Here is a 72,089-nt window from a genome sequence, read left to right on the forward strand (position 1 = left end):
TTTTCTTGCACAGCGTTATATAATTTGGAAGTAGCTGTGCATCCACAAGGTATACCAAATTAAGCAGGAATTGCACATGCTCGGTTGCATCGTAGGTGACGTGGATCCACGGAGAGGTAATTGACCCTGATGCAGACGGGGCTTTCCAGGCTGTCTCCTCTGTCTCCTGGGAAAGACCTCCTGGCAGCAATATTGCTTCATTAGAAGGGAACCGAGTGGTTTAAGTTCATTTCGGTCTTTGCTAGGCTTAGATGTGCACCCAGACCTGACTAAAACTGCCAGCGTAGAAACTACAATTTTGGTTAAATTATAAATTCTGAGACATGATCTCTCAGTTGTGGAGAAGGGAAGGGGCTGGCTACTTTTGTTTTGGTTAAGGCTGTGCCGCAACCACCAGAAAATTCTTTATCTCCAGGACTGTTGCTTGTTTGCACCGTAGCACATCCTCCCAGACAACGCTGCATGCTGCAGGCGGTTCAGAAAGGAGCAGTAAAATTAGTTTCTGCTGTTCCTTGTCCAGTTTCACCGGCAATAAGCTTGGCTACCCCTACAACGTGTTACGCAATATAGACCCAGACTCCATTATTTCTGCCCAGTAGAACTCACAAGCAGAGTTAGGCTGCAACATGAGACAACGAAGTGAAAAGTAAAGTTGAAGAGAAGGCAACAGATACAGACAAGCAGACAATGATGTTTGAAGAGCTTCTCTCCCTCAGCTCAATGTCTGTTTGGCCCGTAGGCATTATGAACTGTATCAGTCAAATTTTCTGAGCCGCCCCTTGTTTATGAAGAAAGCTACAATTACTCATATTTGACAACTCAGTCCCACAAAGCCTTGTGAAGTTCAAAGCACTACCCACCTGGTATTTCTTTTTTACAAGCATGCAACTAACTAAGTATAACGTTGGGAATTTTTTAACCTTTCTTTCCCACATGCCAAGTATTCTTGTTCTTCCCTCCCTCTCTTTCTAGCTTTCATTTCACCGGGTACCGCGCTGAGAGCACTGAGACAACTCCGGTAGGTGGGGGATGAGACAGGTGTCTTTTGAAACTCAGTCAGGCACCAATTCTAAACAGATCTTTCCTGCCACATTGAATAACTTAGATCCCTGGGAGAGCTCAAGGGGCCAAAACGGCCCACAGGACCCAGGTCCAGGGATGTTAACCACGGAGTGAAACGCCTTCCAGCACCACACTCCACACCGAAGAACGCTACGCTTCAGCCTGGGCAGAGAGCAGGGGCTGGTTCCAGGGGTCTATGAGCTCCTTTCACACCACCGCATTATTATAGAGATGTGTGCCTGAAGATGCCGCGATTATAATGGAGAACGTTTACTTTGCCTGTAACCCAGCTGGCTGGTTTGCTGTATTTCAAATCTCTTCAAGTAAATAAATGAGGGGACTCTACTTTCCCCTCTACACTGCAGTGTGTATACACGAGTGTTATTTCCTGTATCAGATTCCTGTACAAAAACTGCTGTCAGGCTATTAATAATCTGGAAAAACACCTTGAAACTTGACTCAATGAGGGCACATTGCAAATGGGCTCTAATGGCTTTTATTTCTCATCTCTGTCACCTCAGATCTAATCTGCCATTTTCTCATTTTTTATCCTCTCTGGTCCCCTCAAAAATCATTCAGCAGCTCTTCCCTCAGCGCCAGGCGGAGCAGAGGGGGCTGTGGGCCGGGGTCAGCGGCGTTTATTATCAGAGGGAGGTCAGGTGTAGCACGCAGTGCGGAGCGGATCCCGGGCACGCTCCCCGACCGGAGCGCAGGGGAGTGCGGGCAGCTTCCCGCCCCTTCGAGCCCTGGCTCAAAACGTAGAAAGCAAACCGAGATGTTGTCCTGGAGGGAAAAATATTCCCACTACCACAAACGAACTTCACAAAAAAGCCCCACCCCAAACTCAACCCCCCATCCCCATTACTCTTCATTTTATGGGCCATTAAGGAAGCTTCCTGGATTCTAAGACTTGCTTTTAGCCCCGAGGAAAGAATTAGCCAAGACTGTGCCAAAAAGCCAGTAGCAAACCCCTGGATAGCAACACGCTTGTTTTGTGGATTGTTTCTTCTTCTTATTTTTTTTAATTAAAGAAGAAAAAGCAGCCTGGAACTGAAACTAGATCCTAATATTTTTTCTCCATTTTGGGGCCCCATCTGTATTTTCTGTAGAAACAATCTAGGCGCCATCATCAAAACTTTGCAGCATGGGTCCCTACGTTTAAACTTTCACCCCTTACACTGAGTTTGGTGTGGTACATTTATTTTTCTGAAGAAAAAATGCAAACCAAAGGCTACTTAGTTCCTTCTCTGAAAAAAATGAGAGAAAGAACGGGAGAGGACACTGAAAAGCATTACACAGGACTTGTGGCCTATTAAGAACGTATGGTCAGGCTTTTTAAAGTCGTTCAGATGCTCCAAAGTTCTTAATTAGGTATCACTACATTTTTTTAATTAGATGGCACTCCTAGGTATCTAATTACCTTTAAAAAAAAATGTGCCTCAGGTACCTGGGGGGAAAAGGCATGAGGCAGTTTCTGACAAAAGTTGTCCAGTGTGTGATTCTCAGAGAGAAGCCACAAGGCCTTCTCCCCCGCAACCACCTTGACATCACAATCTGTTTAGGAGTCCCTTCTTTTCTGCTTTATTTGGTTATGCAAACATTAATTTAAGGAATATTTCTCAAGCCTCCTGTGGGAATCCAACCCAATTTTCAGAGACAATGCATGTACAAAGATGACTTAACATTTCTCTCCGAGGAGGGGAAAAGATTTTAAGGCTTTTGACTCAAGGTTGATTCCCCCCTCCCCGCCTTTTTTCTTCTCCCTCCTTCTTCTAAGTATCTCTTTATTCATCACTTGAATTACCTAATTGTAAATTTCTTTAGGGGGTTACTTAGAAGGAAAATTAGCATCAAAGCTTGGCAGTAAATTCAGGGGCTTTTGGAGCAGGTCCAAGCTGTTTCACCTGTGATTAATTAGATGATTTTTTTTCTTTAAGTGCCAGAGGGCTGTTGAGGTCTTTAAGCAGTTACATGACTGCTGGCAGCTCAGGAATTATGACTGATGCATTAGTCTGGCATTTAGGACTTCTGCTTCTTTTTTGGTAGTTGCCTGGATAAGCAAATACAGTAGAGCAGCCACACTGGTGGAAACAAAGGCTCACTGCTGGCAAGCACCAGTCCTTGCTCTCACAGAAGAGCGAAGGAACTGGGTACATTGGCGTCTCCACTGCTGGCAGAGTATTCAACAGCATAAGACGGGAGAAAGAAATGCCTGCTTATCAGATTATATTTTACAGAGTCACAATATCAACTCATAGCAGTGCTTCTCCTCTTTAAGGTAGTGGCTTATTCAAGAATGAAAGTGAGAGGAAAACAGAGCTAAACCTTTAACCTCAACCCCAAACACCTTCTGTAAAAAAAAAAGACGAGACTCAAAAACATGCATTTCTTTTTCACAAAAACTAATATCCCTTTTCCCTTGCCCCAAAGGGGAAAGAATGAATCTCCGTGGGGTTGCATTTCTATTTTTTTTTTTTAGCAAAAAACTTTACCAGACAACCAAATTCCAAGTCACAGTGACTGATCTGGCTCCTCCTTCTGGCTGGAAACAGAAATCCTGTTCTGTCACCAATAAAAGAAAAGCCAACCCCCAAACCCCCAAGTTCTCCATTAAAGCTGTAGTGGACGTTACACACATTAGCCAACTCTAACAGTTACCCCGACGCAACTCCCACCCATATCCAGGCCCGGTGAGTCTGGAAAAGCATCTGAACTTGTGGAGAGAGAGCGAGCTCAGTGGGCTGTGTCTGTACTTTTACTGCTCTAGCTACATCTGTTTTCTGGGAAATGGAGAAACTTCAGTCACTAATGCTTATTGGCACATGTGTGCTACAGAAAAAGTGTCAGAAGCATTAATGATGCACTTCCAGATTGCTTAATACAGTGAGCTCACCTAATTCACTCTGCACGGCCTCCTGCTGCAAGCAGAGAAGCAATCAGCAGTTAAACAGCTCTAGTCCCTTTATAACTGGCCACTAGAGAGACAGTGGGGAATAAGACTATGGCTTTATGGTACATTGGTGGCAGGTCAAGAGAGTAAGCTGAAGTAGATGGATGGGAAAGCTGCAAAGAGCCCTTCCTTCGGTAGGAGAGGCTAGATAACCCACTGCCAATTAATGACTGAGAGAGTCACCTCCTTCTGTTCGGGCGTTAATTTAAACCATTAGGTGTTTGGAGTTTATCTCAGCAGAGTAAAATCATCTTTCAGACAAGATACGTGCTTTGCAGGAAACTGTGTGTATGCTCTCAAAAGCTACTCCTGCTGTCACGCATCCTTCCTTCCAAGTGTTCTCAGGACAACAGGATGTCCCTTTCCATCAGGAGACAGCTCCTCATCCTGCTGTGAAGTAGTTAATCTCCATGGGAAGTTCCTAGGCCTCTCACCATCTCTGCTCAGAGAATAATGACACTTGGTGTTCGCAGCCACCTCTCGTTTTTGTCAATGCCCAGCCTGCCTCATCTAACATTTATAGAGTCTGGGTTCTCCTCACATCTCATTGACTATGTGTCAGTCCCCACCCGCAGCACGCTGCACGGCAAAACCCAGCCCGGCTCACAGCGCTGACATCCCTCACTGCTCATTCTGCCGGATTGTATCTGACTATGGGGAAGAGGAGGAGGAGAAACCAACCCCGGCCTGGACGTATATATTCACCTCCTCACAGGCAAGCGCGCTCTGTGGAGCCTGTGTTTGTCCCCGGGTACGTGCCCTTAGCGGTGTTCACATCCCGGTGGATGCGTGTGTTAGGATAAGTGCTTTGGCATGTTTGAATCTCTGCAGTCTACATATCCCTGCATGCATCTTTGGAGAGGTTTTGGGCTCCGTCCGTCACGTACCAGCCTGAAAGGGCAGAGTGATGCAGCTGACAAGACAGACAGGACACATCCCGGCACGACAGCCGACCTACCCGGTAGTTTCAAGTAGTTCGCCTTCCTGTGATTATACTTGTCTGCTTCCGTAAGGAGGCTGACCATCTTATAACAAATGGAAAAATAATTAATCAGGTAGTGCTCCATAAAGACTATTTGAGTCACCTCCGGAAGAGATGGTTAAATCCCGAGACAGACTGGCAAGGGAATGATTGTCAGCAGGAGGTGAGAGCAGAAATGCAAAATGGCCTAGTGGGAAAGCTGCTAGCCGAGAAATCTGGAGGTGTGGGTTCTGTTTTTATCTTTTCCACCAATCTGATCTATGCTTTTAGGCAAACTACAACTCCTCTGCTTCCCTTATAACTCTTTTTTGGTATATACCACCCAAGCTCACTAGGGTCAGGGACTACTTCTGATTGTATCTGACACAAAAAGTTTCAGAACTCCACTGGAGACTCCAGTAACACTGCTAAAAAGTAAAACATACATTAATCACCACGTACACACTGAGGTGACCTTTACAGCTTAGAACGGGTGCAGATTAGCAAACTACAGTGCAGAGATCCTGTAACGGCTTTATGTACCACACTGTGGTTTTCAGTGCAGGAGCTGAATTTATTTATAAAATACATATATAAACATATGATCCAAACAATACACAAGATACTGTTGCTGAAGATTCAAAGGTGGAAGCGTCAGAAAGTATGTTTGCATGCACCCACACACAGAATTCTCTCCTACACCTTTGCTTTTCACAGTTTGTGACAACAGAGATTATTCCTTGCTGGAAGAATGTGGCATTATTGTTGACACTAAAAAAAAAGCAAAACAGGCCTTTGCTTTGCTTGAACAGCACAGGCTCTCTTGATCAGCTGTCTGAGGTGCCTCATCTGTACAAAGCATTTAAACCTGTCTAACATCAAAAAGTAAGGTAAGACAAGTCACTTTGATGCTCCAGAGCACATGCCTAACATGATTATTGCAGAATCTTCCTGGTGATAATAGAATTATGCAAAGGAGGCCTTGACCCATTAATGCTTTTACCTTTCTTAGGATTTCTCTCCCCCTTCCTTCTTTCATGAGAAGCAGAACTGCTTGCTCAGGTATAGCAACTGAACAAAAACGTGGCATAAGCAAAATGAAAGAGGTCCCTTCTCCCCCTCGTCACCTCTCCCCGCTCCACCTTACCCCAGTAAATTACACGCTCGGGCAGCTGCAGGTTAAGCAACTGGAAACATGCTGTGCTGGCAAAGCTGTATGACTGGAGATGGGCACATGCCCCGCCACAGACACACTGCGAATGCAGCATGGGGACGCATGGCATGTGTCATCACTGGCAGTCCTGCATCCGGGACACCTCGGAGAGAGGGAGTGTTCGTAACAAACGCACTTGCAGCAAGTCTCTTTCTAATGGAAAGAAGAAAGATACTCACACCAGGGGTTGCAACGGTTTTACACCACGCAGCATAGCTCTGGAGTAACACAGTGGTATATCCCATGTTTGGTGCCTTAAAGCTGGAACTAACACATTCTGTCTGGATCTCAGTCACGAAGGAGGGCTCTCAACATTTGTCTCCATTTCCTAGGAAAAATAAATGATTTCAGATAGAAGAGTTTGCTGGCAAGACAGTCTGAGTTTCTCACCCACTCGGGGTTATGAGTAAAGAGATCTCTGTGTTTCTTGCAGTTTTCTTAATAAAAACGCCTTAACATTTCACACAACCTGCTTAACTTCAGAACACAGAGGTCCAGTCATGTGTAGCCATTTAAAAGCAACCGAACAATAAGAAAGAAAAAGGGATGTTACCTCCTCCTCTGTGCCCTGGTTAGACTGAATTACAGCTAAAAATAAAGAAAGGTTCAGATGACAATATAGAAAGCTTGCAGAGTCTCAGCATGAGGTATCCTTTGCAGTCACAGGACTGCAGAGCCTGCCCAGGCTCTTCCTTCCACCTTTTAACTGTCTTGTCTGTTTAAAATAATGCATGTGAGGGAATGGACTGAGACACTATTATTGAAGCCTTGTTCTGCCAGAGGGTAAACAGAATCCAGTGCACAAATTCTTACTTAAGTTTGTATATACAGTGGGTGATTTTAGGCCAAAAAACTCCTACCAAGGGATCAGCTGACTGTCTTGGCGCAAGTTCAGGTCTGCAAAGGGCTGGCAAAGGGAAAGCATGCTTCCTACGTATTCTCTTTGCTCTGAGCATGGTTCACTGATTCCTACTTACAATCTGCCCCGAATTGAAAATGTATGATTAGTTTATTCCAGCAAAGATGAGTCCACCACATTAAGGCTCAGACCTGAATCCAAACTCCAAACTTCCCCAAGCGCAGATATGTTTCCATATGGAGTTTCGGTCCAAGCTTTTCTCTTGCTTCTTACTCATGTTGTTTAAGCGGAGTTCCTAAATGTCCTATCCAAAATCAGTACCTATTTTTGTTAGGCCAAACAAATCACAGGAGACAGTCCTTTCCCCAAAGCTCTCATTATCTAACTTAACAAGTATGTTACTATAGTACCTGTGTGCAGCAAGCAGCATTAGGATACAGTTAAATAACTCGCCCAAGTCACACAGCCCCCTTGTTGCAGAGCTGGGTACTGAAGCGAGTTGCTTGACTCTTAAGCTCAGCGCTTTATCCAACTCAAGAGGAAAAGCGCAAGCCCCGATCTGACCATTCCCCTGGGTAGGAAAGCTTCTGGAGTATCTATCTGAGACAAAGACTTACTTTCCCCTTTTTCCTGTCTAAAATAGAAAAAGGACGAAGACCTTATTCTTGAGCTTCAGGGATCTGTTAATTGGCTCCCCAGTAAAATTACAGAGACTCAGCTGCCTGATAATGATTGTAAATGACAGAGACTATCAGGTTTACCTTGTGATGTCCCTGGGGAGCTTGCAGTTAGTTTAGTCTGAACTCTGCGTCAGCTGTTTGGGTTCCTTTCTTCTCGGCATGCGGTATCTGGACTCAAGCTGCAGTCTTTCAAACCTAATTAGTGTTAGGGGAAAGAGAGAGAGAGAGAGAAACCAAACAACAACACTCTCCTCCTTCCCTCAACTGAATTTATAACATACACACAGGAACTGATTTATGGTACAAGTTCATGGAGATTTTTTGCTTGTTTTCTTGCTTCTTTCAATGCATATCAATCCAGCATCTTCAGTTCTTGCTGCAACAAAACTGAATTTTAGTGTGCTGGAGTCTTTGAACGTTGAGAAGTTCAGCAAAGAATCTCTAAACTCAATGGAGTCACCCTGTTTGTATATAGTTGGGTCTTTTCTGTGCAATGCTCATCAGAAACTCAAGTTTTTGCCTTTTTCCTCGCAGAGAGAGCATTTTACTCCGATATGTTTGTTGTTAATGCTTAACAATACTGTTCTCAGTAATGTCATGTTAAAGTTTAGCCAAATTCAAACTGCCACCCTCAAGAAACAAGAACACAGACAATTTATTGTGGGGGTCTTAACTTGTACAATTTTTAATTCGCAGGGCATTTCACAATCTGTCATAACTCCAGCATGAAGATGACTGCGCTACCTGTTTTCTTGCTTGGTAACTGACTTGCATCCCACATCATCAGTTGTTGCAATGTTGAACGGAACAACACAAAACTACAGATCCGTAGACAGTGTCTTCAAATCACCGGCAGACCGAGCAATCACAAACCTGAAAAAGCAGTAGCACATGAGATTCAAACTGCTTTGTGGGGCTTTCAAACCGAGTGTCTGGGACAGCAAGAAAGCTGTAGGGCTTTTTGCAATGACTGTTTGCATGTACAGAATTATTTGGAATGATGAGACAATATACATTTTACCTAGGAATGGGATACATATTTTAAATGAAGCTAATTAGTCTCTGGAACAGCTGCTGCAAGATGTGATAAACTTTTTGATTGCTCAAAATCTTTAAATCAAGACTACGTGTCTCTCTAGGACATCTGAAGCTCGAGCAATCGCTGAAATCTGGAAATGGAAAGAATCAGTGAGTAGAACAGGTTAGATGAGAAAGTTCTCTCCACCTGCAAACTCTCCGAAATCCCTGCCCTCAGCAGCACTACTAACTTCATGCTCCAGCAGCTCTCTAATGAAGAAGGCTCACTTGTAAAGATAAATCACATCTTAAGTGAACGTAAGAGTCTCATACAAGCGCCAGTAAGCACCATGTTCAGGCCACACACCAGTTTGCCTCAAATGGCCTTAGCTGCCCAGAAGATGTCTAAATCCAATATAAAAATAAGTAATTCAGGTTGCGTATAACAGATGCCTAACTTCAAAGTCATGACTACTATCTTTTGACTTACAATTTGAGATAAAGTATACTTGCCTATTCTTGCACAGATTGGGCTCTTCCATCAGGCAGTACAGCCCAAAAGAGAGTACTCCAAATAAGTCTAAAGCTCTGCAGTAAACGTCTCCAAAGGAGTCCTCCTGCTATTAAAGAAGCAAAACCACTCTTGTCTCAAAAGAACCAAATTAGAGGACTCAGCTCAATACTAAATCACTTATTTTGTCAACTATCATCACTATTCACTACTTTCAATATCATAATATTTGGCAAGAAAGAAAGGAAAGAAAATGACTGGTCCCTCATAAGATTAGAATCTAGTATAAAAAAAGGCTGACCTCTGCCTCTTCGAAATACAGCTCAAGCTACACACTGAGATTCAACTGAATGAGACTAAACTTCAGGAAATGACAATCCAAAAGAAGCAGCAGCAAGGATGAAGGCCTCGCCCATGAAGCGGCACTCGGTGGTGGAACTCACCGTGACACCCATTAACCACCTCTCGGACAGCGGCAGGAGGGCAGTTCGGCCGACTTGGGAGGCATTGTGGCTCAGGTTGTCAGGGCTTCTGCACAGTCTGCGGCCCTCTTTCAACAGCTGCTCCCCCAACGCCGGGCTTGTCCCACTTGTCACCAAAGGCTGCAGCAGAGACAAGATGTGATGGCTGTAGTATGGCTGGAAAGGAAGAGACAATGAAAAGTCAAAGACAAGAGAGTATGCCTTGGAAAGGAAAACCAAGTTTTCCAGTGAAAACCTAGAGGGAGTGATCACAGACACTTTGGAGTTTTTTATATACCTGAAGTAGTTCGTAATTACGGTTAAAGTTTTCTGCTCTTACAATAGAACGCACTAAGCTGTGTCTGAAACGGAGATTTTGAAAGGCACAAACGGCATAAATGGGGTGAGTGTGGGGGCGCGTGTGCGTGCGAGAAGCCTGGGCAGGAGCTGCGATGCCACCTGGGTAGGAGCACACTGTGCAAGGTGAAGCTGAGGAGCACAACTGCCCTGCCCAGCATTGCAGGGTCCGGCTGCAGCAGGAAACTCTCTGTCCTTGTAGCTGCCATATTGTTTTGAAAACCTCTCTCTGCGCCCATATCTCAGTCAGTGTTTTTTGGAAAAAAATTACCATAGTTTATAGTCAGACTTGAGGCAAAAAAAGGTCTAGAGTCTCCCATTTTTATTATTTTTTTTTTTAATCTAAAAGTGTTTCCTCTGCCTGCAGTGCATCAAGTAACTTATTTTCCACCCTTTCTCAAAAAGCTTTCCTACATAGAGGCACTTCGTGGAATCTGTCACCTGCATTTGCCTGAGTAAAGAAACTAACCAAGCTGCAGAGAAGGAATGGTGTTACTAAATCCACGCTCAACTCAAATCCGCTTAAGAACATCCGACCATATTGTCGGGCAAACGGGTATAATGCTGTTAGAGTAATTCTCAGTCTTTTAAAGTAAGGAGCTATAGTCCAGGGTTATCCAGGAGTGATACAGCTTCGGGGGAATCTGCACTTTACATATTTAACAGAAGCGTGCTGAGCTCTTTAACATATCATTGCTGTACTTTTTGACATCAAAAGGATTGCATTTCCATACTTGGATGAATTAATAGGATTTGCATGTCACCCTCATTCTGTACTTTCTTTGCTGAGTTACACTGCAGGAATTTGAAAGGCGGGGAAACTAGAGAGGTATGCATGTGTGTGCGTACTCAGGAAACAACACACTGCATTTAGAATGGGTCTTGAAGCTGACTTTAAAGGAGCAACATTTCTCTAATGTGCCCATGAGATGTTACTTCTTTGCCAGTTGACGTTTGGTTACAGCTTCAGACAAGCAGATTTCCCGGGAACACCTCTGCACACAAAGGCAAGGCTGGAAACCTCCCATCACCAAGCAGGTGCCCCATCCCATTGGCTCGTGTTGCTACTGAGCTTTTAAATCTGGTCCTGTATAGCTTAGGAACCTACAGCTGGATCAGGAAGGGAACTCGGGGCTCGTTAGAGTACCTAAGTCCTAATGATCATGCTCATCGAACTGTTTTCTGCCTATTGAGACCCCAAGAGTCACGTTGAAGCAAATGCCCATTCTGCTTTAGGCTTCCAAGGGGTAACGTTTCACTTTACAGACCACATTCCGTCGTTCAGATTCTTCTGCCAGTCTCCTTGCAGGCTAAGGGAAAACAGCACTCCTGCTCCGAGTGTCTTGAGAAATTTCAACAGATACAGCGATCGCAAAAGGAGGTGATATTGGACTGCTGAAGGTTCCCTTCTCTTTCTTCTCCAGTTCAAGCATCTTTTCCCTGATACTGGAACTGCTAAGCAATATCATATTTCTATCCATCTTCACTGCATTTACAGAATGACTGAATCCAACCTAAGGTGCCCCTCTACTTTAAAGCAGTTGAGTGCTGATCATTCCTGGACAGACTTGGAATCTTACGCTTGAGTGAAATTTTATCCTTTAAGACAGGTCATGCTATGCCTCGAGTTACTTTTACACTTGACACTAGCAGTCATTAATTACCATCTGGCTGATTGACATATCAGTGAGTAGCAGCAATATAATACTTTCCCTAACACTGAAGCCTTCTCAGAAAAGCGTAACTGGACTTGACACACTTATTTGGGACTGCTTATCCCTTGGAGAGATTTGTTTTGTATTTATTCAGTTTCTGTAAAACTGCCACCCAAGCACTATCCCCTTGGACATGAGCTGAGAGCGCGGCATGTGGAACTCGGCTGCAGCGCGGGGAATTGGGGTGAGGAGGAAGAAAGGGGCTTTCAGAAAAAAGAAGGCAGTTTTGGAAATGCCAGCTTATGAGCTGAACTGCTGTTTTGCTGCCAAAATCCTGGCTTAACTCCACAAAGTGTGACCCACCTGTGTGTCACCACTGACAGTATCACTCAGAGAAGATAGCTCCTGCGGGGCCACCGGTGGAGGAAGGCTGCTCTTGCTCTGGAATTCAGAATTGCCGCTGGGAGCCTGACTAATGAACTGGGCATTTGGTGAAGGCTGTATCAGAAAAGCAAGGAAGAAAGAGGAAACATCTTAGCAACACAGACAAGCCCTCTAGAATCAGAAACAAAAGTTAATAAATTTAGTTTGCCATTCTGTGTCTGGCACTACCCAAAGCATGCAGCATTAGGAAAGAAAAGAGGAACAAAATACTCCGTGCTGCTAACTGATTGTGCAATGGCAGACAAAAGACACAGAATCCTAAAACTAAGTTTAAGAAATCAGATCATAATTAATTCACCTGCTTTGAAAAAGAAAGGAATAATCTAATTTCTTCCCCTCATTTTCCTGACTTAACAGAAATATAATTACTATTTCTATTGGCTTAAATTGGGGTTACAAAGTTCCTTTTACAGCTGTCCTACTTCACAGGGATCTTCACTAGTTTGTCAACCTTATTCTCGCTGGCTGAGATAGTCTTGCAGAATTCCCCCTCCTCAAAGTGATTCCTCCTTAACTTTCTTTTCTGTTTTCAGGGAGCTGCCGAAGTCCAGCCAGGCAGAAGGCCCCTGCTGTGCCACTGAACCCGCTAGGTTTGTCCTGGCACTCATGTACTACCAGTAAGAACGCTGAGGAATGACAGCGGCACAGCAGGAGACTGAAAGGAATTGAGATCAAGAACCCATATCTTCCCATTAAAAAACGGAGAGTGAGCACAACTAACTCTATGTGAGTAATGACTGATTTCTATTATGTCCCCTTGGGTCAGGAAGCATTTGAGTGCATCATTTTTAAAGATGACTAAAACTAGCCAGAATCACAATACTATTAATGTCTCCTGTTGTCTTGCAGTGTTGGTGTCATCCTTCAGCCATGTACTCTCAGTACAGATATTTCACCTACCCTGGATTTTAGCATTGGCCCTGCATCTGGCATTAATCAGCGTGACTCCACTCCAGCTTACAGTTGGCTAGGAAAAGCATTGTTTAGCAGCCACAATAACAGATCCACTTTATTTTTCCACACCATTCTTTTTCTCCTTTATATATTTACAGGATTCTTAGTTCTTTACAGATCACTTTGCTGTTTCTCTCCCAGATCTCTGTCTCCTTACGATAAGGGTTTCTAGATTTGATTGTTTCCAGGGAATAACCATTTATAACACACCTCTGAGCCCACGGACCACCTCACAAATTCAGAAGATGCTTGACACATTGGACTGTCCTCAGCTTGGTGGATCTGGGCCCGCAAAAACCCCGTGCAAAGCCTGCCGTTTAACGGGCCTCACATCAGCTCGATGCGAAACGGCCAGTTAAGCATTTCTTATTTTTCTGTGTTTCTCACCGTTGGGCAAGGAGAAGCAGCAGCGTGTAAGACCACGGTGGCAACACACACCTCTCCTGCTTCCTCAAGGCGACATTCCTACCCAGCCCCCTTTTGAGGGGTGCAGGCCCTCAGCTGACTCTGTCAACTCTGTCCCTGACTACGTGCTGTTACCTCAGGAGGTGCCGGGGCACAGCACGCCTTTGGGACCACAGCACACCTCCGGGACTGCGGGGGCTCCGGCACGCCACCCTAATCACGACGGAACTGTGGCAGAGGCAAGTCAAGCTTGGCAGCTCTGGCTCTACTGAGACACCACGCTGCTTCCTCTGCCTGCCAAGAGTCATTGCAAAATTCCTTCTGACTTTAACGGTGACAGGGTTTCAACTGAAGCTACGAAGGGTCTTAGCTTCTTCTATGGCAGGTTTTGAGCAGGAACAGTGCTAGCAACGTGTATCATACTGCTGGCTTTGGTGGGTCAAGACACACCGAATGATACAGATGGCCCCTGGTCAACGGTCAGTACACTGCGAAATAAGAAATTGCCTGGAATGAGCAAAGCTGTCCTCAGTGGCCAGTCCGGCCCAGACCACAACAAAGGCCCTCACAACTGAAGGCACGTTAGTATTACCCCTCTCAGCTTGTTTCTGGAGATAGGCACAAAAGTGAGCATTCGGCTAAATCAAGGTCTACCAGAGGGACTTACGGGAAGCTTATTCAATCACAAGAAAGCTCCAGCTGTTTTTGTTTAGCTGTTTTGTGCTTCCAGGTTTTAAATTCTTGGGGTTATTTTGCTTCCTAGCCCATCCCTGTAACTCCAAACATATTTCTGTGCTATTCAAGACTACAGCAGGGGCAGGCATCCATGTGCTTAGGGACTGGGCTCGATTCATTATTTTGTCAAAGATCTGACATGACTAAAATCCAAGTCATGTCAACAGATTGCAGATGTTTTCCCCTCCACTGACACACCACATCCTGTAGGGAAATCACAGGGGTGCAATGCCTGTCTGAAGACGTTAGCTTGACTGCACAAGATCTTCTCAGAGGAGCTGGGCCTCGGTAGCCAGCTCAAAACATTTCTGAGACTTTTGGACACAGCAGAAATAAAAGCTTAAACTACAGCACAAGATATTCAGACATCACTCTGGGAAATTCAAGAGTTCTGGAATAACTTGGGAGGAGGCATCATTATCTTATTATTTTGTGCTTTTTTTTTTTTTTTGCAGTAGCTCCTCAGTGTTTCAGTCTAAAGAGCACACTGGACTGAACAGCCCATTGAGGTGCTTAACTGCTTCTGGGACACAGCTCATCAGGTACAAGTTTTGACTAAGCAGTACACCAGAGCTTCATATAAATAAGATATCGCCAGCGCCTGCTGCTGGCCAAGGCTGCTACCGGCCAATACTAGCCCTGTTCCAGCTGCAAACCTAGGGAGAACTGGAAAGCAAGGACCCCACACATGCCAAGTGCAGTTACAAGCACTGCATCAAAAAGTAAGAAATTAAAAAAAACAGACACCCTGCGTGAGTCAGGGGCCAGTGATGACGCCTGGCAACTTGCTATGCTAATTCCATGGGTCAGCACTGTAGATGCAGCTACACAGTCACGGCCCTCGGGACCCGCAGCCCAGCCACACCACTCTGCTGTGACACTGACTGCTGTGTCACTAGTAATGAGTTAATCGGTGCCCATGTTCTAATTAACAGACCCAGTTTGTAACCATCGGGAGATGAAGACAAAGACAGCAAAGAACTCCATGGGTGACTTCAGTTGTGCATGCAGGCCAGAGAGGCTGAGGCTGTGGGATAAGGACAAAGGTGTTTGGGCTCTGGAGCAGAACACCAGCACTTTCTGTCCACCTCGGTGTGTACGCGGACCCATCCGAGCTCTGCACCCCAAACAGTCACTGCACAACGCCTGGTACTGCAGGGAGTTTGGAACAGTCTCTGTTCTTTCACAGCCACTTATACAAATGAGGAAGCCTGCAGCGACCCCTCGTAATCGAGAAGAGGAGGGGGGAACCATCACCAGCGTATCAGAAAGGGGAGGGTTGGAACATAGAGAATTAGGCCTTGATTCACCCCGTTTGTTGTGAGATGAAAACTGGGCATACAGTCTCTCTCAGTGCTTTTAAAAATCACCAGAGAGAGGAAAGCGTGGCCAAAGGCCAAGTTAGATTTCATCTGGGCAGAACTGCCTTTGGTGATGCCTCTTTCTCCACTGAAAATAGGGGTGAACTAGGCAAATACGCTTCTGATTTATTGACCTTAGTGAAGTACGTCAGGCTAGGTGGCACGAATGCAGGCCGTGTCACTAGAACTAAGACCTCCCAAGGTCCAGTCCAGTAGAAAAAAAAGCCCAAGGACAGTATCTTTCTCCTAAATAGATGCTTTGGAGTTTTGCTACACACAGAGACCTTTGTAACACTTTGTTATATTTATTCTCCTGATAAACCATCCTGACTCCTTCAAAGCCAGTGAATTAACATCTAAGTCAAACCTTTTAATGTTCCTTGGACATGTAGTGCTTGTCGCTTTCTGCCTGTGAATTCTAAAAAGGGCCTGGGGTAAATAAATAATGCAGCATGCATATTGCTTCTGTGAAATTTGTTCCTAAAGAATAACTTACTCAGCTCTGTAGTGATGGGGATCCTTTTATAACATGGCTGTGATTGATTCCCCAGTGCTCTCGCTCTGAAAACAGCATCTGTAGAAACAGTCAATAACAACATGAGGAGAGAAGGAAGTTAGCAGAAACAGAAAGGGGCGGGGGGAGAGAAAAAGAAAGAAAGAAACCAAGGCACAATGGTTCAGATGGACAAAGGCAGGAAATCTCATACCTATGCCTAAAAATAATATCATTGTCATGCAAAAATCCCAAAGCCTTTCCTATATTTAGAAAGTTTCTTGCCTTGGTTTGCTTTTCCAAGGCTCCCTTTATTCACTCAGAGCTTCAAAGGATTAAAAAAGAAAAGCTCTCCTGGGAGCTGCTTATTGACATCATAACTAAAATATAATTACCCTCTGTGGAGCAGCAGTGCTGGTTAGTGCTGTTTGGCGCAAAGCCCCCACTAAGCCAATTTGCACTCAGAGGGCTTTTGAGGGAGGGGGTTGTGTTTCTTCCTTCCCCTTCAAGAAGGCTGTACATAAATAGATGGGACATGTGCTGTAGGAATGAAAGCAAAAGCATATACCATAATTTTTTTAAAACCTGGCAACCAAAAAGACTTAAAAGAGAAATCCAGAAGTTCCTAGAAGCATGTGTCCTTATTTCCTCCCAGTTCTCACCAGCTAGCTGATTTAGTAGAATCTGTACCAATTTGAAGTCTACTCTCCGTGTTGTGATCACATTGAATCTTGTCTCCCTGACCATTATGTCTAAATTTTTCCTTTGCTACCTAGCACAGCATCTGGGTAGCCGAGTATTAATAGTGCTTATTGCACAAGATAGTATCAAAGTCAAAATGATGGAAAGATTTTGCTAGAAATGGAACTTCTTCCAGTTCAGACACTGTATAACAGATCCTCTCTGCTCGGAGAAGCACGTGAACACCGGAGGTCCTAGACGGAGTGTTGCTCTATTCAACCACCTCTGAGGATAGGCAATAGACTGCCAAAAAGCTCAGAGATGTCAGGCACCATAATCCCTCAAAAAGTCTGAAAAGTCCTGAAAAGCTGAAAAAGTCCTTCCCAAGTACAGCAATGCATCTCTGAATGCATGCTAGTGGCAGCAACTGAATGCCTGAAATGAATCATTGCCATTATTGTACCCTTCCATGCACTGTGCTGGTTGATTTGAATGTACGTCTGATCATTGCCTGCATAACTTTTTCTTATGTCAATATTTTTGCTATGAAACAGTACACAGAGCTCTACCTGAAATCTCACAAACTGGCAGGGTGCTATTACAAAAGATTACTTAATTGCAGATTACTACTGTACATTTGAATTTCAGTATCTTATTAAGTTGTCAGATTTAATTACCATTATATGTTTAGATTCTGCCACAGATTATTTAGTTTGGTACCTAGGTTTGCCAACCTGTTTGCTTTGTGACATGACAGGGTGATAATTACAGCATTACTGGAAAACCTAAATTTTTCCACGGGAAAGACTAGAAGTCCTTGGCATCAGCACTGACCCTAGTAAATGCTCATTCTTGCAAATGTAAGTAATGTTTACCTCTGTGTGAGTCTGTTTAATTCTTTACCCTGTGAGAGAGGTAATGGGCAGAACAGGCCTGGGTTTGTTGGGTGTGCAACGCTCACAGCGAAGTCGAAAACCACAGGAAATGCAATTGATTTGGGCTTTGTTACAGTCTCCAGACTTTTGTCTTCTCAGAGATGAGTTCCTATGAAGTAACAATGGCGGGAGGGAGGACAGAGACAAATAGTGGGAGTAGCAACGTGTACATTCTGTTCCCCCTCTGGGCACCTTGATCCCAAACTCGGTGGCAATAACCTATGAGTAAATTATTATTCTATAGGAGCACACATTTGTAATGTGTCTGAAGACCTTCAGGGGCAAAGACCTGAAAGAATATAAGACACAGCCTTAATCTTGCAGTTGAATCTGAAAGAGCTTCTGGTACGAGAGTCCTAACCTAAGATTTTGCTCGAGCAATCTGATCTAGGGGAAGGTGTGTTGGAACTACATGATCTTTAGATGGCAGGGGTGTTGGAACTAGATGATCTTTAAGGCCCCTTCCAACCCAAACCATTCTATGATTCTATGAAATAACTACAGCAGCAATGAAGCAAATGGGCTGGCTTTTTTAGCAAGTCCTCTAATGAGCCTATAAGGAGAGAGAGCTTATTTTTACATGAGCAGATTTAATGGCTGACTTGAAGTAGTGAAACTTGTGTTTTAGCCTTATTTTGCAGATATATCTTTACTCACTGATGATGATATCCCGTAACTGAAGGCTGCTTTTCTCTCTGCAGAAAACACTGTAAATCTGAGGAATAGCCTTAACTGAGTAGCCAGAGATTTATTAGACTGGAATTGTAGTCAGCTTATAGAGCAACAATTCACTAACATCGAGATAGGCAACAGGTGCCTTATAAACATGCAAAGGGAAATACCTAAAATGGATAAACCAGGGTGGGTTTAGAAACACCGTATTTTGTCAACTAGAGTAACACAATGCTGTTATAGTAAATGGTGATAGAATCTATCCTCTCTAATTTGAATCAATCTTTCAGATATAACTGATCACAGTAATGAGTAATAACAAGAATAATTCGCCTTTGTGTATTGCTACATTGTGAGCTTGAATTTGTCCACCTTTAAACTAGCCTGGGAAATAAATCCTGTTATGGGGCTTTATGGTGAGCCTCTAGTAGCTGCCAGGGATGCACAGCAAAGGAGTAAGAGAAATAGAAAAGGCTTTGACACCATGACCCTTACTTGATCCTGCCCCTTCTCAAAGCCAGAAAAGAAACCCAGAAGCACCGATTTCCATGCCCCTGCTCTAATGCCTAGCCCGTACTTTACCCAGGTTCCTGACAGAGGACCGAACAATTTTGATTCCTGATCATACCTGAAAGAAGGTTTTGTGTATTTGGTCTGGTTCTGATGTGCTGAAACACAGCGTTAGCTGTAATACACAAATAACCTTGTGTCTGCCTGTCTCTGCTCCAACTGTTCGGATCACCAGCTTCTTTCTGCACAAGCAGAAATCCTTTTGATACTATTCTCAAGGACCTTGTCACTACAGTACTTGATTATGTTTCTCCCAGTATGATTGAATAAACTTTTCTCTCATAATAGCAAGGATGTTGAACAGATTTAAAACTGCTAGATCCATTTTTCTGATGCAACTCATCACATGCCCATATTCCCACGGGAGATAATGGAAAAATATACGCTTGTGCATTAAAAAAAACAAGACAACTTTTGAGTATGCAGGTGGCAATGGTTCTGACAATGATACGCTTGGTAAATTGCCTAGCCAGCCGTGCCTCAGCTTACCCAACTGAGCACACCTATGTCAGCTTCAGGTCTCTGAGGTCTTCTGCTGGAAGGAGACAAAGCAAGCCAAGAGCTACCACCTCAAAGAGAAACAAGGAAGTACGAACTCTGCGAGGCAGCTGGGGAGGTTTGGATGAACAGATGCTCACATCTCTATTTCCCATATGCACATTGTAGTTCAGAGTTCTGCACTCCATGTACTACAATTTTAAATGCTAAAACAAAAAATGCTGGAGGAGAGTAGGACACTGATTGATAAGATGAAATATCCTTTTTGCTCGGAGTCTCTCCCTTTTCTATATGTAGGTATAAAGATGCAGCAGGTACAGTATTTATATCTGTCACTATAGATGGAGATACATAAATTACATATAAAAGTACACACTATTTACTTTCTCTCTATATAAAATAGTTCCATACATGTTTATATTTATGTAGCAATAAATATACTAGATAAAAGTAATCTATTCAAGTCACAATTACCTCTTACTCAAATATACCTTAGAAATTATTTGTCTTCTGTTCTGATTGTATACCCTGTAAATTGATATTTTTTTCTCTAGTTATTATTTAAAAAAAAACAACCAACCTGTCTTTGCTTCACTCTAATCTTTTCTTTGGCACAGTCATTGTTTTAAAAGCCTAGAATGATAATAAAGTATAAGGAAAACACTTAGGAGAGCCATCCATTTCTCAGCCTGTCTTCAGTTAATTAATACTCCACATTCTCAAGAGAAGGACAAATTTTAGCTCCTTCGCCAAATTAAGGGATGAAGAGATGCAATAAATATTCTACTGGGCTGAAGTCGTTTTTGCTTCCATTGCAGTTCTGAGCTCGAAGCTCTGTTTGTCGGGGAACAGAGGAAGGAAGCATGCTCACCGAGCGGGGCTGAGCTGGACTTACCTTGCATGGATTAGACTTTCAGAGTGGCGAGGATGCTTTCTGTGTCCACCAGGGAAGGACTGCTTGAAGCAGTGGTGTTGGAAAACAGAATGGCACGTGCAGCACAACCCTGGACGTTAGCTGCCCTCTGATCTGCACAGGAGAGCGCACTACCCTGATAAAACCAAAGAAATAGCAATAAGGAGACATCTGAGAAAGCTGAACATTAAGGATCTTTAATGGTGAAAGGTGAACATTAAATTTGTTTCAGTCTCAGCTGGCACAAATGTGTTTTGGAAACATCTCCAAAGTTTGAGCAACTTCGGCAAGGGGGAAGCGTCCAATAAATTGCAAGTCTAGACCTGTGAATTTTATTCTCTGAGCAATCGGGATTAGCTTCTCAGTGCTTCTGTGGGAAACCAGAGTACCAAGACTCCCCCAGAAGAAAAATAAGTATTTAAGAAAGGGAAGTTTCTCAACAATATCTTGGATTCAAGCTCAAGTCTAGAGCCTGAGATAATTTTGGTCCTTTTTGAATCTGAACTGTGCTACATCAAGAGTTTTAAAATGTATTTAGAAATGTGCACGAGAGCTAGAGAAAGGAAGGAAGGGGGAAAGAGAATATGCAAAAAATTCTTACTGAGAATAACCACAGCTTTGGGAAGTTCTGAATAAATTTCCATTCTCTTTGCAGATATTCCAAAGACCTGAGAAAAACAATGTCTTTCAACTCATCAAAAATTAAGTTACTAGCTTTGAAGGGCATCACGAAGTCCTGCAGCCCAATCAGCGGCAAGTTTGCCTCACCAAAGATGCAGCCCAAACATGATGCTGAGGGATCAGTGCTGCTTGGTCCTGGCAACTCTAAATTTCAAACAGAATTCTGCTAGACCAGCTGCTAGGTTTATTTTAGATTTTCTCTTCAGTTAGAAAGACTTAAGCCATTTCTTAGCTGTGTAACTTCTACAGGTGGAATGAGACTATATATATAAAACAAAGTCTCTCCCCTTAAGTATTTGGATTTCAAGTGTATCCTACAGCAGTGAAAAATTCATATATGTTGGCATAAAACATCAAAAATGTAGAACAAGCCAGGAGCTTAATAACGACTTGGGCATGGTGTTTTTTTCCTGGCTAATTGATCATGTTTCTCAAATGAGCTAATTATTCTGGGAAAATGTACTGGGGAGCGGGTACTGCTTAGTGCGGTGCCTCGTGGTTGGTAGGGAGGACAGCGAAGTTGGCCAACGGGGCTTATCAGAGCCACGGCATTAATGTCCACATTAACCCACTGGGACCCGCAGGATCAGTATAGCCCTGCAACGTTCACTCCTTGGCAGTTTTTTTTTTTTCCAAAGAGAAACGAGGGTCTTTGTCAGCGAGAAGTTTCCTGATGAAAGATTAGAATCATAACCAAATTAAATGATTGTCTCTAACTAATTACATTAGTTTAAATTGAATAATGAAACCTTTAGCTGTATTTAATGTAACATGCCTGAAGTCCAACGATTAGTCTGCTGAATGAAGCTAAACAATTAAAAATACAATCTATTTTATAGCTTATTTTATAGGAACGATTGGAAAAACTATTACTGCTGAAATCTGCAGAGGAAACGTGCAATTACAAGACCAACAGAAGCAGTCAGAACAGCGAACGAGCAGCAGGGACAGGTGAGCCATTCTGAAGACACCAAGGAAAGACTTAGGCCTTCCTTCCAACCTGGGGCCAAGCAGCTGGCCGTATCTGACATTTATCATTAATTACTGAAGTCAAGGAAAAAAAAAAACCACATTACTTCTTGAACATCTATGCCGTGTTAGGCTGAGGGTTATAATTAAAAAACCCCACATTTAAATTTAATTATGTATACCTTATGTAAAAGTCAGAGGACCGTATTTTGATATGTGTTTAGATGCCCTGTGTTTCACATGGACATCGAGGAGGAACTTCTGTAAGGTATCCCCACCTAGCCGGCCATGGCTTCCAAACAGACTGAAATGCTGAAGTGTTATGACAAATTCCATGGGAGTATACTTGCGCCTTTAAGCACCCAAACAACTTTAAAAATGTAGCTTTTAGAAAGCCAAAGCACGGCCTGGGACTTTATCAAGCACCCAACTCGCTTCCAAAAATGTACCTGAGACTCCCAGGCCTTTGAGGGCTTGCCTGTCCCAGAAACGCGACTGCAAAGGAAGATACTCCACGAACATGAACTGCAATAGCTGTTATGCACTAATTTCCTTTGTGGACATTCTTAATCCTCATGAGAGCCCCTTGCACAGTCTAGCTTAGATACGCAAAACCACTCAGTACAAAACCAAAGTGGCACATGGGGAGTTAGGACACACTAGCAGTTGTAAGCTTTTTCGTCATGTAAACCCGCCTGTAAGATCTTTCCAAAACATTACCCTTCAATTCACAGAGCTGAGCTTCCCGTCCTATTGGGATATTTGCCCATTTGTAATGACTAATCCTATTTTGGAGGTTGCTGGGCAATAGGGTCCTTTTATTTGCTTGGAAGGAAGCTGCAGCATTTCAAGCAGCATGAATTCCAGCCTGCTACAAGTCTCCCAGCTGGCAGAACAGCTTGAACATTCTGTATTTTTGATGAAATCTTTGATCACCTCATTGCAAGATTTGGTTGCCTACTCTCAGCTCTCTGGCAGCTCTGAGCACAACCTGCCATTTCTAGATGGGACTTGTTCTTTTACGGATTAGACATATTAAATAAATAAACCAAACTGTCTTAAAGATATACAGATCAATAATGTCACAGACACAGGGGTCTGGAAACCCAACATGCGACATTTTAAAATAATATAAATGTCAATCAGACCTTCCTTTGTCCACAGGCCGAGATCCTCTCCCAAGATGGGGTGCCTGCCCTGCTTTAGGCGAACACGGAAGGCATTACTGATCCCTTGTTACCTTGGAGATCTTTCTCTGTTCCCAGGTAACCACCTAAATTACAAGGGAACACGGCCGTGGGATGAGCCTTCAGCTCCCACCACTGCAAGAGTCTCTACACGACCCTGGTCAAGATACTTTATCTGCAGCTCACTCCTGAAAGAGGGGGTAATGGTAAACCTTCAGTCTCTCTCCTCCAAGGCAGGGTCTCTTACTTTACATATGAAATCAAATCAATAGAAATTGGCTGAGATAAGATTGCTAAATAAACAGCAGTAAACTAGAGAGCTATCTGCCCTCCACCCAGATCGACGCATTGAAGCTCCAGCTTATTCTAGGAGAATAAGGAGGAAGACACATGAGGATCCAAAAAGCAAATACACTACACCTACCAGAAGAGCCTCCTGCGGTGGAACCGCATCACACCACTGGAACATTCCTGTTGAATCTAGGATCACTCTGCTGGTCTCCTCTCCTTGGCCATCAAAACCCCTAAAACAGAGAGAGAAACTTCTTAGCTACAGACCGACCTCTCAGCAGGGGCAGCTGCAGTTTACCCAAGTTGAGATCACATCTCCAACTGCTGCTGAGATGCCCTCTTTATGTACATCATAGCTTTCACGTCTCATAGTGGCAATGAAAAATAAGGATGGATGAATCACATATTAACCATGACAATATCGGGGAAAAGGGTTGTGTGGAAGAGGAATTCCTTTGTTGGTGTCAGCTGGCAGAAGGAAAACTATACTGCAAAGTGTTTCCTTGAATTATTGTATTAGTTGTGATGTTTATAGCTGTTTGGTCCCTAGGACTATTTTAAATAACGAGTTCTTCAGTGGGGACGCTCATTGAAGCAATATTTATATAAACATGGTCTTGATTAAGAGCAAAAAGAAGTCAGCAGGAATTTTCCCCTTGCCTCCAGGGACTTTAAATTAGGCCCTTATTGCAGGATATTCTTAGAGGCAAATTTCAGATACGTAGCTGTGTTTTAGAGCATTGTGTTAGTTCAGAAGCAGCAACAGGGTGATGTGAAACAAAAGCCATTCAATCAGATGCTGCTCTGAACACCAAACTGTTTCAAAGGACTGCTACAGAGCAGAACTGCTGGGGAAGTCCTGTCGAACAGCAAAGGATTGCTCACGTGTCTCCTCGCGGCCCGGGCATGGGCAGGAAGAGACCTGGAATCTGCTGGATAAACCATTGGCATAAACCATCTCTCTAGCTGTACCGTAGGTAGAGTCAGCCTTGAACAGTTGGCTCAAGAGTTAGGTTTATTTAATCACTCTGTAACTGAAATCACAACGATCACTGAAACTCGCCACCTACGATTACAGTACCTACTGAACACAACAGCTTCAGTAGAGCTGCATGACCAGACATGGGTTTGGTCCTGACACTCTTTTTCATGTCCAATTTGTCCTTGTCTATGCGGTATTGGGTGAGATTAACAGAAAAGAGAGAGGGGATTTCGCTGGGGGAAGGTGTCATTCATTATGAAGCCTGCAAGGTGGGTCTAGCTGTGCCCTGCACAGACCAACGCACGCTGGTACTGGGTTTAGCACTTCTCAGCACAGCATTAAGGAACCTGAGAATTTCCACCATTTTTGCAAATGGGGCTGGGGGTCTGCAGCTTGTGCCAAACTCCATGATGCCATGGCTATACAGTTAACCCATCCCCAGGATAACTACTTATGTCACAGTCATTTCAATAACTGCAGCATAGCTGTAGAGTCTTTCCCATCCCATGTGAGAATTCAAAAACCAGGTTGGAACTTCTTCGCAGTTTCTGCCTGCTCCCTAGGTCTTAAACTAAGGGACTAATAACAAATCCCAGCACTGATCATACTAGAATAGGTTACCTTGTTCTTCTAAATTAATATATTACTAAGTTTTATAGGTGTTCACCTATCTTAAATGCAGCACAAGATATAAAAGCCACAAAAGGTCTACTAATGGCATTGACATAAACTGTAACGACTGACTTCTGCCTAGTTGATCTCCAGTCTCCTCTGCAACATGCTTACGAAGTGCTGGGTTTGACTGCAAACCCAAATCTGGAAACTGGTTCTTTCCAGCTCTGCAGCACCTCCGATCTCTGTTCCCTCCACACTACCACAGGATAAGAGAGAATGGATTGCCTACAGCAGATCCAATTCAAGCATCATCTGACCTTTAATGCAGACAAGTAGCAGATAGTGCAAAGCAAAGTGCAAGCTATGCCTGATGGAGGAAAGCAGAGAAAAGTCTTTCCTTCAGGCAAGAAAGGCACCAAAGAGGTAAAACAGATCTCCGTGCACTGGCTGCTGCACTGCTGCTGCTCAAGAGGAGGCAGGAGCAGCAGGCACTGGCAGCTGGAGGTAGCCGAGGGGAAAAGAAAGGAAGGACAAAGAGAAGGCAGCGTGCTCCGGGTGCCAAATGGCTCATGACAGCTCTGCTCCTCTTACAGACTGGTGGTCTCAAGCTATGAGGCTTCCAAGCTTTTTCCAGGCCCTTTCGCTGAAGTCCATCGATCTCCAGAAGTTCACAAAGCACAGCCAAAGCCACCACACCGCCTATCCCTGTTGCTCTCTTCTGCTGCTTGCACAGTTCTTGCTCTCAGCAGCATTTGCAGCAAGAAGTTTCACAGGCAAACAGCACGTTGCACGAAGCATTTTTTTTTATCAGCTTTGAACTGCCCACCCATCAGCAAAATGAAAGGTAATTTTGCATCTCTGACAAGGGGCAGGGACGGGCTTCAAACCGTCTCTCCTCAATTTAGCAAGCTAGTACAAAACTGAGGGGAAAGGGGAGCAGCACCCCTTTAGATCTCTGCAGGGTCTCTACACAGCCCCGTGCTAACTGCAACCAACTACGTCCATTAGCCACACATCTCCTCCCCACACAGCCAGTCCCTGGGCCAGTGATTAAATAGTATTTTGGCAAGTTAGAGACTATCTTCTCACAAGCTCCCTTACTTGACTCACATTTACCAATCAATCAATGTATATAGCTCTATCATAATAAAGCCATCATCTATATACACAACCTGTCAGAAATGACAACTCCTCATTCTAATATTATGGGAATATATACGCCTCGGAGAAACACCTGTTGGATCCCTAAAGTGGGAGATAGAGAGAGAAGACAGCAGGAAACCCACTTCATAACAGCATCCACCTTGCCAAAGCCACGCAGGTTTTGATTTAACAAGCCATTCTTTTGTTAAGGGTTCCTTCTGCCACGATTCTTACGAAATCTGATTTTCCTGAGAGACTCGTAAATCATCCTGCACTGGACTCTGAGGAGCTTGAGGATGAGGGCACTGGAACTGACATGCTGTAGTACCCAACAGAGAGACAGAAATAGGCTCTGATTGAGCAACAGTCACTCACTACAACCATTAGCAGGTAATCTGGGTCACAAATTGACTGCGCTGTGGGTGCACAGTTATCCCCGTTGACTCTGCATGAGTCTGGAAAGAAAATAGTTGCATTCGCATGAGGCCGTGCATTGCCATGTCTGCGCCACCTTTCTTTCTCTATCACATTCTTATTTGAGGCCTTTACCACTTACATCGCACTGAACAGAATAACAAAAAAGCACAAGACCACGTCAAAGACCGTATGAGTGGAGCTGCCTTACAAAGCATAGGTACGTTGGACTGTGGGCGTTTCTGAAACGTGGTCCTCCTGGCTGAACGTTTGAAAATAGTGTTCCACAGTGTCAGGTGAATAAACCACCCGTGTAATCAGTCTGTGCCCAACCCATAGACAAACTGGGTCTATTACAACAATAGCCCACCATTAAACTTGGAGAAAAACTTGGGTTTATACTGCAAGTAACCCCAGTTCAATACCTTCTATGTCATCCAAACTGGCAGTTTGGTCCAGTGTACCAGAGTCAAACTGAGAGTGCTACAACATGGTCAAACGTTTCTTTTTTGCCTCTTTCCATAGCCATGACCCAATATAAATGTCACTCATGTTCCCATGAATCAAAGTAGATAATGTAGCTCTCAGCTACACTAAAAGATAGTCAGACGCATCCAAGATGTTTCAAACTTCATTTGAGGACTAACATAAGTGATTAACAGTTGTCTATAGCATTAGAAGGCAGGGAGTGGAAGTCCTTTTATCAAATTGTTTGCTGCCAACAACTTCCCGCTGACAAGCTATCTTTAAATTCTTCATAATGCCTTTGCAAAGCCCTAAAGCTTTGCTGAATCCCTCGCCTGCAGTCTTCTGACATCAGCTCTTCCACTCCTTGTCGTGGGAAAATGTGGCTACAATGAGTCTTAATGTCATGTGTACGCATCGAGGTCTGTGCTCCTTTGGTTTGCCTTCTGTGCTCTAAGTACAGAATAGCAGCAAATCCTCAGGAACTGGAGCTTATTTCTGTGTCCTAAATTTTGCCCAGAGAGAGATAAAGGGGTAGAAGCCTTCTTACAAAACACCTCGGGACGAGCAAGGCCCGGAAGAGCTGCACCATCAGTTCCCAGAAACCCCCCCACACGAGAAATCTGTGCACAAAAGCCTCCAGAGAGAAAACACCGTTAGGTACCTGCGCGAGGCAGGCAGGTTGTTCCAGCAGCTGGGTCTGGAAGGCCCTGGCCCACCAGCACAAACGCCCTGACGTCCTTCCCCTGCCTCTGTCCCACAGCCTTGGGGATGATTTAGTGCTTGGCATGCGGGCTGTTCAGTTCACATCCCATTTGGGAATCCTCTTACTGTTTTTTTGAATTGCTCCCAGATCCGCACATATGTTAACCTTTTCCTTTAGGGAGGAGTGGAGTTTCACACACAATGAGAATTGCTTGTGCCTGCGAAGGCTGCTACAAAGCCCCTTTTCTCACTCCCAGGACTGCACTGTGAGAACGCGGGGCTTGTCCGGACTTGGCTTGCTCATCAGCATGGATTACATCACTCCAATCACAATGCACCAAAGTGCTTTCCCCACCTCACAAGGAACTACGAGGCTTAATTAATTGACACAGAAGTATTACGTGTCACTGCAAAATATTATAATTTAGAGTATTCCATCCAATAATTAACAAATACATCAGGCAACAAATAAAACCAATCTTAGAAATGAGTAGTTAAATTTTTCTTAATTACATCCACTGAACCAAATCTGCCCCTAAGCAATGCACATGTAATCCCAGTGAAGTCAGTGTGGCTGTACAGAACACACTAAAATAAAAATAGTCTGTAGTTATCATCTATATTAGAATCACAGAATGGTAAGCAACCTTAAAGACCATCCAGTTCCACCCCCCTGCCCTGGGCAGGGCCACCCCCCCCAGCCCAGGCTGCTCCCAGCCCCGTCCAACCTGGCCTTGAACACCTCCAGGGATGGGGCAGCCACAGCTCCTCGGGGCAATTTTTTCCACTGCTTCACCACCCTCAGGGTGAAAATTTTTTTCCTAATATCTATTTTAAATGTCCCCATCTCCAGTTTGAAGCCATTCCCCCTCATCCTATCACTACATGCCCTTGTAAAAAGTCCCTCTCCAGCTTTCCTGTAGGCCCCCCTTCAGATACTGGAAAGCTGCTATAAGGTCTCCCTGGAATCTTCTCTTCTCCAGGCCGAACAACCCCAACTCTCGCAGCCTGTCTGCATAGCAGAGGTGCTCCAGCCCTCTGATCATCTTTGTGGCCTCTTCTGGTCCCACTCAAACAGGTCCATGTCCTTCTGATGTTGAGGGCTCCAGTGCTGGATGCAATATTCCAGGTATGGTCTCATGAGAGTGGAGTAGGGGGGCAGAATCCCCTCCCTCGCCCTGCTGGCCGCACTTCTGATGCAGCCCAGGATGCAGTTGGCCTTCTGGGCTGTGAGTGCACATTGCTGGATTGTGTTGTTTCTCATTCACCAACACCTCTAAGTCCTCATGACTGCTCTCTATCCATTCTCCGCCCAGCCTGGATTTGTGCTGGGGATTGCCCCAGCCCATGTGCAGGACCTCGCACTTGGCCTTGTTGAACTTCATGATGTTTGCACAGGCCCACCTCTCCAGCCTGTCCAGGTCCCTCTGGAGGGCATCCCTTCCCTCCAGCGTGTTGCTGGATATTGTATTGCAGCAATACTTACAGCCCCCACTAAGTTTAGGGACTCCCACATTAGAGTTATAAACATGAACAATAAAGGTAAACTAAATTGAACTGAGAAAACAGCATGGAGAGAGATGTGTAGCATTGGGACTCACAACAGACAAATAGAGAGGCTGAATCCCAGTCTAATAGCCACTGTCCAACACCACATTTTAAAATGGAGCCAAGATTCTCTAATAACAGGACTCCAGGTGATGATGCCTTAAGAAGAACTCCTGATACCTGCGTGGCAAATTCTGAAGAGTGGGCAGCACTGGAGAAATTCAGAATGCATAAGGATAACTGGACTGAACTGTCTGAATGCTGAGCTAGATGTGTTAGGGTCTACTGCACTAAAGAAGCCTCAGTGTCATCTGAGAAAAGACATCTTCTGCTTTTCTTCTCCACTCTCTATTTCTGTATCCGACCTCCATCCAAATCACCTCCCTCAGCTAACACTTTACTGGATAAGGACATGTAGTTCAGCCATAGATATAAACTAGGTGTTATAACTCCAAAATTTTTGCAAATTAATATAGCACAGTTATTATGGGAAAACTGGATACTACTTCTGCAGGCAGATCTTACGCGCCAGAGTTATGAGCCATTGTTTCTGACAGAAAACAACAGCTCCTTATTCATAACATCCCTTGTGAAACCTTTGTTGAAGTCTCTCTCCCTTTCCGAGGTCACAGGAGGGATAGATACAAATGCAGCTGCTTCTCCTTGGCATGGAGAAGTGTATGTGCACATTTTTGTTCTTCCACCGCTACCTGCCCTGCGCACAGGTTGTATTTTAAAAACTAAAGCCTGATGCTGCTACCCACACACAGAAGAGACGCTTGCTTTGATTCCAGAAAGGCTGTTCAGAGAGTAAAACAGCAGACAGCTTGAGTAAGGGTGGCAAAATTCAACTCCTAATTATTACATTAAAACCTTGAAACAGTTGTTATGTATGAAGGGACAAAGCAGAATTTGGCAAACAGGAAGGGAAGAACCAAATCATCTCAATGATAAATAATCTCTGAAGACAACCTTGTCATTTTTGAGAGCATCTCAACAGTTCCCGTTTTTATTTTTTTTGTCAATGCTTATCAAAATTTGCATGGCTAGTTAGTGCGTTAATTTAATTATGAGCAGCATTTATGAACAGCCTGATGGGGGATCTGCAGAGGGCAATAGAATCTGTTCTTGAATTATGAAATTGCGCACACTCACACATCTGGAAGCCGTCATGGGACAGATCGCTGTCTTGTAAATGCGTGTTGAGTGTTACAATATTTTACTAAGCACTCCCAATCTGTCAAGGTTTACAGGAGAGCAGAGACTGGGAACATTTGGGATCATTTGTGGCTTAGAGCCATTAGCTACTTCCACCCACTTATTGTGATGTTATTAATAGCAAAATAATCTAAAGAGCAGAACTTGGCTTACTCAAGATCTTAGATAACAGAAGTGATTTTCACTAAGAGCCAAACCCAGGGAGTCAGGACCCAGCGGGATAACAGACTCTGCTGGGTAGCACAGCATCATTTTTGGCTGAATTGGTGGTAACTTTGTGCGGACTCTGTTCCTCAGAGGATGTCCCTGCGGACGTAGCCTAGCCCTGTCGTTTCAGGTCTGTGTAAGAGGTGGCACACAGTGACCACCCAAGAAATAACCAGAGGAGAAAACGCTATGTGATCAATGTGTGGCTGACCATCCCTTACTAACTGCCCTCTTCAACAACAGTTAATAGTAAGAAGGGCATTAAGCACCACACACAAAAGAGATACATTTACGCTTCATTAAACCACAGACAGTGTAACAAAAGCTATCTGCCAGAACAGAAAAATAGGTGAGCTGTACCCCTACGCTATCCCTATTAAAACTCTAGTTAACTGACTAAAACCAGTGCCTTTTTGCTCATGTGATGTCCAGGGATGCTTCTGACTGCCATATTGGCATTGCCAAGAATAAGTGACATCCTAAATTCTCCTGGACTCAGAGAGCAAGACCAGAACGGCCAATTAGCTACCAAGTCTCAAATCATGTAGAAGTCCAATTCTAGCCTGGCACAGAGGAATGGGTTTCATCCCATGAAAAGCAATTCCTTGCTGAGGAAAGCAGGACTTGGCCTGTGAAAGAAACTTTGCACAAAGTTTCTTCACCTTCTGGAGCCACAGCTCAATGAAAAGATTTGGAAGACTTCGAAACTCCATGGAGCTTTTGGCTTCTTGTTAAGCCATTGTGTATCTGTTTAATTTAAATCCCCATCCAATCGTTAAGTATGGGTGGGTTTTTTTAATGGGTCATTATGATGTGATTTATGACATTGGTGTAATTGTCAGAAGTACTGTGGGTAATTAAAGTATGAAATGCATGCTGCCAGAGGCTTCAGTCACTCTCAGCACCCTCATTAAAAATCAGGAGCTGACCAAATTATAAATAGACTGGTTTGCACAAGTTCACAGGGAAAGCTAATTATGAAACTTATCCTTATGCACTCAGAACTCACACCATCAGTCATGCAAATTCTTTAAGTGATTATACTATTGTATAACGTGGAATCAGATTAGTATGTACAGGTGGGTGCAACTCCAGCTACAATGTGCAGTACGACTATACTGTGCATGGTGAATGCGAATCCCTGAAATTCTTATGCAAGCTTGATGATGGATGTGGGACAAGGGCCTGGGGAAGAGAGAGGTGGTGTATTTTCACATGAAGTATAGAAAAAAAGGCTGAGGAATACAGGGAGATGGAAAGGCTGCAAAGGATAAGGCTCTCTGATCTCTAACAGTAGGTCTCAGAGAAACAAGAGAGGCATGTGAACACAGGGGAAGAGAGCTTCAGAAAGAAGCTGGAATGAACTTTGGATTAGTTGACTAAATTAATAAGGAATGGCGGCTGGCTAAAATCACAGGGAGCTCAGGTGCCAAATGCAGCGAGCATGAATACAAACTGAAGTTAAGGAAAAATTCTGTATGTAAGGGTGGGCAAGGGCCACTTGAAACCCCTCTTTCATTGCCAGTAAACACACGTGGTTTTCATGCAAAGAGACAATGCAGTCTGTACAAAACAAGTTTGGGCAGACGTTGCACAGCACGGAAGCTAGGTTTTCTGTGATAGAAATCCATTAAAATATCTGCTCCATCACAATGATTCGTCAGCCTTATTGGTTGTGCAAGTTTCAGTGAAGGTAACACCTCAGTGTTCCATGAGCAGCATTCAGCCAGCCTTCACCAACAGAACAATTTATTGGGATGCTTAAACACCCTTTTATACCAAGAAGAGCTGTGTTTCAAAAATCATGCCGATTTATATTCTCTGTACCTGCGCAAGATTCTCAGGGCTGGAGATTTGAAGACTGAAACCTTGGGGGAAAGTATGCACAGACGAAGTCTCCCACCCAAGTTTTAACTCGGATAAACCTAATTAACTGCATGTATTTATCAGTTTAACTATCACTTCATCCAGCCTACTACCCTGACTCTGACAAGCAGTCCTCAAAAATACACAGCAAGAAAAATGGGACTTCCCAACACAACAAAAAGTGGAATGCAAAACATTATCACCTCTTCCTAGAGGAGCTCCCTGACTAACATCAGTTCACAAGCTTCCAGTGTCCAAAGCATCTGTTCGTCTTCCTCATGCGTCCCAAACTCCAGAAACGCCATCTGTGTAGTTCAGGAGGGACTCTTTCTAGAATTCCACCTGTGAGGTGTTCAAGAGGTACCTATAGGCATCCCCACCTTTCCATGACTCTGCAAAGCCTCTGAGGTTTGGCTATCACTGAAAAAACACCCCTTCCACATCTCTCTCCCATTCTAGCAATAAAAGTAAAGCTGAAGGAACACAAAACTTGTCCAAGTTGTGAGGTTTTTGCTATGCCAACAGACTGCTAAATTTGCCACAGAGCCCCCACCCTGTAGCGTAAATACCAGGTAGTGATCAAAAGCACAATGTGCCTGCTGACAAAAGGGATCTTGCTCACTGTAACAACACTTTCTCCACCTCTATCTATCTCCTTTTTCTTGAGAACACAGTTTTACACTTGTCCTTCATACAAATAACCCGAGGGTGGGAATTATTCAGAAGGCTCGTGTTTGACACCCCATCTGTTCATTTCTGACAGCGATATATAATGTAAGGCTATAAAAACTTGAAAAATAATGCAACATAAAAAGGGATTGACTCGGCTCCAAGAGGCCATAAACGGTAACAAATACCATTGTATGATTTATTTCATGCTGTAATCTTTACAGTAAGTCATCTTTCAGACATTTCCTTGTGACAGGTTTTAATAATATTAATGCCCAGAGCAATCCAAATCATCGCCAATAGACATATTTATCAAGCTGCCAATCCAAGTAAATGAAATTCTATAAGCAATAATGTAACATGTTTAAAGGAAGCTAATAAAACAAGTCAGGAGAGAAATATTACTGCAAAGTATGCTCTCTGTAATCCAGCCCTGGGTTTTATACAGCCAAAATGCAAATCTTTTCCTCCATGATTTATTGCTCCAAAAATACCAATGACCTTTTCAGGAGCTCTTGCACAGCCCTTCTCACGCATTTATAAAGATTGTGATGCATTCTGCCAGATTAGCTGAGCTGGAGCGCTCACCGTTACTGCCTTGTTTTGCCCTGCCTTTGGATTGGGAAGTGATGGGTAGCATCAAAGTGTAGGATCTTAATTCTTTAAGATTTATTAAGGACTGACAAGCCTTAACATAAGCTTGGCAACTCAGCAGGTACTTACGAGCAATTATCCAGGCACTAGATAAGTTACAATTAACAGGGAGCTAAAACTTGGTTCTTTAACCTGGTTTCCTTTTTAATCTAATTCAGTTTCTACTGATCCATTGCTTGGCTGAAGTGCCTCTACACCAGGGCAAAGGGAAGGAGACGTTGCGGAGCTGTGTACACGTGGAGCCTTGCTCACCAACATTCTTCTATGCCTCACTGGAAACTTAGCAGGAATGAAAAACAAGAGTCAACACTTCAGAAAAACATACACCATTAAATTTGTCATGCCTTAGGCAAGAACGTGTGGAAAAACCATGCCTGGAAAAGCAAGTGTATCGATGCAGGGGCTCAGAAGTGCTCAAGGAATCCTAGCGGGTCTTCGCATAGTCACTTCTGGAGGAGCTTTAGAGGTCTTAGGGTACTTTTGTATTGGTGTGTGACTTTTTTTTTTAATGACGCTAATTAAGTTCTTCCCCTGGATATAAAGATCTGCTTATTTTCAGTAGAGGAAACAAAAAAGGAAGAAATGTACAAGACTTAATGGGTGCAATACGACAGAAGAGATCTTTCATTAAAATAGTCTAGGACACCAGCAATACGGGCAAGACCTGAACCAAGTATGTGTTTTGAGTCTTATAATAGGCCATGCCTAGCTATTTCCCACTATACTTTATTGAATTTCCCCAAATTGTGGTTTGATTACACTTTTCATTGATTAGTCCACATGAAAATCTTGTCTCAATCTCAGATGCAAATTTATGTTTAAAAAAATAATCTGAATTTAAGTGTTTAGCTGGCCAAATGTCCCAATAAACACGGATATTTTCAAAGGGCCCTGTAAAGGGGCAAGAGGGTAAGTATCCAAGTAATTTCAAAAGCACTGCCTGCTGGACACAGTGGAAGTAATCCCTGTTGTACATCCAGAGAACCCTGGAAATGAGACTTGCATTAAAATGTCTACCTTCCCTGGATCAGATTGCAGCTCATCATCCCAAATCAAATGGAGCTTTTCTATTAGCAGAACACCCCAGGTGGAAAACCTCACCTTAATCTGAAAATAGGCAATTGGATCCAATTCTATTTTTGGTTTAAGTAATAATAAAAATCATTTGGGATTAATTTGAGACCTCTAGTGTTATGAAGAGCCAGCCCCGAAGAGCTGTATTTTGCATCGCGAGGTTTCCTCTATGACTTTCGATACCACATTTCACTCTTTCCAACTTCCCTTCCCCTTCCCACTCTTTTTCTGCTCTTTCTATTTAGACTGAATGCTCTCTAAGGCAGAAACTGCCTTTTACCATGCACATATACAGCATCCAGCCTAACAGGATCCCAGTCCCAGTAGAAGCCTCAAGGTACAGCTATAATACAAAGAATAAATACTGCAACTAATAACAACAGTATGGTAAAATGTCTTCCCAAGGGAAGTGTTGGGAGACCAGTCCCTGGTGTCATTTAAAACTAAACACCAGAAAACATACCTGCACTGACTGGATAGAATATACATTCTTTATGATACGGTGATGAGGGAGAATCTTGATGGGGACTGGAACAGTTATTTATCTGCCTATTTGGCTATTTCTTGAGGGGATTTAAAAATATCTTGGTAACATTCTTGTTCCTCTCTGTTAAGCAGCAGTAGAGATCTCAGGGAAAATAAATAAATAAGAAATATATAATCCCCAAGGTGTAATCCCAGAGTACGGAAACTCACTTCACTTAAATACCTCCCTCTGGCATAATTGACTTTTCATGTGCATGTTAATAATGATATTTCAGCAGGTTGCGAGGGCTTGTTCTTCTCCCCCCTCCCCCTTTGGTAAATTATGTTATCAGGCATGAGGAGGGGGAGGGACACATTATAAATCTAATTATGTTTTCATTTATATTTAACAAGTCAGCACAATCTGGTAGTATGTGCGTATGTATTTACTGTGCAGTCCCAATATTTACAGCTGACCTAATCAGTTGTAGGACAGCAACACTGAGCAGCATTTTATTGTCCTGATACCATGAATGTGCTGGGGACAGCTGCTAAGATGCAAAGCTCTCGAGAGGACACCTTAGAGTCCTTGCCATACTGACATTTGCCTTTGCTGTCGAAGCACAAGATAGGGTTTTGGAGGGAGGGAAGACATCATTTATTAAGTCTCTTCAGTTCTACAGTGGCTGCAAATTGCTCGCAAGCAGAAAGGCGGCAAGAAATACTAGTTTGTGCAGCTCTCTTCCCCTACTAGACTCCTGTTTACTCCCTGCAAATTCTGGTATGACACTGTTTGCCAATATGTCCTGTCACCCTCTCTAGTGGATGCTCTGGAAGAGCGTAGCAGCTTGCTATTACTGACAGCTCAGCCCCAGACCATGATATCCCTCCTTATGCTGAATGTAGCAGCTCGGGTTAGCAGAAGTCCCAGCGCAAGTCAACTGGACTGGCCAACTAAACATACCATAGATAAGAATACTGCAGTTCACACCTTGCCTTACATGGCAGGTGATTACGCTCTGCCACTAGTTTGCAAACCCTGCTGGGAAATCAGACCCCTCCGGCTAGGAAGAATTTAGACGGCCTAGAAAGGACTCCTCTAGCATGCATTACTGAAAGGCTGTAGGGCGTGATTTCTCTTGGATCTCCATTTGCCTTTACAGCAAACTTCTTTTAGAGTCTACCAGAGTTTGCTAATCTTCCAGGTTGCTGCCAGCGTCACACTGCAGTTAAATATTTGAGCAAAGAGCAAATCTTGGTGTTGGCTGTTCATGTCTCTACCCCCAGCTGCTCCTGCCTCTGCTCTGCTCTCTCAGAAGGAGCCAAATAAAACATGCTCATGACTCAGCTGTTCAGCGATGGTATCTCTGGGATTCTGTCTGGAAGGCAGCGAGCACTTTCAGGAGGTGTACCAATCCCTTCCTTCTCCTTCCCCTTGGTTCTCCACAGTGGTATCAGGAGTTCACAGCAGAGGCTTTGAGCTCACAGGAGAGTGTGAGAGGCTAAGGATTTGGATGCATAAGCATAAGTTGTGTTTTCTACGCTGTTCAATTTATCAAGATAGGGAGAAGCCATAAACCATCCATTTCAACCACAACCAACACCAATAGCAGAAGAATTAGTGAAGAGGCACACACTGCTGTTCCCACTTTCCACACAAACTCTCAGTAAGTCAGTCCAGGAGACGCCTGCTCAGAATACACACAGCTTTACATTGCTTACCCATTAATGAAACTCCGAGGCAGAAGAACACCACGGAGCTTGACTTTGCAGGCTCTCCATCCGAAACATGCAATTCTCTGTAGAACTCCAGTTTCTCTGAAACAAAGGCAATGAAACAGAATTGGGTTCCTTCTGTATAGCCTTCAGTTGCATTTAGATTGTGTCTGCAAATGGCTACCGTGGCATTTGAGGATTCTGTGGGGGCTTCAGAAATGCTAGACAAAGGAGCTCTGAGTAATTGGTTATTCATACCAACTGCTCAGAAATACAGCACTGCGTTATAAAATAGTAATTCTATCCAGTATGCATAAAACAGTTTTAAATATGGTGAGCACTCCATACTTGACACACCATTTCATTCCAAAGGGAGCTGCTTTTCTTTGTGTTGGAATCCAGAAGCTAAAACTCACTCAGAACTGCTGAGTTTTTCCCTGAAAGTGAAGGAAACCTTTGTCACTTCTGCAGGAGGAGGCACAGGTGAAGGAAGCATACCCTCAAAACAGAGCCAACACACATTTACATGACCTGTAGGACCTTTTCTCTCTCGCTTTGCATGGGAAAGAACAAGATGTGTTCTCACCTAGAGAGAATCACAGCTTACATGTGAAAAGGAGAGGTTCCCAGGGCTGGTCCTGAAAGGGTGAGCGAGCTTTTGGGCTGGTCCTGTGGGGGGGAAGTCCAAGGTGCATGGGGGTGCTGGGCCTGTCCTTAAAAGCATGATCCTGGTCCTGCAGGGAAGAAGGTGTGCTCTAAGTGCTCTACAAAAACTTGGTTCTCCACTCAAGAAAAAAAAAAAAAGCCAGAGTAGGAAGAGTTCATACTCTGTACTTCCACCATCCTCATACTTATCATAAGTGACTTGCAATTATTTACGACACTATTCTCTGAGAGTCAAACTATTTTTAACTTCCTTATTTTCCCATCAGGAAATCAAAATTCAGAAAGGCTAAGTGGCCTAAAGTCTCAGATTGAATCTGAGGAAGCGGTTCAAGAAAATGAGCTCAAGTTTCCCAAATCCTAAAGTAGCTATTTAACAGCTGGAACATCTTTTCTCTGACATTTGATCTGGTCCTTTCTGGGCCATAATCTGAGGTCACGGGCCATTAAGCCCAGCGTTATAACACCAGGCAGTGATTTGAGGATGTGCAGCAGCACCCTCTGAGATTTTTTTAAGAGCACCAGAGCCTACCCACATCTCCTGCTTTACACAGTGATGCAGCGGTTCAGGATATATGGTGTTACACCTCATGCTCCTCTGGTCTGTATCTTCGTTGCTAATCTGCATTCCTCCCCTTGTCCGCATTTGACAAGAGGCACAGCAAAGCTCTCCGTGTCACATGTGTCTAAACACGTCCAACGCATACAGATGGGAAAGGAAAGGTTGGACGGGAGGAACATTCAGACACACATACCTTTTTATCTCACAAACTGACAGATGAACCCTCTCACGTACCTGTAACTTTCTTGTGATGTCGTAACTATTGCCAAACCATACTAACCCAGATGAAACAGCTAACGATTCCAAACATACCCCTGGCAGAAAAAATGACATCTCTGAATAGGTGATTTGTCAACCTTAAGCTGTAATTGTGCTACACAGATGTGCTAAAAGCAGGTGCATTTCGCCTTAGTAACAGGATACCTCTTTCTACAGCCCCATGTTCAGTGAGGTGGGAGCTGGAGCAGTAGAGTGAGCTCTCGGAGGATGCTACCTGCCACTTGAATCCTCTCGGTCAAGCTAAATGGAAGTATCATACGTCAAGTCAGAGAATGAAAATTCAGAACAGCCCGTCTTATGCAGACACTAATAAGTATCTCTGAGAACTCTTACGGTCTTCTACGCCAAGACGCTTGGCCAACTCCACAGAGGCAGGCTCAGTCCCAGCCTTTACCACAGACTTCCCGGGTTACTGTGAACAACCTGTGCAGGGCCTGACTGCCCAGGGCAGCTCTGGGGTGCTGCAGAGGTGCAGAACAGGGAGAAAAGCTCTTTTTTCCTTCCATTGCCTGACCAGGTCCTGAAGGGGGAGCAGGGCGCAATCACCTCAAGAAGCCCTATTGCCTCTTAATTCATATCTGATGTTTAAAAAAATAATCTAGTAATAGCTTTTGATTAAGTCTGGATGATAAAGGAAAAATAGCCTTTTTTTTCTGTTCTAACTGACTGCACTCTGCCATTTATACTCCTGTTAAAGTGACAATACCAGCTCTTTTGACTAACGCTTGCAATCGGTGAGGCTCCTGTATTAGTTTTTAGATTCAGGACAACGAACTTGCTTTTCACCAACTAAATCTCCTTATTTCCATTGCAGGTACTGGAGGTGTACTCATCTACACTAGTTGGGGTCTTTTCCATCTAATCTTCCCCTTACCTTCCTCACGAGTTCAGAGGAACCCAGAACACCACACACCACTTAAACTACAGTATACGGAGAGCAGAGGAATAAACCAAAGTGCTTATAATTAAGCTCTGTTTTGCTCTGATACATCCAGAATCCTAGGGGAAACCAATGGCAAGGTCTTATGCCTGGCAAAGCTCCCGATCCACCTCAGGCAACCACTCTCTCCACATTATAACTGGTGCAGAACTGCAGGTTTGTAAAGAACTGCTTTTTATTAATACACATTTATACTGAAATGTCATCTTGTCCTTTTAAAATCTAAGATTGCCTAGGAAACAAGAAGAAAACCAACCAGGTGGAGAGCTCCTACAGTGTCAATGTCTTTCTATTCATTTGCCATTGACTTTTATTAAGATGTCTTTGCAGTTTATGGAAGTCTTTTCTGGGAGGTAGCTGGCTTTCAGGGACCTTATCAGCATAGATGTAAGTGTGTTGGACTGAAAATGGGCTCCAGCTTCTCTTTCTACATGACATTACTACATGGAGTCCTCCAGGTGTCAGCATGTTTGTGCTTGCTCGCTCAGTCTGGCTGAGCGCAGCGTGAATGAGTTTTGCCTTTATCTCAACCATCTGCAGTTCAGAAGCATGTTTTATAATGGGGCTCGGCTGCCATCTGCTGCTTAAAGGATTTGCAAGTGCTTGAAATACAAGTAGGCATGTTTGAAACACAAGTAGGCATGCGTGTGTACATCCACATTTAATGGAAAGCTCCTTGCCTGTTCCTTAAAGCAAAGCACCGTCTCCATGGAGGGGAGACACTAGCAGAAAAGTTTACAGAAGCCTGGAAGAGGTGTGCATTTTGGCCTTAAATCCTTACTGAAAACGCAGCAACCTTCAATTTGGTGTAGTTACACATATCTCTGAGAGGTTGTTCTCTATTTCAACTGAAAACAAACACCTAACAAAACCTTACATGTTCAAAATGGAGTTTGAGGTGAAGGAGGAAGAAGTTGCTCTGCTTAGGGTTAGATGTTACCATGATTAATCTGTTATCTCCATCCAGTTTGCAGTCCTCAGAGCAAACATCATTAAGTATTGCTGTACAACTTATACAGTAGAGAGAAAAATCAAGGTATACTCTATCCTACACTTTTTTAGGCAAGAAGCACACTCCTAAAGAAAAGCATAAATTCGAAGCATTTAAAGTATAGTGATAATCTACACAATTTACTATTTTATCAGTTAAGGGCTGTGTATTCCAACCTATCCTTCTAGAGAAATAGTTAATAAAAATACAATTAACAGATATTCATGGAACCCTTTTTAAACTTTTTCTTTAAGGAGAAACAGATTTTAAAAAATTACCTGAGAAGGCTTTTGAGTAGTCTGTTTTGACATTGACATTTTTTAATCTGCTCTGGATCCTGTATATCACTCTCACAGGCTTTACAATAGAACTGTGCCCTAGAAAGCAAAAGTGAATTAGGCAGAATTGAATTGTGTTTAACTGGTGAGAGAATAAATGCACTCGTCTGCTCTTGAAAGTTTTTCTGTTCCAGGCCTTTTTTCAACAAATCAGTAATAGGGAATCTTACCTTTTGACTTCTGCCAGGGAATGAGCAATAAAAAAGTCCACTGTATTCCGATGAAGCTTTATCTGCACAGATGGATTGATCAGGATAGCGCTGTATTGAGAAACAGTCAAAAGAGTAATCACAGTTTGTCTATCTGGTGACATTTTTCACCTCTGTTGTGAGAATTCAGACTATATGATCATAAGAGTTTCTTCTCACCTCCCAATCTTACATTAATCCTGTTTGTTATAACTTCTGTGACTTATGAGACACACAAGACATGAAAAAGTTAACATGCTTATTCAATGACACAGAGGGAATTTACTGTCTAGAGAAACACAGGGGAGCCATGCAAGAACAAGGACTGAAAACATGCAAAACAGCTTTTGTTAGGATTTCTCCAGTTTATTAAATTCTGAGGCTCCTGATGATTTGATGCCTTTTTTTTTTTGTAATTAATTTGCTAAATTGCAAACTTCACAGGAAACAGGTACCAGCTCCATCCAAGTTCCTATTGCTTTCAACCCACTTTTAATGAATAGTGGCAGTGTGAATGGCACAGGGAAGATGACAAAGTTGTTAACGTTTTCCTTCCACACAAGAGATGGCCTGTACTCAGCTCCTCCAGATTCATGGCTCAGAGGACAAACAAAATATGAATGACTAATTATTACTATAGATATTGCAGCAACATCTAGATGTCCCCCTTTTAGAAGGGGTATCTCTTCTGTGCCAACTGTTGTGTAAAGAAAGCAAAAATATAGTCTGTGTCTCAAAGAGCATGCAGCTTCCTTTTCTCCTCTTGCTCTCCGTTTTCATCATTCTATTTTCAGCCAGACAATGTATGAACTCAAGGAAGAACAGATTGAGTTATGGCCCGTTTTCCATTAGTGCTAAGCTAAGCAACTACTTTTACTAACTTCTTTCAGCATAGAGTTCATTCAACACTTCTGGAAGACAGCCCCAATGTGTTTCTCACAGCAGTGTTTCTCTAGAAACCTCTGTTTTCAAAGTTTCTATTCCACAGTTTCGTCAAAACAGCCATTTCCTTTATAAAAGTGGAGAGAGAAATAATTGCACTCAATAGTCTGCATTTTCTGGGCGATTTCTCAAGCTTTTTAAAAAATCTATGGCACTTATTTATTCCTCTTTCTGAACTAGTTCCAGCTTCCCCATTAGGATGTCTTGGATTTCACCATTAGAACGCAGAGTGTTATCTGGCCCAGGACCAGAGCAGCTTCAGAGAGAAAAAAAAAAAACTCTGCTGCCAGCATTGACAAATTATCCCTTTATGACAACACTTTATAGCATTTAGGAGCCTCTGTGCACTCATGTGGCTAAAAAAAAAAAAAAAGAAAATAAGGAGGCCTTTTCTTTACCAATGAAAATAAATATGCCAGAGTCACCCCAAATCAAACTGAGACTTACGGTGTTTGCATGTGGAATAGAAGGTAAGAATGGTGTTTCATCTCCCATCTCTCACCTGATTATCTGTCAGAAAAGAGGCGGCAGAAGAGATTGCTGTATATGGTAAAATTCATCCCAGCACTCAAATAACCAGTGTTTGATCCTGGATAAATACTGTGCATAGGACGATAAGAGGTGTATAAAACCTGTGCAGACCCTGGGGCATGTCTCTTCTGAGTTCTTTGGAAGTTGTAAGAAGGCAACTAATTCCAGACTAACTAGAAGAGAAGTCTCCTAGGCAATTACCTCCCCCCTGGACTGCCAAACAACTGTTCAGTTCTCAAGAGGACAAGGTTCAGTTTCAGAAAGCACAACCTGGGGAAAGAAAGCAAGTTTCAGTCAGTCACAGTATCTCTGTACTGTGAAAAGATACATCTGGAAGGAAACAACAGAAAAGCAACCACATCTGTGCCACATACCGACAAACCTCTGTAAAAGTCACATCTACAAAATCATTGGGGAGCTGAAGAGTCATTACTTTGTAGTCTTTGTCTTCCAGAAGTATTTTGTCCTTCAAATATTTTCTCTTTGTCTAAAAGAATCAACCATAAAGATAATGTATTTATTGAAATGCAAAGCAAGTAAGATGCATAATCTAACACTGGGCCACTACTCCAACACCACGTGGTTTTAGATCAAAGGCCTTTAGTTACTGGAAACAGAATGATGTCAGATATGTTGTTAGAAACAATATCAGAGTTAATAAACAACACACCAGGGAAAGTCTCAACCCTTCTAGACACTTCCAATTCACACTAGCATTGAAGAACAGGTGTTATTACTGCATACAAATAAAGTCACAGGGAAATTTCATGACTGCAAAGTATTGGGAGCTCATTATTTGAGGAAAGTTACACCTTATTTTGCAATAAGGCTAACCTGCCTCCTTGGTTATTTAAATGAGAACTGGTCTTGTGTTAAGTTTCACCAATCATAAATAGAGTTTAGAGGTGTGATTTATTGCTGGACTGTGACCCACTACTCACTCCAGTATAAGCACTTTTTTTTTTTTCCGGTAGTTGTGACTAGGAGACAGTTGTTTATACCTAGGTAGTTAAAGCAGCAAAACATTCTACTGCTTACAGCTCCTTCAGGTTTTAGACTGCCACTCATTGTGCCACAGTATATGCTATTCTCTTTGCATATGAATGTCTTCCACATAAAACTTAATAGGCTACTAAAAATGTGTAAAAAAGTATCACTTTCAAAATAAAAAATATTGAATGGATTTTGACATAAGAGGTTTTTTTCAATTTATAAAGTTCTGAGTTTTCACAGCATGATTAAAAAAAACAACCTTAAAATCAGTTTTGCTAGCTTTGCCATTGTGAAATATTTGGACTTGAATGAAACAGCGTGTGTTGACAAAAACCCACTAACAAGCAGCCCAATGCCACATACAACTTCTGCATTTATAAACTCTATTTCACCCAATATATATTTAGGTTCTCTAAATTAATTTTGTGAATGAAAAGTCCCTAAAGAGAGAAATAGCAGTCAAATTCTTTTGTGCAGAAGATTAATGTGAAGTATCACATAGAGCCACTAGATGATAGCAAAAGCATGTCCACTGCAGGGCTAGCAGACCTCAGACTTGTTCAGGCAACTTCATGCCTAATAGTTCTGTCTTTTTTTGTTTTTATTAAACCTTCTGGTATTGATTTGTAAATATCTGAGCAACTTGTGTAAAGTTAATATGTAGCTTATCAATTTTGTATTATAGCAGGTACTGATGAGGAACAACAAATAAAAGGATAAATTTGGACCACCTTCTTTGCAGAGAGATGACAATTTAATTGTCACTATTCTTGTGTAAATTACTCCATAAGACCCAACCAAAGAAATAAGCCTAAAAGGATATTGAAGAAAAGCATCCTATTAACTGGAAAGGGTACATTGGACTGATTTTTCTGGGTCTCAAGCAGGAATGGTTCTGCTAAAGTTCTTTAAGCACAGATTGAAATTATGAGTGCCAGAGAATGGAATCAAGCACAGATGCAGAGAAGCTAACAGGGTCCATGCTGTGCAGTAACCAAACTTGATTTACTGTGTCCTTTCAGAGGCAGTGGAGCACCAGCATCATGCTATTGCTTTTCAACCTACAGTGATAGAAGAGGCGTTTCCATGTATGAGCTAAATGCAGCAGCACGGCTCGCTATGGGCCATCCTTTGCTTTGGTACCTCCTTGCACGCTATTGTAAAACGCATCCTTAGGTTCTTTTGCTTCAGCATGCTCTAGAGTACTCTTCATCTCTTGCACTGAATTCAAGTATTACATCAGAAACAGTCTGTTGGGTTTTCTTGCCTTCTGTGCCAAGCTTAATCCCAGCATAGTCAAGAGAAGCTGCAAAAGACCTGGCTGCAGTTTCTACTCAGAAGTTGGGTGCATGTTTCAGAGAAGATCCCACTGGGCTGTATTCACATTATTTAGACAAGTGAAGGACATACCTCAGTATCCTCTTTCTCAATGAACAAATTAGGAGAGCAGACAAACCAGGAACAAAGCAGTTTTGTGCTACGAAGCCCAGCTCCAGTTCAGCACAACAGATGATGCCGTCTCCTGTCCTCCGGTCCCAGCTGAGGACATTTGGCAGGTACCTGGTTTCAGCACAGGAAAGTGACTACAGATCAGCAGAGAGATAGGCAAGGCCACAACGTTCCTGTAAAATGATGATTCTTGTCTTTGTCTTCACCATTTTTTTTTTTTCCAAATCTGTGCTGGAATACGCTAACAGACAGCTAAGGGGACTTCTGAGGTTCTTTGGGTGGGTTTGGCTTTTTAGGTTGTGGGGTTTTTAAACATTAAATGTGCATTTGCTGACAACCTTAAAAACAATACAAAAAGTTATTCTTTATTGTTAGTAATATTAAAAGATATTCTAGATAGGTTCCAATTCAAGTCTGCCCAGTACAAAGATGTGTAGAATGATTAGACCTGACAGCAGAGCTGCACCAGACAGTAGGGTGCAACTCTCTCCAGTGTAAAGGAGCCACACTGCTCAACAGCTAATATTCAGTCTATTGAAGAAGGTAATTACACCATATTTAGTAACATTATATTCTGTATGGGGTTGCAAGGCTGCACAGCTGCTACCTGTCTTAATCCTTCAACACATCTGATAAAATCATAGCAGAAAACAGTCAGTTGGCTTTCAGAGTTCTCCAGGCAGAAAAAAGTGTGACAGGACAAATATGTTCCCCTGCCAGCAGCACTATCTGTGTCACTGTTAATATCAATCAGACAGAGAATGAGAGCACCGGAGTATCTCATCCTACACTCTGATATTGGAAGTATCTTCAGTATAAGGTTGTGGAGAGTGAACATCTGCTAGAATGAGACAAACATTCACAGATTCCATCTGTGTCCCAGGAGAGAAAAGTTAAATCAGGGTTTTACCCCATATGAAGTACAACAATCTCCAACAGCAGCCTGGTTTAGTGGCACATGTCTTCAGTTAAAACCCTGTGTAAGATCATCATGATCCTATTACTTGGAGTTGTACACATGCCTGAATGTTTCAATAGTGACGCAGATCCAGTCAAACATACAGTATGTAATGCACGTTTCTATTTTCAAAGTGCTGGAACATGTGAAATTTTTAAGTTTCTAGCACTAACATCTTCCTAGAAGAGGCTACAAAATAGGCAGCTTTGCTATATTCTTGCCCGGCAAAGTCCAGCCTAAGTACTTCAAGGGTCAATATTTGGGCAGGTCAGAAGACCTCTGTCTCAGTCATCTAATCAATACCAGGGCTGTGTAATGAAGTCATTAAGAAGGTTTTATAGTCTGCTGGGAACTGGGTGAGATCTACCACTGTGTTCCAAATAGGACACTAACAAATAGAAACCACTCTAAAGTTAAAGCCAGTGGTGTTTTTTGTTTGTTGGTAGTGTTGGTTTGGTGGGTTTTGTTTGTTTTTTCTTTAATCCAGGTCCTTTCCTTCTGCTTCTATTGGAATATTTTACTGAGCATTCAGTATTTCAAAACACGAGGTCTCTTCTCTGGACATCCATGAATGAGACAAAGATGATGAGTGCTCTAAGGATGAGCTAACTAAGGGCTATTCCAATTACGTAAATACAATTCTGAGAAATGCTGTACTCCATAATATCCCTCTTTCCAAACCAGATTATCACAGTTTAGCTTTCCCCCACCTTTTTTTTTTTTCCTCCTGTTTCAGCACTTAAAATTTATAGCCTGAGAAGTCTGTCATGTCTAACTCTTGCATTCTCAGTTCCCATGTGTGGTATGTTGGTATGCAAAAGATACCACTAAAATAAGCAGAGCTGCTTGAAGTGTAAATCTCAACATGAACTGAGTAAATGCAGCTCAAGCATCCTTTCATAAGGGACAAGATTTTCACAAGGTGGGCTTATCTACAAGAAAGGGCAAATGATTAAGTTCTTACCCCAACACTCTTCAGGTCTTCAGAGTTTAGTGCAGAGCCATAAAAGAAAATCATGTAGGCTGAATAGCATTTGAACACAGCTTCAAGCTCCAGACTAGGCATAGACCTATTCAATACAAACAACAACAGGGGGGGAAAATCCATCAATCTCTCATAATTACATTCTCTGCAAGTCTCCATTTCTCAGAGAAGCTATTTGCCATAACTACTTACTGTTTAAAAAAAGCTACAGGGATTTTGGCAGCTCAGTTAAAGTACATAGTTTAGATTTTAATGAAAACAAGCTTTTATAAAACTTAACAGTCATGGAAATGTTTCCTGGATTTTTCCTGTCTTCTGCTATTGTCATTAATTTTTCATGAGTATCATTCCACAGCCATCCATGCAGCTCTAATTTTATAGCTCACTGTTAACTCCACAAGAGTCAGGAAATGACACTTCCTAGGGCTTGATTCTGCATTCTCTTTTCAAATGAAACTGCTGAACTTCAACTTTCTCTCCAACTCAAGTGTTATTTTCCTATTCAATTTATGCATACTGTATCTCATCCAGTAAGTTCCGTAACATTCTCTTCTCCGTGAGCTGTACAATACATTATCATGATATTCCTACATCGATCCCAGTAATGAACCATGCCCTGTAGGAAGGTATCTAATTTTGATTAAAAGACAGGAGTTGGAAAATCCACCCGTTCTCTGAGCAGTTTGTTTCAGTGGTTATGAATCGCTTCTCACTTTTGAAAATGCATGCCTTGCTTCTTACTTGAGTTTGCTTGACTTTGAACTCTAGTCATTAGCTCTTGTTATGCCTATCTTTTCCAGATTAAAAAAAGATGTTTATACTGGTTGTGAAGCTACTCAGGCACTTTTATTGAGCCAAACTCCCTATCCTCTTCCTGTTACACTAAACAGACTGAACTCTACATCTCTTCCTCTAAAGCACTTTTTCCTGTCTTTGAACCATTCCTGTACCTCATTTCCATGCACCCTCAATTCAACCGCTCTCTCAAAATGTCATAGTAATTCAAAAGAGATGCCTATAATATTCTGTTCACCTCTTGCCCCGCCTCCACTGCATTCCAAGGTAAAATCACTTTTGTGCTCCCGGCAATCAACCCCAGTGAAGCTCCTGCTTTCAGAAATGTGTCTAATAGCCTCAGCTAGGCAGAAGAAGGGGATCTGACAGGACAGTTGAAATAACCGACATTTTTGGCACAGAAAAGTGGCTTTACTTTCCTCCCTTTGCCATACACCAGCACGATCAAGCAGAAGTTACAAATTTTCTCCCCAGGATGAGAAAAAAAAAATGTGTAAGAAAGAGACAGCTGACAATTATTTGATTGCCAGACTTGGCAAGATTTGAAGTCAGGTATATCTGGCAAGGCTAGTTTACTATGCAATTTACAGGGTAACTTTTTTTTTAATTGATCACGACAGAAAACATTTTATCATGAACATTCCAGCATGAAAGCTTCATTGAAACAATTTGGTTTGTAACTCCCATTAATTAGTTACACAGCATTGCTTTCCTTTACTTTCAGATGTCCTATATTTCCCCTAAGCGTTCAGGGAATCAAAGGGAAATCTCAGAGAAATAAGGATACTTACTCTCCCAGAAAAAGGATTTCTGATTTCTGTGCAAACGTTTCCCTTGTCCTGAAGCAAAATTCCCGTAGGAATGTAGTGACACTCTCTGGAGTGGCATTACCACAGACAGCAATATAGCTACAGGAAGAGATCAAGCAAGATCTGTCACTTTGAAAACAGCAGAATGGTTGTTGCAAAGCTGACACTGTATGAGACTACACACCTGCTTGTGGTATAGTAATCCCAGTAATGCAGAAGACAGTTTGTGGTTTTGATTTGATGAAAATTTCATCCATCGTGACTATGTACTTCAGGAGTTATTCTGGAAAGGAAGAACAACTGTAAGTTTCAGAAGCAGCCAGTGGTAGACATTCCAAAAACCGAGTCATAGAAAGAACTTTATAATACCTGGCTAAACCCCAAAACAACAAAACCAAACCTACACTGAAAAAAACCACACCACCACCAAAATAGGTTTCCAATCTCGAAGTTAGGCTACCATGTCAGCTAGCTTTTCTTCCTTTGAAGAGAAAGCCCATTCTGACTAGGGCTGTTGACAAGGTTTATTCAGACAGTCTTGAGGTAAGGATCAACCAAAAGTAAGTTTCAGGATTTCATTTAAGTCACTACAGGAAGCTTCTTACTTCTTCTGAGCTGGTTCCCAGCCTAGTCACTGACCCAATTTTTATTTCCCAAAGACAAACAGCAACAATACTTATTTTCCCCCACTCATCACTTCATAGGAGGATTTGTAATTTTTATGGCTTTCAATAATTTCCACGACTTCAGGGATAAGTTTGCAAATAGTACCTAAGATACCAAGAAAGAATTGGCTCTGAGAAAGATGATTTATCTCTCCTAACCATGATAAATTAATTTGTGAGAGTTTAAATTGTGTAGAACAATGAGAAGTTTACTTTGGATTTGTAAAATCACTGTATGTACAACTGTATGATGCAATGATAATGGATTTATGCTGCTGATACCTTGGATTAATTTTGTCCAGTGTTTTGGCTCCTGCCAGTATTTGCAGCCACAGGAAGAAATACTAGAAGCCCTGCCAGCTCTTAGAAGAGAAAATTACAGCCATGTCAGTAAATACTTAATGTCAAAACTCTTTGCTCATAGATGTCTAATACCTCCTGCAACCCTCCTAAGATCAAATTTCTGTTGACACTACTGTTCACTGTCTGTCCCCAGCTGTCATGTTCAGAAAATAAATGTAGGTTTCTTACCAAGCCACCAATAATGAAGAAAATAATGAAATTTTGACCTAATGTTGTTTGAACCACAACATCACCATAACCAACAGTGGACAGTCATCACTACTAGGTACATGCACTTGAAACGGCTGAGGGACTGGGAATTTGCAGGCTCAACCCAGGGATCTCCATTGTTTTCTACCTGCCCAGGGGCAGGAAAAGAGAAAAGATAACAGAAGCTTAAATTGGTTTTGGTTTCAGTCCATCTCCAATTCAATTATTTAATTAGAAAATTAGCACTATTTTAGTTATTGCAAACATGATTTATTACTGGGGGAGGAACAGGGGGATATTGCATCAACAGAACCACATCTGATAACATAAGAAAGTAAACTACACTGGCTTGAGTCATGCTTTGTCCTGGTACAACGAATTTGTTCTCTTCTAAGGGAATGCTGCGTTTGTTAGGAAAAAGCATATACCCAAAGCTCACATGATAATACTGATTTAGGGTGACAAGGGAGGATATGTAGCTGATTATACATACCAGGTGAATAAATCCTGCAGCTTTGAGCCAGGTGCTGACAACACAGCAAAGAGCTCAGAGCTTGACCGAATAACTGCAGACAGAAAGAGAAAAATCCCAGAACACTTAAGATGTAACGCAGTCTTTGCCAGAGTTAAAATTTCCTACATGACCCTACTCCACTCAATAAAACTCTTCTCTAGTGAGTGTAAGATCACATACAAAGGATTTAAGATTTGAAAAATCTTTCTATCATAGGCAACATGTCAAATAATCCCATTTTTTGCATTTATCTACCTCTAAATCTTTTCAGGTTTCTTGCATTTATGATCTCCACCCATTTCCCCACCACCAGAGTTTCACTGAGCTGACGGTTGTAAAATCTTTTGTAATTTCCAATGCAACATTATCGATAGACAGTGTTTTCCATATACAACACTATTATTTTCCTTTATTACCCAAGTCAGGCAAAATACTGACATCAGGGAGAATGTTAGGCTTCCAAGTGTGCCTGGTGAGGCTTTAATTTACTTGTTCTTCGTGATCCTGAGGAACTGGAGTATTTGTGGAAGTTCTAACAACATAAGTGCTCTCAAAAAAACACTTGCTAAAAAGTGAAAAAGAGGAAAAGAAAAAAAAAAATCTGTCTAGAAGTGGAGTGCTTTCAGGTATTCAGATATGTTTAAACATGAATGCTTTGTTCTCCACACATTTATAGTGGATCCTCCCTCAATCCTGGCAAGATGGGATAACATTGCTCCGGATTCAGGGCCTTCACGTCACTGGTCTTCCACCTATGTCCTCAAAAGAGGCCCTTAATTATGAGAAAAAATAAGAATTGAAGCACTTTGAGCTGTAACCTGAAGGTTTAAGTGACATACAGGTCCCCTAGACAACAGACCCCAGAGTGTGCAAGAAAGCCATTCACAAAAATCAGGGTACCATCTTTGCTCCCCTGCTGGGTAACGCCTCATCCAGTTGGTCAGGTACAGCGATTGCTGAGATACTAGGAGCCAGGCAGACAGATAAACAGAATGGAGATAGACTTGGGTAAATTAAAAGCCCCTCAAAATTAAAGAAGTTTTTGCCAACAAGACGTAGTTTTGCTCCCAAAGAACAGCTTTCATACTGACGGTCAAAGCCTCCCCTAATCAAAATAAACTTGAAGGGAGTCTTGATTCATTCAGTGGTGTAAAGACATGAAGACAGACAGACAAGGCTAGTATCTGAGCTGGGAAATGCTGCAAAAATGCCGGAAATAACCATATTCCAAAGGCAGAAAATAATTACAAAAGGTGAAAAACCAGAGCGGCTCTGAGTTAAGCTAAGAAAATCAAACATTACACTACAGAGCACCTGCTGTCCACACAGGTAAACTGCTCTCAAATACAGTTCATTTTTAACTCCACTTTCCCATAAAGCGCCCTTACCCGTAACCCAAAGTAAAGGGGGAAGAAAGCATTGAAGCCTGTATCTACATAATGGAGATCTTGAATTCTCCTGCTCTAAATAGGAAATAGACATCACAGCCAGTGGAGGGAAAGGCAAAAAAAAGAAAACAAACCCAAGCAATAGATTGGCTATAAAGTGACATTTGGTTTGGGGTTTTATTACAAAATAATCACTAAACCAAAATTTAAACGTATTCAAAGTTTTGTGTAATTTAAATCTCTACTTCCTCAGCGAGTTAGGCAGAATAAATGACTGTTAATAGCAGGTTTTCATTAGCGTTAGTAAGCATGTTAAAACATGACATTATTTATCTATCATGCAAATCTACTGGAAAAATTCATTTTCCTATATTTATAGAGAACTTATGCAAATCCTTTGTTGACTTCTTCAGGAAAACAGTTTCACCCTTCTCCTGTGGACCAGTTTACTCTTCTGTATTCAGCTTAGTCAGCAGAAGACAGAGCTCCTGTAGCTACTTCTCACTGAACCCCTCCTGAACACGGCCTTCCAACTGCCAAGGGAGTACCTGCAGCACTGAGTAGATTCCATCAAACTCTGCCAGGTTAGCTTGCAACACCAATTTAAGTTTTCTAGGCCGGCCTCACTGTCCTGGCATGAAATAGGCTTACAGAGTGCTTGAGGCGTAACAGCGTAGACTGATGCAAGTGGTAGAATCTGGCAGCAGAAAGTTGTGGGAACAAGCTTCTCCCACTGGCATCACTTGGTCCAACCACCAGTGTCTGACAGTGCCTGAAGAGACTACAGGCCACGTTCTCACACTCCCTGGCTGACATATTGCCCATACCAGGCTGACGGCACGCTAGGTACATCAATTATGAGCCATCTGAGGCACCTCTTCCCCACCCATGCAGGGGATATTCTGTACACAGAAACACAACAAAGTAGATTAGTCCCAAAGGTCAGCCCAGGTGAACATCTACTCTCACCTACTGGTGTAACACTATTCATGGAAAGAACTCTGTGAATAGGATTAACTGCCTGTTTATTCCTTAAAAAAACCCAACTCTTTCCCTCTGAAGCTATTCCTAGGTGTTTGTCAGATTTATAACGTCTTGGGATTAAACACAACATTGGATTGCTCTTGATGTATAATTCTGCTTCTTAGGTTTACCCCTGCTGACTGAATTCAGTTCAGAGTGCTCCACAGCTTTTATATTTTATTTATTTCATTTTATGATTCCATTTAATTTTCCAGTGTTGTGCACCAGTCCAAGCAAAGAACTGAGAACAATGCTCTGGCATATTAAATCAATCAAAGGGGTTTACATATTAATATCTTTTTACCCCTGAGCATATTCTACAAAATATATGTATTCAGTTGAAGACTGGTGGAGGCTACAGTGTGCTTTTCTACTCAGTCTTGTTATTTTATTCCCATAAAAATATTTCCAAAGGCTGGATTTTATAGAAGAGCTCCATTCCCATTTAGGTACCAAAAATAGATGGCCAGACTTTGGGTAGTGGGTGGTGAGCTTTATTGGAAGTCGAGCATTCTCTTAAACATTGCAATAGCAACAGCTGGGCTTTGAGTGCTTTTGAAAACGTCTGTATCAAAACAGGTGCCAGACCCTTTTCAAGAGCTGTAGGATTTGGACATCTGTCCCTCAGTTCTTCTGAGAATGCAGCCTTGAAGGTATACACACTAAAAAACCTACATACAGTGAAACCTCAACAGCCGTAACAAAGTTATAAACCACAATTTTTCCTTTCTGGCTGCATTGGGTAGTTCCGTGCACTGCTCAGGCTGCTGCTAACATGCAGTTATGCCCAAGGTATGCCCTTCCGGCATCTGTAATCCCTGTAAAGTATTAGCATCTTAAAGGACGGGAGGAATATGTACCTGACAACCCGTAGACCTCAAAGGGGCCCATCATACCTCAGTGCCCATAGGCTCCTCTGACTCTTATCTGTGGCCACAAACCAGCGCTTAGAAAACATGTCAGCTCAGCAGCTGGTTTCTACAGTTTGTTTAAACAAGCTTTTTGGATAAACATCAGCAATCTACTTACTCAGCAAGACTGATGAAACAAATTAGGAGCGCACCAATATTCAGAAGAAACACCAGCATCACCTGAAAACACAGGCATCAGAGAGGATGTTATAAGGCTTACTCTGGTAGTAAAACAGCTTCCATCTAAAACAAGCACACATCTAAAACACTTTTTCTGTTTTACTATGACTTAAAGGAGAGGCAGAAGGAACAAAATTCAGCTACCTACACTCTGCAGCAATCCCAAGATTGATATTTTAGTTAGGCATATGCACAATGAATCAGAATCTCAACCAATGTAAGTCAACACTGTCATGTTAATCTGCTGCTGCTGAGGGTTGGATGTAGCTGACCAGTAATTCCAGTTCTCTGGCTGTCATTGTGAGAGGCTAGGGAATCAAACCCACCTGACCAGTTGCTCATTCACTTGCAGCCACCAAAATCTAATACATAAAAGGATGCTCAGATTTAAAAAAAAAAGGCAGTTACATTGAGATGTGTCATCAGAATATCCTTTTTTGGTGGATAAAGACAACACTCTCAGCCTTTTGGATGTGCATTTAAAATAATAAACAACATTACCACCAATACTGTTGTAATCAGTTCCCGCTGAGAGGGTAAACCACCAAGCAAGCCATCCGGGCTGAATCACACGGAAGTGATTCCACTCCCCAGAAGAGAGAGATCGCACAGCCAGACCGAGGGAGACATCAGATGGTGAGTTCCAGTCATTTTATATAAATTTTCCTGCCTCGTAACTTTCCAAATCATCTTCCCAGGCCAAACACATTTGTATTAGGAAAGAGTGTGATGCAGATCACGTGAACTGCAGAACCTCAAAAATACACTTGTGTTTTCATAAGAACAGCTGTGCCTCACCACCTGCATTAGAAGAGGAAACCTGTGCTAACCGATCTACTGACCAGTACGCAGCCCATAGATGTCTGAGCTGATAGCATCACTTGTACCTGTGTAGAGAAGACTCTTATTCACTAAATCAAACTTTGTTTCCTTTTGTGTGGCCACCAGCCATCTTTGTCCTGACAGAGAAGCAGACAGATTGTTACCCTTGGCTTTGCCAGACACTGTGTCCCAAGATGGCTAAAGCCAACACATCCAGCCACCACCAAATCTGAACGGGGATGGAAAATTAGAGGGGGGTGGAACATTTTCCTTCAGTGAAGCTACTAAAAGCTTCAGAAAGCCTTATCTTCCTGGAATTTGCTGCTGCTGTGCAGACACATACTGTGATATACAGATGCAGTCTCATTTCTTCTCTACTGGTTGCACCAATGAACACTGATGCTCATCACCTTAAAGCGATTGCCTCATACCTGAGTCTGAAAGGAAGAGTGGGCTCAGTTGCTGATAACACCTCTCTACTACTCTGCCTACCCTTTCCCATCTTATGCCAGGCGTGAATTAATTTTCTTAGTTTTGACCAAGTAAAACACTTCCCTGGCACATACCCTGGAATATCTCAGTTCTGATGTTCTGTTTTAACATGGCCTGATACCTCTTTTAAGGCACGCCAGTAACAGCCCCAGATTTACTGTAAGACTTAGATTTACTGTATCGCTTCAGCTAATTCTGACTAGCTTTTGCTGTGGGGTAGGATTCTGTCCTTCTTGCATATACAGCTATTAATAACTGTAACAAATTAGCTAACACAGATTATCCAATGACAGAAAACCTGTACACACCTACCAGAAAAAAAAAAAAAAAAAAAAAAAAAAAAAAAGAGACCAGCACAGCTTGTAATATGAGCTACTGTGGTGGCCTCTCTTTTATGCTGTTTCCCACGTGCCAGAATGTGTAAAGAGCTAACACTTAAGAACTAAACCCCACCTCTGCTCAGCAGCCAAAAGAACAGCAGAGAATCAGATTAATTTAACATTTTGGCAAACAGAGATGCCTACAGTCTGCCAGTAGCACAGGTGTTCCCTTCATTTTCTGCCCACACAATCCAGGTGAGCTGATGAGAATGTCAAGCCCTCCCTTGGACATGACGAAGTGAATCAGCCTGCAACAGTTGTCGGAGGCAACATGAAGTGACATGAAGGGCGAGCTCTTCAGTCCTGCAAATCGCATTGTAACCAGGTACGTAAGTGACCTGGATACGTCATAGGAATGATCCTTGTGATGTCCTTTGGAGCTATTAATACCATCTCAAAAGTTCCACAATGCACACCGGAAGGACTGGGGTCAAAAGATCATAAATCTTTTGGTGGTGGACTTGTTTTCAGCACATTGTCATGGTTTAACCTTAACTGGCAACCAGGACCACAGAGCTGCTTGCTCACTCCCCCCATGGTGGGATGGGCAAGAGAATCAGAAGAGTAGAAGTGAGAATACTCACAGGTTGAAAGCAAAACAAGGAATTCATTCACTGCTTCCCATTGGCAGGCAGGCATTCAGCCATCTCCAGGAAAGCAGGACTCCATCACATGGAATGGTTACTTGGGAAGAAAAACTCCGTAACTCTGAACGTCCCCCCTGCTCCTTCTTCCCCCAGCTTTATATACTCAGCATGACATCATATGGCACAGAATATTCCTTTGGCCATTTGGGATCTGCTGTCCTGGCTATGTCTCCTCCCAACTTTTTGTGCACTCCCAGTCTGCTCCTCATTGCCCCACCAGCGAGTAGGAAATACCTCGACTGCTTAGCAACAACTAAAAACATCGGTGCGCTATCAAGATTATTCTCATCCTAAATCCAAAACATAGCACTACGCCAGCTACTAGTAAGAAAGTAAACTCTATCCCAGCCAAAACCATGACACACGCTTAATCCCATCCTTGTCCAGTCTGTTTGGACCACGTGAAAGGCTATTCTAAAATAATGAAAAACAACTTAAGACAATTTTCTCAATAGTTGCAGTATACAGAGTGGGGAGTTATGGTCTTGAGAGACTGCTTGACCATGTATGTGTATTCCTCACTTGTTATGAACTCTGCCTTGGTGTTTAAATACCTATGTACATGAGACACTGTTTGCACATATCAGCTTGCGCATTTGAGAATCAGTACGCAAATACAGACTGAAAAGGCAAAGATTACAGTGCTCTTGTGTGCATCTGTTTATCTGCATGCACATATAGGTGCTGAGGTTTCTGTATGTGTATGTTTGTGCAGCTAGTAATAACTACATTGGTAAAAAATATCTTGTCCCTTACTCTTAAAAGTTGAAGATAGTAACATCCAAAAGCACTAACCTGTTAATCAACTCAAAGATTGATTTGGTAAACCAAACCAAACTTTCCCTGGACACGTCACATTTAGTGCACTGTAACAAAAGACACTTTCTAAGCTAGTACTCCTTTCATACCAAATGTAATTCTTGCTTTCTCACATCAACACGCAAAACGTGAGCCATTTCAAAAAGATTTTGCCCTTACCTTTTTTTATCCCGATTTTCTCTATGCTGAATCCATAAGCACACCTAGCCAACCTGGAAGCCAGTACAGCAAACAGGCCTCCCAATAAAACAAAGATGGTATAATAAAAGCCAACTGAAAGTATAGTGCACAGGTAAATTTCCCTGCCACAGTTAGGAATCAGAGGGACTCCTTCTGCAATGGAGGGCCCTGAATGGAGGTTCTAATATAGAACTATATCTTTTTAGTGACATTACCAAGGTACTTCCTCTCTGGAATATCTCGGTTTCTAAAGCTGGCTCTCGCTGTATACAGAGTCACTGTATAAATATAAGTTGCTTAATACAGACTTGTGAATTCTCACACAGAGCACTCAAGACTCATCCATTCAGACCCCATTTCACACTTCCTTTCAAGAGCTGCAACATGTACATACTGCAGTACTCCCTTGGGAATCTCCACTCAAATTTTGGACTGAGTCCTTCCACTGCTCAAAAACAAACAAACCCAAAATGTCCTGGAACCAAGAGCGTAGATGTGATAAGAGCTGCAATAGCAATATAACAGAACAAGCAAAATAAGATGAGTCAGACCAGAGATGCACTTTGCCTGGTCTTTTGTCTCTGCAATTGTCCAGGTGTCAGTGGTGAAGTACAGTGTGACCTTTCCACTGCTGTCTTCATTTCACCGGATTACCCTTTTTCTTTTTCTAGTTTAACAAATTTTTGAATCAGAAGAATTTTAACAAGCTAAGTCAGAGTTTCTAATGATATGAAAATAACCAAGCTGGGATAAGTGCGTGCTCACGCCCACAGGTGGCAGCATTTCCTCGGAGTTAGGCTTCCTTTGCATACAAGTATGTAAAACTAATTTGCTTCCTAGCATCACTGCAGCCTTGGACAAAGAGAAAACCAAAGCAGAACAGCACAGCAAGGCATGTCCCAGAAACTGCTCAGTAAAAGCAACAGTTCATCTTGTACCATGCAGGCCTAGCTGTCCCATCCACAGCTGGTGGGGTAGCGACGCGATCAGATGCCACCAGTTCATGCAGTATCTTTCCCCCTTTCTATTGAAACTGAATGTCATCAAAAGCGTTAGGTCTAGTCAAGAGTTTTGAAGTCTTTTATGAGCACTGCAGATGAATAATGCAATCAGACTCTTCTTCATGCAATCAGGACAGCTGAGTATGGAAGTAGTGATTTCGCCTGAATCATGAAAAACATGTGCCCAGGAGAAAAAAGAAAACTGAAAAAACAGAAGGAGAATGGTGAAATAATAGCCCAGCAAACAGTTGGCAGGGAGGCAAAGAATATGGTATTGTAGCCTTTAAATAGAGCAATATTTAGTGTCTGCCCTCCCCTTTCCTCCCTTGCTGAGCATCAGAGAGGACTACGAGCAACTGGAACCAGCAAGGTGTTTTGAATGGTGAGGGTGGTCCCAGGGACAACCTATCAGCTGACAAGAGTCATTACTTGTGTTTTCCAAGGGACCAATATGACAAAATAGCAATCAGCTCATCTAAGGCTCCAGGATGCCTGAGCCAAGGACAGAAAGACTTTCAAATAAGTTCCCAAAGGGAGAAGGGGTGGGAGGGTGAGGTGGAGAAAAGGGTCACTCTCCCCGTAAGCCAAGGACACCAGTAATACCTCCCTCACTCTGCAGATACCCCACTTCTGTAGGGAAGCATTTACCTGCAGGAGTGTAGTCTGGGGACAGGAATCGATTCACCCAGATGACAAAGGGATGTGCCACCAGCCAGTGCAACCTGTGCTCCACATCTAGTGCTTCCTAAATACATTTCTTCCACCTGGTCCCTGCTCTGTGTCTGATCTTCTGTGGTGCAACTTCTTCTCTGAATGTCTCCTCTCTGCTGCCGTAGGGAGGCTTTGACTGAAGATGGCAGCCTTTGCCCACCCGTTGTCGCTGAGCCAGGACTGGAAGCGAATCAGCTCACTGTAACTCCTAGTTGATTTCTCAGTCCAACTGTCCCCAGAGCAGAAACAGGTCATTCACAAATCACAGCCACTCAGCAGGAGTGCAGAGCTGCAAAAAGAAAGTGATTTATTAGCATGCAGTAGCACACTGCCCTGCCTTTGCTGTGACAGAGACATAAACCAGGAAAGCGAGCATTCAACGGAGAGCGGACTTTTGTTTTCTTTAATTTGATTAAATTGTAGTTAAGGCAGCAACGATGCACACATTTGGAATTAAATACAGAGTAGAAATCCACCAAGAGGCATAATGTACTGCTCAATTCTGGTGCAAAAATAGTATTACAGATATTCAGAGTGCTTTATGAATGGGAGGATATCCACACCTATCTCCTTATGGGAAATAGCTCGATGATAAATATTTACAGGTAGGAAAACTGAATGAGAAAACTTAGGGCCCCAGAGGAACTCGGCACGATACCAAGAAGCTGATTTCTGGGACAGAAATCTGTGTTTTAAGCTGCTTCCTTTCTGCAGCCACACGGTAGCATGATGCTCAGCTGCTGTCTCCAAGAGGAACATTCAGTGCCTACTATGACACATCATTTAGCTTAGTCTCTAATCAGTAGAATAAAATAATGCTTTTCAGAGAGCATTATGGATCTCCTAAATTAGGCTTGTGTTCAGGATTTCCCTAATTTGTTACTCTGATGGTAAATTCCTCCAATGGCTAATTATCTTCCCCTGAAAACATACATACTTTTTCCAACTCTCATGCTAGCTCCAGCTTGCAGTGAAAGCTGAATCATGACCTTCCAGCCAAATTTCACCGTATATTTTTCTGTGGGCTAGTGGAGCCATCTATTATAAGAAATCATCTTCCCTGTATTTGTGCTTGCACATTGTGATGGAGTCCCCTCTTTATTTCCTCTTTGATAGCCTAAAATGGATCAAGCTCCTTACATCTTTCACTAGAAAGATGTTTCCCAGGCTCTGAATCATTTATACAGCTCTTTTATGAACCTCTCCAATTTTTCAGCATCCTCTTTGATCTGCAGACACCAGACCCAAACCACTATCCCAGTGAAGATCTGGTTAATGGGGGTGGATGAAGTGGTAAGCTTATTACATTAGACCCGTGAAAGGAAAGATTTGATTTTAAAAGTGCACCAGTTTGACTGAGAGGAAAAAAAGGATAACAGAGGCATTGAACTGGGGAGACATTTCCTGCAAGGATTAAACTTCTGTCTGGGTAATGAGAACATCCACAGTCACATTAGACCGGATTAAAGAGAAAGATAAAATCTGCTGCTTCAGAGTCTAAACCAATAGCTGGTGGGGACTACAAATAAATGGTTCCTTGGGGTAGATTCTTCTGTAATTGTTCACTGTGGAGAGAGCTTACATCTCCCACTGAAGCGGCTGGCCACCAGCAGACCCAGCACACTGGGATAAATGGGTCTAGAGGAAATTGCTCATCTTTCTATTATGTGGAGAGACACACACACACAGATTGAAGAGACAAAGGGTTTGCATTTAAAGATTCAGTCCTTATGTCATCTCTTTCTGCTTCCAAGCTTATCTAGGTAAGGCAGCTAAGAAATTCAACTGAGAAACATGTATTACAGCCTGCATTCTCCCAGCCTCCTTCCCACTGCAATATCCATTTGGGATGGAAGTGAAAATATGTGCATGAATGCAACAGTCCTCTTATCCCTGCTTGGTAAATAGTTCCCATTTTTACTGTGCTCTGAACCTTCCAGGTGCAAAATAAACCAGATTGGTCTGGAATTTGGAAGCAAATGAGCCACAATGCTTGCTCCAGGCTTCCAATTTAATAAACATGCATCTATATCTAATGGGCAGTCTGTCACTTCCCTTTAATAGAAATCACCCGCTCCTCTAATAACCATTAAACAAATTGACAGCACAATAGTCAAGGCCTCTCATCTTAATGCCACCTGCAGCAAGAGTAAAATAATCCACTGATATCTTTTCAGAAAGGCCATTATTCTCTGTAATACGAATGCAGATACACACAACTCCATGTGACATAGAATCAAACATGTCCATGAAGAGAACAAATTGCATAAGAATTCTCTTTATTTTTATAATGCATGTATTTTATTAGTAAGACCGTTTCAGATTTTGTCATGATGAGGATAATCTCTCATGCCTCCTGCAGTGCTCTCCTCTGCTAGAGCCAGCCCCTGAGCAGCTTTATGGGCACCAGCAGGCTGGATTGCCAGACATGCCTGCATCTACATCCAAAACGCAGCTGCTATCCTAACTCAATCCTAACTCAGATCTTTCAGGCCAGGGTACGCTAACGCTACTGAGACCTAGAAAGTTTTTTTTAAGTCCCCTTGTGGAAGGGATTAGAATCGCTCTCCAACACACCCTTGTATAGTTGTGGGGGATCCACTAAGGTATTGGGACTTCTGACAGCTAACTGTCGAGCTCTCCTAAGGCCCAGGATGGTAACTGCATGTAAGCAAGAAAAATACTTCAGGGTTAGATGGAACCCATCAACAGACAATTCAGCCTGCCTGAATAACCCAGTGGCTATGCGCAGCCTTCCCAAGTCTTCAGGAACAGTTAAGCATTCAAGGAGTACCGCAGTCCTGTGTGGACTTTGCCGTTTGTCAGTCTGTGAAGAATGGCCTAAGCTCAGCCAGTACAGGCAGTGCTTTTGAAGCAGCCCAACGTACCTCATGGATAAAATTCTACATTAGTACATGTAAGGTCACTCAACCCTTATCAAACTTCAAATAATAGGACCACCACCTTTATTTGTTGAAATTACATTCCAGATCCACAGAGTAGTTACACAGTGGTTACAGTGACCTTAGGGTCACAATAAGGGGAGAAAAAAAATTAACCAGAAAATGAACTCCAGTATGACAAAATTCAGACCCATTGATGCAAACACAGGGGGACAAGAGCTTGCTCCTGAACTTGCTCCTCCCCTTGACCTCTGCATTTTGTCAGCATTCTCAGATGCCCGTCTCACGCATCTGTTCATCTCTTTGGCCTGGCTTGTTCTCCCCCCACACAAACTGATTCTAAATACAGCCTATCAGTCTCAAAGTTCTGCTTGCTATCGGCCTTCAAAAGCTTTCTTACCCACAGCATTCATTACTGAGGGATACTTGAAGTTAATGAAGAATTCTCTTAACAACCTTATGCAACCAGTTTGATTGTCTCAATCATGCTGATTTGAAAGTCATACTGTACCTCATGGGGCCTCTCATGTCTGATGAGAGTACAAAAAACCCATACACTGGGAGAAAAGACCATGTGCCAAAGGGACAGTGACAGCTTACCAGCAGAGCACTTCACAGGCCATGCCCCGAGGGACACCTTCAAAGCCTGGGACAAGCTGTTCTATCAAGGCAGGTGCACAGAAGAGTCTTACCCACATGCTAGTAGCCAGAATATCCTAAGGAATCCCAAACAGTCCTTCAAGATACCTCTGTATGTAGCCACATGGTTCTCACAGTGTGGGAAGCACCTCAGGAGATAAGTCTTTCCAAAGCAGCCCGTTCCCACATTCCAGTCTCCAGGCTGCTAACGTGTGGCACGCAGCACAACCAAGAGCGTATCTGTATTAAACAGGACACGTTCACCCCCTCTCCTTCATGTGCAGAAGCTCTTCTGCAATTCCTGTTCAGATGTAAATTCACTATGGTGCCTCAACTGTTCTCTGGCAGCTGTGCACAAAAGCTTTGTGGTGAATTACTTTTGGCACAAAACAGAATCAACTGTCCTTCACAACTCTGCCTCTGTGGAGGAGTATCCACACACACAAGTATTCAAGAGGAATCACAGACATAGCAGGACTGGATCTACTCCAGGGCAATTCCTAGATTTAACAAACCTCATGGGGCTACTGATCTGATGCATAATCTGGGAGTTAGGATGGAGGATGCAAGTGAGGAGTCTGAAATGGGTTGTACAGGGATAAATTGGGCCCTTGCTGTTTGTCTGGCCCTTATCCCCGCAGTACAAGAGCATATCAGCCATTTGCAGAGTTCTCTTCGCAGCATGCCTGTGTGGGAGGGAAATTGCACATCCCCATTTTCCATACAGGGAGGTGAAACAAAAGGAATAGCATATGATTTTTCTGTTCCTCCCCAAAGTCGAGCAGGAAGTCTGCAGGTGAGTAGACCTGAAAGTGTATCTGCCAAGCTTTGCAGTCTCTCAGCTATCCTCCCTTTAGGAGGACTGACAAACTGCTCGGCAGTCAGCCTTGCCTTGCAGAGATCTCAGCTCGGCTGATGGCACCTCAACACATCTGGTTTTACCAAAGACTTTTTTTTTTTTTAGGGGGTTCCAACTTTAGTATCAGTTTGCGGCCTGATCCTTGCTCACTTCATTGCTGTGGCACTCATTGCGAGGCACCAATGTACACCAGGAGGTATGATTACATTCCACACGTTCACTGACACTAACTTCAGTGGTGGTGTAGCTGCAAATTAAACCAAGGTCTCCATGAAGTATTTTCTCTTCCTATCTCTCCTCATGACTGTCTAGCCTACATTGGGAGGCCAAATACCACCAGCTCTATTTAAAAGTTCTAGAACATTCCCATATTTACAATATCAGGAAATACAGAGATAAAAGGAAACAAGTATCTCAAGATTTATCTGATTAAATACCAGTTTTGTTACTGTCAGGAGTAAAACCCACTATTCATACTCATGAAGAATTCTGACAGTATTCCTCTTTTGTAGAACAAAAACTGAACTGCACAAAGCTGGAGATTCTTCCAGGCCTGTTCACTACCAGCACATCCAGGAATGGAAGCCAGAACTACTGACCCCCATTGCCTCGTACACAGTGTCATCATTTACACCTTTGCTATCAAGAACTGCATTTACTGAGGGGGACCAGAAACCTGCTGCTCCTGATCGTGAACCCTGAAAATAAAGAATGCTCTGGAGAGGTACCATGACCAAACAAGTACATGTTCACTCATCACATAGAAAGTTCCACCTACGTGTGCAGATTCAGGAAGGATCAAAACATACCGAACTGTCTTCATTATAAGTCACATGATTTGTCACAGCTGGCCCTATTGCTGCTCGCAAACATGCTTTTGTAGCACACAAACCAAAGACACCTCCTGGCCATAAAGGACCTCATTTAACACATCGGTATCACACACTGATTATGACCCACAGCGAGGTTTGTGTCTCACAAAAGCAGACACCATGCAGCACACACTTTTCCTCCATTTCAGCTCTAGCAAAGAAAGCTCCAATTCAACCGATGACCCGGACTGAGACAAACACTTCAGATACACTCCAAGTGTCCCATCTGGGAGAAGCTGGGGGAAGGGATAGCTGCAAGGGGGAAGAACAACAGCAAGGGCTGCAGAGCTATCGGTTCCTTTATGTTTAAAAAAATTTCCAGCAGGTTAAGATGGCTCTGTGTTTAAGTATCTCCAGTTTTAGAGTAAATTACTCCCATTGAAACCTCTCAGCAATCAAAATTAACAGAATGAGCATCATCATCACCAAGATGGAGTGGAGGGGGAGAGGGCAGAAGGGCAGTCACATTAAGAATCCGATCTCAATCTGAAAAACAGTGCCACAGAACGTTATATTGTAGCCTCTATTATTTCTCCCATGTTTCTCTTTGACCCTACTGGGCCAAAAAGCAGCTTATTAAGTAACAATACTCTACAACCCTTGGGATTGCAAAATCCATCGATAACTGTAGATTTAGTAGTCAGCCCAGCTGCTTTTCCTGGGCTGCCATACCTTTCTATTGCTTGTGCAGAGGAATCAGGAAAAGTACAGTGGCTTTTAGAGTCCATGGCTGCGACACACATTCACACAGACTTGCTTGAGCAGAATCACATCTGCCGATTACTGTAGAGGACACCTCCAAGAAGCTCCAAGATACCACTGTCTGGGGTGGTGGGTTTTTTTTCAGGCCTCTTAAATACTTCAGCCTAGGAACCAAGATCCATGTTCCAGAACCTCAGCAAGCACAAAGAGGTATAACTCAGTTAATTTTGAGAGTCATAGCCATGGAGACAAACTGACCCAGCAGCTGAGATTGCAGCTATATAACTTCATTCATAGTTGGGGTGGGGTTTTTTTGTTTGTTTTTTCCCCCCCTCCCTCCCCCTCGATCTAGAGCGCTAAAGAGCAGGCGTTTGACATTAAGCTTACTGCTTGGGTCAGTCCTTGTTTAAAACATCTCTTCTCTGCTCCCTAGATACTGCTGCAAATATTCCCAGGGGTCTAATACAGCAAGACACTCACAATAACACAGCAGCAGGTGCACCACACAGGTGCATTCGCAAAGGTGAACCATGATGCTATAGGGAGCTTCTATGATTGCTTAGAAGATTGCAAACACATGCAATGGTTCTTGTGCTACATGTGCTGATGTTACAATCAAAGTAGTTTGCACTGGATATAGCTTAGTCAAACCAAAGTACATTAGACAAAGATTAACATGCCTAAATGATACATGTGTTCTAATTAGAGAATGTAATCACCTTAGGCTTGATCATTATTGCTCCCTTTATGTTTATAATTTCAGCTGCATTAAGGTCCCCGGCAGTTCTTTCATCTAGCTTTTATATTCAAGGACATCAGGTTTTTAATCATTAAACACCTTAAACTATGTTTCAGGAATCTTCGAAGAATAATTATTTTCCCAGTATAAACTGTGTATCACTGAAGGTTGTTTTAAAAACCTCTCATCTCTGGCTGCTGCACTTACATCAACAGATCTCTTTGGAAATCAGACTGTGGGAAGGTAGCTCAGAAAACAAAGAAAAAATGTTTTGTCATTCTTCCTCTATTTTTTCATTCATTTTGTTCTGCTGGAAGATTTTCAACTCAGCTATAGGATCTGTTGGGATTTTCATTTGAGACTGAGCCCTCAGGGGCAGTATTGCCCCCGATTTGGGGCTGCCTGACAACTGGAACTCATTTCTTCAGATTTAGCTTAATGTTTCTTCTCACACCTTTCTGCATACATCCAAATTTTACTCTCCATGTAGACCAACACCCTTAAGAAAAAAAGAATTAAAATTGCCACATTGCCTTCCAAAAGTTGCAATTAGTGATACGCAGGGAGACATTCAGGAAGACTTGGCATAACTTTCTGCACATTCACCGATACATGCATTTCTTATGTGGTTAGCTTCGTATGATTCTGCAGAATGCATAAATCTAGCTCAGAATATAAAAATAGCCCACTATCAATCTTTATGTAGTAGGAAATGTAGATTCATTGGCGCAGGCAGAGGGAGCACTGGCAAAACTTTATAGCTGCTTCCATAAAGCTGTCAGTAGTGAAAACAGGCTGGTTTTTAAGCTCAGGTAACAAAGACCATATTGGCACCAAGTCTCACAGCAGGAATACTGATGAGATCCCACAGCCAGAGGTTTGTGGCTAGGACAAGGAAACACAGATGTAGACCTCAGAGCTCTGTACCAGTGTGATGCCATCAAGTTAAGTGATCACAACTCTTCCAAATGCATCTACGTAGGGTAACATCTCCTGGGCTGTAACCATATCCTGGGCTGCATCAGAAGCGTGGCCAGCAGGTCAAAGGAGGTGATTCTGCCCCTCTACTCCACTCTCGTGAGACCCCACCTGGAGTACTGCATCCAGCTCGGGGGTCCCCAACAGAAGAAGGACATGGACCTGCTGGAACGTGTCCAGAGGAGAGCCACGAGGATGATCTGAGGGCGGGAGCACCTCTCCTATGAGGAGAGGCTGAGAGAGTTGGGGCTGTTCAGCCTGGAGAAGAGAAGGCTCCGGGGACATCTTATTGCGGCCTTCCAGTCCCTAAAGGGCCTACAGGAGAGGTGGGGAAGGACTTTTTACTGGGGCATGTAGCGATAGGATGTGGGGGAATGGCTTTAAACTGGAAGAGGGCAGGTTCAGATTGAACATTAGGAAGAAATTTTTCACTGTGAGGGCGGTGAGGCACTGGCACAGGTTGCCCTGAGAGGTTGTTGAGGCCCCATCCCTGGAGGTGTTCATGGCCAGCTTGGCCGTGGCCTTGGGCAACCTGGGCTGGTGGGAGGTCCCCCCTCGTGGGGGTTAGAACTCTATCTTCAAGGTCCTTTCCAACCTAAACCATTCTATGATTCAATGAACATTTCCTTTCCTCTGCAATTCTCTCAAAATACATTACAAGTCCTCAGTATGGCTGCCTACCAGATATATATTCTGGGCATAATTATTTAGAACTGTATAAAATAATGGCCTGATGTCTCACCTCTCACTTCCCTCCATGATTATTTTGCTGGTGTGCTCCTAAAATTGAAAACTCAAGCTGGTTCAAGGATCACTACTTTAGAGTTCTGTTCAGAAACGTGGCCTTTCAGAGTCAGCAAAGCTGGAAAGGAAGCTGAACTAACACATTCTTCTTAATAAGGTGGTTAAGGAAAACTTGAATCACACCTAATATTGATACAAAACCTCATGAATGTGAGAAGAGCTTAGCAGAAAAAGAAAGGAGGGTCATGGTTCTTCGTGCATCTGCTTCTGTTGGGCTTTTCGCCAGTGTTAGTGATTAAAATAGAACTTTGGTAAGTTCTATTGCTTATTACAGTTCATAGAATGGTTCATCCAAAACCTTCTGAAAGGATCATTGTCTGTCAGTCCTATCAAGACACTAGTTATTTTCATTAAAAGAGTACCAGCAATCATATCTATACTTCTGTTTCCAGCCAGGACAGAAAGCCAAAACATCAAATGGGGTTCTATGTGACAGCTGCTTTTGTGATTCACACCCTCAGTGCATGACAAGAAAATATGCCATAAAAAGCACAATTGTAAACTACAAACTTATTCTCGTAGGATTTTTCTAGCTTTAATTTTTCAATCAAACATTCCTTGAATGCTTGGCATATAATCAATCTGAATATCAAACTTGTGCTCTATCCCTTAAGAAGGAACAAAAATAAGACAAGCCTATATTCATTTTACATATACGTACACAATGTATTCCAACAGCAGGAGCCCAGCAAGAAAAGAAAGGTTTCTAAAGAAGAAAAAGCTATCAAAAACTGCTGCAGCCCACAAGGACTCACCAAAGTAATTCCAGCATCCTTTCCACAATTGCTTCACTTTGCCACCCGAAGCATCCCTGGCAAGAACAAGCAGGGGCGCACGGGCAGCCAGCTGATCTCCTTTACAGGCCCTCATTAGCTGCAGCTCAGCTGACACCTGCCCCTCACACCCCAACCTAATTTGATAGCATTGATTTACATTAGCAACTGGGAATACTTACTATTGTTCCCCATTTGCCTTCTTTTCAACCACCCTAATTACCAGTTAAACTTTTAACTTCATTTATAGTGTTAAAATAAAAAAAAAAAGGAGAGGGGAAGTCTGTTGGTCTTTTGCCACTTGAATAAGACACAAGTAGGGGTTGGAGACCTATACATACCTGACTACCATGGAGCCTTGTTTTGAGATCTCTCATCTTACAGAATGCTAAACACAGTTATAGCCCCCAAAGTTGGCTCTTTGCAAGATTAGAAACTACAAGTTCCCATTTGCAGCCAAATGACCTTCTCATGAGTGAAAACTGAACCAAATTGTCCAGACTGTATTTTGTAATTAGAGGTTCAAAATAACTTAAAAACACTTTACCATACACATTTTTTCCCCTTTTGATCACTCAGAATTGGTGATAATTCTGCACAGCAAAGTGAAAAGTACATGGCATTCCCAGGCTCCAGCTCCCATCTCTTAACTGACAGCAAAGTGGCAGTGAATGTGCAATAATTTAATATAAGCATTATGAAAAATGTAAACATTACTGACCCAAACTCCATTTTTGATACAGTTCACAGAAGACCAGATCCAAAGCCCTTTGAAATTCATATGAAACCCTTTCAGAATCTGTTTGAACATCATTGGGTTGCACTGCTGTGGTTTCTCTGTAACATGGCACATATACTTTTTGTGCATGAATACCAATAATTCAGAATAAAAGCAGCAACACATCTTTCGAGACTGTGCCCCAGACACAGAAGCCAGCCAGTACAAGGCAGAAGGCTCTTTCTCCCAACGGGCAGCTTTTACCAAGACAAGTAATCACCTCGAAGGACATTAATTGTTTGTACCTAGAAAGATACAAACCCCACAATGCACTGAGTAACACTCTTTGCTACCCATTGTGCATACGTATGTTCCTTTCCCAGTCTGGACTGGCAGCTACCATATCTGGAGAATTTACTGTATCTACCATTCCTTGACTTTCCATCTCCACAGATGCATGATCAGAGCATTTGGTTTTCTGATCTATTTCTGTTCCAATAGAGACAGGTCAGAGAGATCTACTATTAAAACAATCCCACTCCTTTGTGCAAGAAGGGCCAAAGAGCGTTGCTGTGAGGCAGCTTTCCACAAAAAGCAGCGGCAACCGTCACTGGTACAGCACTCTGCAGCCTTAGGCAACCTCTGCATTAAACTAGTAGGAGCAACAGAGACTGTCCCACCTTGCCTCCAGGAAGGAAGTGCCTGTTTTATTATTACCAGGGCTCAGTGATATTTAATGGGACTTACCCTGCATGAAGTTGGCACTTTATGCCTCCAGGACTGTAGCACCAGTCCAAGGGGCCAACAACTTTGTTGCTGAGAGAAAGGGGAATGCATTTTTTAAGGAGCCTAATGACTGGAAAGCCCCAGCATTGCTATATCATCTGCGAGACTGAAGAAGTAATCCTGCAAACCAATCACTGCAAGGCAGATCAGTGACTCCCTGTAGTGGAAATTACATCATCTCGACATGGGCTAACACACAATACTATGCCTCTAGCCAAGAATTTTCTCTGTTATTAGAAAATCAATTACTTCGTCCAGTCTGGACTGCAAATATTGGAGATGACTAAGTATCCCATGATCTTTTTCACTCAAATTTCTCTATCTTCAATATACCACAGAGGTGGTAATAAAATTTGTATCTAGTGGTTCATGCACATTTCAATATTATGCTCCTGCAATTGAGCCAGGTGGACAGAAAACAAATTTAAATCAAGATAAAGACCCAGGCAGATGCTATCCATATTGCAAACTGCTTGTCATAGGTACAGATGTATTTTGTATCCTTTGGGAACGGCACTTGTCATTTTTTCTCACTGTAAAGCTGTAACACTTATTGTCTCTGAGCAGGAGCTGCAAGGTATTCCACTTGGATGATACACGTGCGAGAATGGAGTCTGGTGGTTTACAGTTTACTTTCTTGTACTTTGTCCTCCACTCCTCTCCAGTAACACACAAATTCTCTGCCCTTGTTTTGTCTTCATTGTTACAATTAAGGGGTCTGACTCAAAATCCACTGTAGTCAGCACAGATCTTTCCACTAGCTTCAGAAAGATATGGAGCAAGTGCTAACAATCTTGTTGTATCTCTAGTGAAATCTGCAATAATATCCTGAAGACTTTTAAAGGCAGCTTTTGGAGGCAAAGGTAAAATTATACATTTCTTATTGAAATAGGCTGGGGGCAGGCCTGCAAGAATCACAGCTACATATATACATATTTTTAGATTTCTGATTTTTTCCCCCCCCCATATTTTCACCAAATATCTTGATGAAAAGCCTTGGACATTGGGGTAAGAGGTTGAAACATGCTAACAAAACCCCCATCCACTCCAAAACAAACTACAAAAACATTTCTTAGGCAGAGAGCGCTTTTTAGCTATTTTTTTGGCTGTTTTCTATTCCACTAAAACTCAAGCAACTCTTCCTTTATTGCTTTACAGGTCTCTCCCACATTTATGAAGATAAGCTCTATTCTGAGTGCTGAGTTTACACAAAATGTCTCGGGGACATCATCAGTCCCACTGTCCAAGCAAACCAAAGCACATGTAAAGGAGTTAGTTGTATCAGCGCAGAAAACTTCTCACCAGCCTAGGGAGGAATCCATCTCATGTTGAAGTCTGTTGCAGGTCCTCATCACCTTAAGACACAATTTAGTGGTCAAACAGAAAAAATAACCTATAGCTAAGAACAAGGCAACATCAGCTGGAACCCTCAGTTACTTCCTTGTCAGCCATATAAGAAGAACTCACATTATATCACACCTTACTATATCACATACTGGTGACCCCTCATCACTTTCCTTCATGGCCTTGTGTGCGTTGGGCTCTGCCTTAAGCAGACAGCCCAGCACATGGCAGTCAAAGAGCTTGCTTTAAGCTTTGTCACGTTTCAGGGATGCATTCCAATTCCATCTGAAAATCTCATGGCCAAGGAGCCCCACGAGATGCTCTGCTGAGCTTGAACATCTTTTCACAAGCAGTAGGGTGGTCAGAATAGATAACTATTAAAAAAAAAAAAAAAAAACACACAAAACAAGCAGCACAAGAGAGACAAGACAAAAACCCACCCTAAACTAAGTATAAAACACTCAAGTCTGTCCCACAGAAATTCAACTTCCTATGTTAGCACTACAGAGGACTTCAGAGATGCAGGAACAAAAGTTAGTGTGCTGTTAGCATAAGCTGAAAGAGACTCACTGCTGTCCCAATACCAGGATACGGAGGGTGTAGGTGGCAGGATTAGTCCAGCTGAGTGCCTGTGTATTTATTGGTATTACTACTATATTTCCCTCATTTTCTTCTCCCCTCCATTACAGTTTTCAAAGTACAGTTTAGTACAAGCCCTACCAGAAACAAAAGTCAGAATAAAGGCATGCTGTCAACGGCATATTTGTGACTGGATGAATTGGTACCTTCAGGGCAGGAGAAAGAAGAAATACTTCATGTCGAAATAGCTGACCCAAGACAGCTGCTTTAATGCAAAATCCCAGCAAGAAGCATGCTTTTACCGTGGGTTAAATAGTCAAGATAAACTGCAGGGTGAGGGGTACATAGGAATATATTTTGACTGTACAGGCACTGTGCTTCATTTCTACTACTATTTATTTCAACCTGGTCAAAGACAGCTGGTACTTT

At 42.7% G+C, this 72,089-nt stretch overlaps 1 protein-coding gene across 1 annotated transcript; it reads right to left on the minus strand.

Moving 5' to 3' along the window:
- Positions 1-9,609: 9,609 nt before the first annotated feature.
- On the minus strand, positions 9,610-53,712 carry KCNU1 (potassium calcium-activated channel subfamily U member 1; the record flags this gene model as incomplete). Its single annotated transcript, XM_082495838.1, is given in 16 exon segments — positions 9,610-9,891; positions 12,090-12,224; positions 20,989-21,212; positions 45,140-45,243; positions 45,922-46,004; positions 47,055-47,160; positions 48,662-48,681; positions 48,683-48,717; positions 48,720-48,778; positions 49,360-49,435; positions 49,438-49,450; positions 49,876-49,957; positions 49,959-50,044; positions 50,390-50,423; positions 51,311-51,374; positions 53,682-53,712. Coding segments are annotated over 16 exon segments (1,434 nt in total).
- Between the last annotated feature and the right edge of the window lie 18,377 nt (positions 53,713-72,089).

The sequence above is a fragment of the Vanellus vanellus genome, assembly GCF_965231255.1.
Source record: "Vanellus vanellus genome assembly, chromosome: 26".
Classification (NCBI taxonomy): domain Eukaryota; kingdom Metazoa; phylum Chordata; class Aves; order Charadriiformes; family Charadriidae; genus Vanellus; species Vanellus vanellus.